Here is a 72,089-nt window from a genome sequence, read left to right on the forward strand (position 1 = left end):
AAGCCGGAGTCTTTTGAAGGCAGATTTCTTGCCGGGACATATGGTACAATACAATCGGCAAGATAGGATGGAGCTGGACCGTGTAGTATTTTATACGTAAGTAGTAAAACCTTAAAGTCACATCTTAAGTGCACAGGAAGCCAGTGCAGGTGAGCCAGTATAGGTATATATGTATGTATATATGTATATAAAGGTATATACAGTATAGGTATATATGTATGTATATATGTATATAAAGGTATATACAGTATAGGTATATATGTATGTATATATGTATATAAAGGTATATACAGTATAGGTATATATGTATGTATATATGTATATAAAGGTATATACAGTATAGGTATATATGTATGTATATATGTATATAAAGGTATATACAGTATAGGTATATATGTATGTATATATGTATATAAAGGTATATACAGTATAGGTATGTATGTATATATGTATATAAAGGTATATACAGTATAGGTATATATGTATGTATATATGTATATAAAGGTATATACAGTACAGGTATATATGTATGTATATATGTATATAAAGGTATATACAGTATAGGTATATATGTATGTATATATGTATATAAAGGTATATACAGTATAGGTATATATGTATGCATATATGTATATAAAGGTGTATACAGTATAGGTATATATATATGTATATATGTATATAAAGGTATATACAGTATAGGTATATATGTATGTATATATGTATATAAAGGTATATACAGTATAGGTATATATGTATGCATATATGTATATAAAGGTGTATACAGTATAGGTATATATGTATGTATATATGTATATAAAGGTATATACAGTATAGGTATATATGTATGTATATATGTATATAAAGGTATATACAGTATAGGTATATATGTATGTATATATGTATATAAAGGTATATACAGTATAGGTATATATGTATGTATATATGTATATAAAGGTATATACAGTATAGGTATATATGTATGTATATATGTATATAAAGGTATATACAGTACAGGCGTAATGTGATCAAACTTTCTTGTTCTTGTCAAAAGTCTAGCAGCCGCATTTTGTACTTTTGTAATCTTTTAATGCTAGACATGGGGAGACCCGAAAATAATACGTTACAGTAATCGAGACGAGACGTAACAAACGCATGGATAATGATCTCGGCGTCTTTCGTGGACAAAATGGAGCAAATTTTAGCGATATTACGGAGATGAAAGAAGGCCGTTTTAGTAACGCTTTTAACGCTTGCAGGTTTTCTTTCGGTGGGAGCAGTTCGCTCCTTTTTCCTGCTGCCATTTTTAAGAGTGTATAAGAGCGATTTGTGTAGGTTTTGCTGAAAAAAAAACGTGGCTGTTTATAGAGAGTGAGAAGGACTGAAAATCAACAGGAAGTAAAAAATTACCCCTTCAAAATAAAACTTTTGTAAACACCCATCACCTTTTTTCAAACGTTATCTCCTCTGAGCCCGTTTGTCGTTTCGGCTTCAAACTCGCACAGGAGAGACTTTGAACCCTTCTGATTAAAAGTTATTGAAAGAGTTCTGATAAGTTCTGCGGTTTGGATTTTACGCGCCTTCAAAAAACCCCTGCGGAAATTTTCCTAAAAAATGACGTTTTTGCCTCTTTGAGCTGTAATTTGACCTACTTAAAATGCTTAAAAGTGCAAGTTATGCAGACCGAAAGCCATTTATCAACAACATCCAGAATCGCCGATCTGTAATTTCACCCCCTTAACATGCTTCAAAACTCACCAAATTTTACACACACATCAGGACTGGCAAAAACTGCCATCTAATAAAAAACCAAACCCCAAAAATTTAAATTGCGCTTAGTGCCCCCTAGGAAAATACCCAGACAAAACTGCATGTAACTTCTGTTAGAAATACCGTAGAGACATGAAATAAAAACCTCGATGTTGGTCTGACTTAGACCAGGGCTTGAGTAGCGGCGGCAGCAGCCAAAGGCGGACCCGACCAATGCTGCTTGCAGCTTTATTAGGGTCCGTCCTGCCTATGGCAAAGGACTCCACATAGTTGAGCCTTTGCGTTCAAATAATCGTGACTTTTAATCAGTTTGCCTCCAAAGCATGCGTCAAATTAAAAGTGAAGATTATAATAAGCGACATAAAATTAGAGAGCATCATCCTGGTCTCCTACGGCCTTAAAGGCCTACTGAAATGAGATGTTCTTATTTAAACGGGGATAGCAGGTCCATTCTATGTGTCATACTTGATCATTTCGCGATATTGCCATATTTTTGCTGAAAGGATTTAGTAGAGAACATCCACGATAAAGGTGGCAACTTTTGGTCGCTAATAAAAAAGCCTTGCCTGTACCGGAAGTAGCAGACGATGTGTGCGTGATGTCACGGGTTGTGGAGCTCCTCACATCTGAACATGTTTACAATTATGGCCACCAGCAGCAAGAGCTACTAGGACCGAGAAAGCGACAATTTCCTCATTAATTTGAGCGAGGTTGAAAGATTCGTGGATGAGGAAATTTAGAGTGAAGGACTACAAAAAAAAACAGGCGACGGCTCCAGGCAGCGTGAGCGTTTCAGATGTAATTAGACACATTTACTAGGATGGTGTTTTTGTGGTGAACTGAATTTTCCATGTTTTTCTGTGTTGGTTTGCACGTCATGTTTACTCTCGCTCTCGCCCACAGTCTGGACTGCAGCTGACGCTGGGCAATCTTGCACACCTGAAGTTGATTAAAGTGGCCTAGACGGCCTGTCAGTGCCGGAACTTTGTGTCCACTGCAAGTTTCACTCGCATGTGTCTTGGCCTCCTTCACACTCGCAGTCTTTCTAGTCTGTCTTGTGCACCTCTCAGGTTTGCCTATTTATATGCTAGCCTTGTCTAGCGCCTTTAGTTGGCATATTGTTTCTCTGTTTTACTTCGTTTTTGAAGTAAATTATCCTAGCTTCGTCTAGCGTCCTTATTTTTGTACTTTGTACTCCTGTTTGGTATTTTTCCCAGCCTGTATTTTTCCCTAGCTTTGTCTAGCGCTTTCTGTTCTATTTTTGGTTGTTTGATAGTTATTCTTCATGGTGTGTTTTTGTATTTCCACCATCGCCTTTTGTTTTGGCTACGTTCCACTTCCACCAAAATAAAGGAAGTATTTGAATAAATAAGCTAAATGTTTCAATAATCACAAGAGCAGGGATTAGAGCAAGTATAACCAAACTACGTCTTTGCATCCTTGGGATCCACTCTCCTATTTCGTAACAGTTTTAGTGAGGTTGTAAAGTCATACCTGAAAGTCGGATGGCTGCGGTGAATGCCAAGTGTCTCTGAGAGAAGCCGAGGAGCCAAGATCACAACTACCTTTTTGAGCTGCAGAAGTATAATCCACTGATTAAATAGACCTCCTAGACCAGTTGATCTGCCGCTTCTTTTCTTTCTCCTATCTCCCCCCCTCCCTTGTGGAGGGGGTCTGGTCCGATGACCATGGATGAAGTACTGGCTGTCCGAGACCCAGGATGGACCGCTCGCCTGTGTATCGGTTGGGGACATCTCTACGCTGCTGATCCGCCTCCGCTTGAGATGGTTTCCTGTGGACGGGACTCTCGCTGCTGTCTTGGATCCGCTTTGAACTGAACTCTCGCGGCTGTGTTGGAGCCACTATGGATTGAACTTTCACAGTATCATGTTAGACCCGCTCGACATCCATTGCTTTCGGTCCCCTAGATGGTTGGGGGGTTGCCCACATCTGAGGTCCTCTCCAAGGTTTCTCATAGTCAGCATTGTCACTGGCGTCCCACTGGATGTGAATTCTCCCTGCCCACTGGGTGTGAGTTTTCCTTGCCCTTTTGTGGGTTCTTCCGAGGATGTTGGTCATAATGATTTGTGCAGTCCTTTGAGACATTTGTGATTTGGGGCTATATAAATAAACATTGATTGATTGATTGATGTCTCCGGTAAGAGCCGACTTATTACAATTTTCCCATCCAAAAACTTGCTGGTTGACGTAGAGAAACATGTTCGCTTAACCGCTCTGTGTTAAAGCTGCACAACAAACAAACAAACACCAGCTGTTCTGAAGGTTTGCATGTTAATATAATAAGTTTCTTTTAAGTTCTCCATTTAGGACATAATTTCTGTTAAGGTATTATTATTATTTCTATTTTAGTTTTCCACTTCCACCAAAATAAAGGAAGAATTTAACTATAACCAAACTACGTCTCTACATCCTTGGGATCCACTCTCCTATTTCGTAACAGTTTTAGTGAGATTGTAAAGTCATACCTGAAAGTCGGATGGCTGCGGCGAATGCCAGTGTCTCTGAGAGAAGCCAAGATCACAACTGCCTTTTCTGAGCTGCAGTAGTATAATCCACTGATTAGACCTTTTTAAACCAGTTGATCTGCCGCTTCTTTTCTTTCTCCTATCTCCCCCCCCTCCCTTGTGGAGGGGGTCCGGTCCGATGACCATAGATGAAGTACTGGCTGTCCAGAGTCGAGACCCAGGATGGACCGCTCACCTGTCTATCGGTTGGGGACATCTCTACGCTGCTGATCCGCCTCCGCTTGAGATGGTTTCCTGTGGACGGGACTCTCGCTGCTGTCTTGGATCCGCTTTGAACTGAACTCTCGCGGCTGTGTTGGAGCCACTATGGATTGAACTTACAGTATCATGTTAGACCCGCTCGACATCCATTGCTTTCGGTCCCCTAGAGGGGGGGGTTGCCCACATCTGAGGTCCTCTCCAAGGTTTCTCATAGTCAGCATTGTCACTGGCGTCCCACTGGATGTGAATTCTCCCTGCCCACTGGGTGTGAGTTTTCCTTGCCCTTTTGTGGGTTCTTCCGAGGATGTTGTAGTCGTAATGATTTGTGCAGTCCTTTGAGACATTTGTGATTTGGGGCTATATAAATAAACATTGATTGATTGATGTCTCCGGTAAGAGCCGACTTAATTACAATTTTCCCATCCAAAAACTTGCTGGTTGACGTAGAGAAACATGTTCGCTTAACCGCTCTGTGTTAAAGCTTCACAACAAACAAAGAAACAAACACCAGCTGTTCTGAATTAAGTTCTCCATTTAGGACATAATTTCCGTTAAGGTATTATTATTATTTCTATTTTAGTTTTCCACTTCCACCAAAATAAAGAATTTAACTATAACCAAACTACGTCTCTGCATCCTTGGGATCCACTCTATTTCGTAACAGTTTTAGTGAGATTGTAAAGTCATACCTGAAAGTCGGATGGCTGCGGTGAACGCCAGTGTCTCTGAGAGAAGCCGAGGAGCCAAGATCACAACTGCCTTTTCTGAGCTGCAGTAGTATAATCCACTGATGTCTCCGGTAGGAGCCGACTTAATATTACAATTTTCCCAACCAAAAACTTGCTGGTTGACGTAGAGAAACATGTTCGCTTAACTGCTCTGTGCTAAAGCTTCACAACAAAAACAAAGAAAAAACGTCTGTTTCGGTGAGGCAGCTGCGATCCATGGCTTTCCACCAACAGCATTCTTCTTTGACGTCTCCATTATTAATTGAACAAATTGCAAAAGATTCAGCAACACAGATGTCCAAAATACTGTGTAATTATGCGATGAAAAGAGACGACTTTTAGCCGTGTGTGGTGCTGGGCTACTTTGTCCCTTCCAACCCAAGACGTCACAAACACACGTCTTTCCGCGACGTTTTCAACACGGAAATTTTAAAATTGTGATTCAGTAAACTAAAGCGGCCATATTGGCATGTGTTGCAATGTTAATATTTCATCATTGATATATAAACTATCAGACTGCGTGGTCGCTAGTAGTGGCTTTCAGTAGGCCTTTAATGATAAGACATCCCCCTAACATCAGTCTTGAGGCTCCAAGGAGGATTGACGCCAGGTGCTTGAAGACCGCTTGGCTGCCGCTGGGTGGTCCGGGCCAGCAGCCATCAGGGGCACGTAAACGTCATTCATGTTGGGCATGACAAACATGTTCTGTTGATGGACAACAAGAGAACCAAAGTTAGGTTGAAATGTGAAACTCACAGCCAGGGCGGAAGTGAAGGTTGGCACCGACCTGCAGCTCACACTTGAGCTTCCTCTCAATCCACTCCGTGACGTGAGTGAAGGTGACCTCCCTCTTTCCAAACATCGGACGCACATGGAGGTCCATTTTCGGAGGCACCTGGAAACTGTACCTGAAAGACAAAAAAGGTACACAAATTAAGTCTAAAAATTTAGAATATTGTGATAAAAGTCCTTTAATTTCTGTGATGCAACTAACAAATTTAAAATTAGAATATTTCTGTTGTGATCTACTGCCCGGATCATGTTTTGATTTAGATTTTTTTAGTCTTTTAGTGTTTCATTCTGTTCCGGTTTGTGCTCCTCCGTTTGTTACCGTAGTATCGTATTATGTTTACCTGCCGCGGCTTCCAGACGCACACCTGTTGTTAATCACTGTCTTGATTTAAGCCTGCCTCTTTCGTTCATTCTGTCTAGGTTCGTAGTTTGTGTTCGCAACAGTGACGACTCAGATTCCCGATTTCTGTATTCCTGTTCGCTACTAGCTAGCTTCCACGCTAGGTCCGGTGCTATTTCTTTAGCTCCCATGCTAGTGCTTTTGTTTTTTTCTAGTTCCCATGCTAATTCTGCTCATTTTGACAAAGTCTATATATATATATCCATCCATCCATTTCTACCGCTTATTCCCTTTTGGGGGCGCTGGCGCCTATCTCAGCTACAATCGGGCGGAAGGCGGGGTACACCCTGGACATGTCGCCACCTCATCGCAGGGCCAACAGATAGACAGACAACATTCACTCACATTCACACACTAGGGCCAATTTAGTGTTGCCAATCAACCTATCCCCAGGTGCATGTCTTTGGAAGTGGGAGGAGCCAGAGTACCCAGAGGGAACCCACGCAGTCACGGGGAGAACATGCAAACTCCACACAGAAAGATCCCGAGCCTGGATTTGAACCCAGGACTGCAGGACCTTCGTATTGTGAGGCAGACACACTAACCCCTCTGCCACCTTGAAGCCCTATATATATATATATATATATATATATATATATATGTATGTCTTGATTGGATTATCCAGAGAATAGTGCTCGATACCGTGGTAGAGCGCAATATGTAGGTGTGGGAAAAATCACAAGACTACTTCATCTCTACAGAACTGTTTCATGAGGGGTTCCCTCAATCATCAGGAGATTGAATATCTGTATGTATATATGTGTGTGTGTGTATATATATACATATATATATATATATTATGTCTTGTTAATAAATCATTTGTTTCTTAACTTCACGCTGTGTCCGAGCCCGACTACATCCCAGAGAGAATGACTCCGCATCAAGATGCCACCCAATTGTCACAATTTCCTCAGACCAAGTTAAAAAAAATAACAGCAAAACAAAATCAAACATTTGAAAATGTCAATTAATGCACTCAGTACTTGGTTGGGAATCCTTTTGCACGGATTACTGCATCAATACGGCGTGGTATCGAGGCAATCAGCCTGTGGCATTGCTGAGGTGTTATGGATGCCCAGGATGCTTCAATAGTGGCCTTTAGCTTATTTGCATTATTGGGCTTTCAGCTTCTTCACAATATCCCACAAATTCTCGATGGGGTTCAGGTCAGGGGAGTTGGCAGGCCAATGGAGGACAGTAAGGCCATGGTCAGTACACCAGTTACTGCTGGTTTTGGCACTGTGGACAGGTGCCGGATCATGCTGGAAAATGAAATCATCTCCATATAGCTTTTCAATTAATTGACATTTTCAAATGTTTGATTCTGTTTTGCTGTTATAATTTTTTTTTTAACTTGGTCTGAGGAAATTGTGACAATTAGGTGGCATCTTGATGCGGAGTCGTTCTCTCTGGGATGCAGTCGGGCTCGGACACAGCGTGAAGTTAAGAAACAACTGATTTATTAACAAATAAAACATATATATATATACATACATATCTTCAATCTCCTGATGATTGAGGGAACCCCTCATGAAACAGCTCTGTAGAGATGTAGTCTTGTGACATATTGCGCTCTACCACGGTATCGAGCACTATTCTCTGGATAATCCAATCAAGACATATACATATATATAATATATATATATACATATATATATATAGACTTTGTCAAAATGAGCAGAACTAGCATGGGAACTAGAAAAAAACAAAAGCACTAGCATGGGAGCTAGAGAAATAACACCGGACCTAGCGTGGAAGCTAGCTAGTAGCGAACAGGAACACAGAAATCGGGAATCTGAGTCGTCACTGTTGCGAACACAAACTACGAAACTAGACAGAATGAACGAAAGAGGCAGGCTTAAATCAAGACAGTGATTAACAACAGGTGTGCGTCTGGAAGCCGCGGCAGGTAAACATAATACGATACTACGGTAACAAACGGAGGAGCACAAACCGGAACTGAATGAAACACTAAAAGACTAAAAAAATCTAAATCAAAACATGATCCGGGCAGCAGATCACAACAGAAATATTCAAATTTTTTAAGATAGGATTTTTGAGTTTTCTGAAGCAATAATCAGCTATATTAAAACAAATAAAAGGCTTGCAATATTTCAGTTGATGTGTAATGAATCCAGAATTTAGGACATTTTCATATTTTTAGTTGCATTACAGAAAATACAGGACTTTTATCAGTCCTGTATATTATAATACCATATTCTGTCCGTAGGTGGCGGCGGGATGTTGATCGCAAGAGTTCCGGAGAGTTCCAAAACTTCAACGCTGAGCATCAAAGGCACGTTGGACACCTGGGCTATCTTCTTACGGATGTACTCGTTCTCCGTGGCCTTCTGGAAATATCTGGACTTTGCAATTTTGTCCATGAATTTCAGGATCTTCCTGCTGGTGTTCCAACCGGGGTTTCTTTGGGCGAAAGACTGAAGGTAAAAATGACTTATTGTATATTATTCATTGAACTAGGTTTTACATACACGTCTTCTGCACCCATTGGGCTTCTGTCAGAGGCGTCCTCTTCGTCAGATGAGGTCAGACTGGATGACTCTTCATCACTATCAGCCAGTGTTGACATTCTGAGCTTTGAGCCACTGTTGGAACACATTAAAGTACTACAACGGCTCCTTACCCGATATATATAGAATATCCAATAGTTACCAGTCTTGTTGGGCCCGTGGAATGTTCTGAGACTCTTCCAGCTCCTCTCTACCCATCTTACATAGGTTCATCTTAGTTTGCAGAGTCATTTGAAAGCAGCCGGTGTACTTCAGCTCCACCTCCAGCCACAGACCTGTTAGTAACAATGCAATTCCAAGAACTACTGTCGAGATTTGATGGACACTGTCAAAGGGTTTTAATCTAACAATCCTAGTCGTTGGCAGTGCTGTGATCCTGTGTGTGTCCTTAGACCTATTTTGTTGACACGGTCTGCATCAAGTGGCTAATCAAAAATATTAGAAAACCCTTCTAAACCACTAGGAGTGCATGTTCATAAGCCCTCTGTACATCCTCCAGTAGTTTAGAATCCATTAAAAGAATTTACTGTTCATTAACAGTTTACTTTTCATTGAAGATAGTTGAAAGCAACAACTTCATTTAGTCATCGACTCTGTTCATAACTTTTATGGACAGAATTTCTAGGCCCAGTCAAGGCGCTGAGGGGTTCCGTTTTGGTGCCTGCAGGATTAGGTCTCTGCTTTTTGCAGATGATGTGGTCCTGATGGCTTCATCTGGCCGGGATCTTCAGCTCTCGCTGGATCGGTTCGCAGCCGAGTGCGAAGCGACCGGGATGAGAATCAGCACCACCAAGTCCGAGTCCATGGTTCTCGCCCGGAAAAGGGTGGAGTGCCATCTCCGGGTTGGGGAGGAGACCCTGCCCCAAGTGGAGGAGTTCAAGTACCTAGGAGTCTTGTTCAAGAGTGGATCGTGAGATCGACAGGCGGATCGGTGCGGCGTCTTCAGTAATGCGGACGTTGTATCGATCCGTTGTGGTGAAGAAGGAGCTGAGCCGGAAGGCAAAGCTCTCAATTTACCGGTCGATCTACGTTCCCATCCTCACCTATGGTCATGAGCTCTGGGTTATGACCAAAAGGACAAGATCCCGGGTACAAGCGGCCGAAATGAGTTTCCTCCGCCGAGTGGCGGGTCTCTCCCTTAGAGATAGGGTGAGAAGCTCTGCCATCCGGTAGGAACTCAATGTAAAGCCGCTGCTCCTCCACACTAATCAAAATATTAGAAAACACTTCTAAACCACTAGGAGTGCATGTTCATAAGCCCTCTGTACATCCTCCAGTAGTTTATAATCCATTAAAATAATTTACTGTTCATTAACAGTTTACTTTTCATTGAAGATAGTTGAAAACAACAACTTCATTTAGTCATCGACTCTGTTCATAACTTTTATGGACAGAATTTCTAGGCCCAGACAAGGCGCTGAGGGGTTCCGGTTTGGTGACCACAGGATTAGGTCTCTGCTTTTTGCAGATGATGTGGTCCTGATGGCTTCATCTGACCGGGATCTTCAGCTCTCACTGGATCGGTTCGCAGCCGAGTGCGAAGCGACCGGAATGAGAATCAGCACCACCAAGTCCGAGTCCATGGTTTTCGCCCGGAAAAGGGTGGAGTGCCATCTCCGGGTTGGGGAGGAGACCCTGCCCCAAGTGGAGGAGTTCAAGTACCTCGGAGTCTTGTTCACGAGTGGGGGAAGAGTGGATGGTGAGATCGACAGGCGGATCGGTGCGGCGTCTTCAGTAATGCGGACGCTGTATCGATCCGTTGTGGTGAAGAAGGAGCTGAGCCGGAAGGCAAAGCTTTCAATTTACCAGGTGATCTACGTTCCCATCCTCACCTATGGTCATGAGCTTTGGGTCATGACCGAAAGGACAAGATCCCGGGTACAAGCGGCCAAAATTAGTTTCTTCCGCCGGGTGGCGGGGTTCTCCCTTAGAGATAGGGTGAGAAGCTCTGCCATCCGGGAGGAACTCAACGTAAAGCCGCTGCTCCTCCACATGGAGAGGAGCCAGATGAGTTGTTTGGGCATCTGGTCAGGATGCCACCCGAACGCCTCCCTAGGGAGGTGTTTAGAGTACGTTGGGAAGACTATGTCTCCCGGCTGGCCTGGGAACACCTCGGGATCCCCCGGGAAGAGCTGGACGGAGGCCGGGGAGAGGAAAGTTTGGGCTTCCCTGCTTAGGCTGCTGCCCCCGCGACCCGACCTCGTTTAGTACATAGAAACGCACTGACAGTAAAAAGTGACATAACATCAGACAAGGCTTGCAAAACAATCTTAAAACTTGTAAAGAACACTGGGTCATCATTGTCACCGACGTCCCACTGGGTGTGAGTTTTCCTTGCCCTTATGTGGGCCTACCGAGGATGTCGTAGTGGTTTGTGCAGCCCTTTGAGACACTAGTGATTTAGGGCTATATAAGTAAACATTGATTGATTGATTATATTATGTTTTTTTTCCACTTTCCATGAATGGTTTGTTTATTTCTATTCAAAGTGATCAACAATGAAGCTGATTACAACCTGCTCAGTGGTTATTAGAGTGTCTGCCCTGAGATCAGTAGGTCGTGAGTTCAAACCAAAGACTATAAAAATGGGAGCCATTACCTCCCTGCTTGGCACTCAGGATCAGGGGTTGGAATTGGGGGTTAAATCACCCAAAATGATGCCTGGGCGCGGCCACCGCTGCTGCTCACTGCTCCCCTCACCTCCCAGGGGGTGAACAAGGGTGATGGGTTGAATGAAGAGAATCATTTCACCACACTTAGTGTGTGTGTGACAATCATGGCTACTAAGAACTAAGAATACACTACATTCTGTGTCTGCTTTGCTTGATCCTTCACATGCGTGTACCTCTGCGGTCCAGTGTGGGTTTGGAGATGCTGAGGATCTGCGGAAGGCAGGTGCCCATGTCCAGGTCAACCAGCGCCAACTCATTCATGAAATACGGTAACTTTAATGAGACAAAAAGATCAAATCAGATTTTTTTTTTTTTTTAATTCTAATTTATACTGTATTAAACAGAACCATATTTGAGTCGAGATATTGACAAAAGTATTTGGCCACCTGCTTTGACTCAGGAATAAACGTCCTTCAAGTGCCATCCCTCTCCTAACCCATCCATCCATTTTCTACCGCTTATTCCCTTTTGGAGTCGCGGGGGGCGCTGGCGCCTATCTCAGCTACAATCGGGCGGAAGGCGGGGTGCACCCTGGACAAGTTGCCACCTCATCGCAGGGCCAACACAGATAGACAACATTCACACTCACATTCACACACTAGGGACCATTTAGTGTTGCCAATCAAACTATCCCCAGGTGCATGTCTTTGGAAGTGGGAGGAAGCCGGAGTACCCGTAGGGAACCCACGCATTCACGGGGAGAACATGCAAACTCCACACAGAAAGATCCCCAGCCTGGATTTGAACCCAGGACTGCAGGAACTTCGTATTGTGAGGCAGACGCACTAACCCCTCTGCCACCGTGAAGCCCCCGCTCCTAACCCATAGGGTTCAATATGATGTGGGTCCACCTTTTGCAGCTTCAACTCTTCTGGGAAGGCTGTCCACAAGGTTGCGGAGTGTGTTTATAGGAATTTTCCACCATTTTTCCAAAAGCCCATTGGTGAGGTCACACACTGATCCTCTGGTCTCTGCTGGAGCTGTTGTCCCTGTTGTGCCTGCGCTAACAGAATAAGAGTCTCGGAAAGCTGGCGTGCACAAGTGATGTGCACGCCAGCTTTCTGAGGGATCGCTTGTGCACGCCAGTTTTCCGAGACTCTGTATTTAGTTAGCGCAGGCAGCATGAAGCAGGGCTTTTATTGTGAAGATAGGAAATGTGCAGTCGGCCTTTAGAGTTTTGACGGAAGGTACGGCGCGAGAGTCTGTTGAAATAAAAAGTTTTTCTGGCCTTCCTCTCGGTCATATTTTCATAATAATGATCTTGCAGCAGCCAGCGTCATCTCACAAGACCCTCCGGTACCGTGAATGTCATTTAAGTGACGTCTTGGTGAAGATTGATGATCACTCATTTTTAGGTCTATTTTTTTTTAAAGCCTGGCTGGAGATCGACTGACACACCCCCCGCGGTCGACTGGTAGCTCGCGATCGACGTAATGGGCACCCCTGGCTTAGATGCAGCAGATCAGCCGTGGAAACCAATTCAATGAAGCTCTCTGCGTACTGTACGTGGGCTAATTGGAAGGTCACATGAAATTTAGAGCTCTGTAGCAACTGACTGTGCGGAAAATCGGCGACCTCTTTGCACTATGTGCTTCAGCCTCCGCTTATCCCCCTCTTGTCAGTTTACGTAGCCGACCACTTGGTGGCTGAGTTGCTGTTGTTCCCAAACTCTTCCATTTTCTTATAATAAAGCAGACAGTTGACTTTGGAATATTTAGGAGCGAGGAAATTTCACGACTGGATTTGTTGGAACAGGTGACTTCCTCTGACAGTTCCATGCTGGAAATCACTGAGAGTGGCCCATTCTTTCACAAATGTTTGTAGAAACAGTCTCCATGCCTAAGTGCTTGATTTTATACACCTGTGATTAGGACACCTGGTTCTGGTCATTTGGACGGGTGGCCAAATACCTTTGGCAATATAGTGTATACACATGCAAACCAATAGGTGGCGCCAAATGAATATAGTAAGCTTTTCTTCCCAAAATGGGTTCAGAAAACTGTATATTCAGGGCCACGTCTTATTCAGGTCAACAAACCCAAAACCCGATGGGCTGTAGTATTCTGTCAATTCGTCCTAACCTTAATCTGGCTGAGTTTCTTCTGGAACTTCAGGGCCACCAGATCGGTCCAGTACAAATCCTGGAGAAAGTTCCAGAAGATCCTGCCTATCAGGGAGTTCAACCATGCAGGTTGAACCTCCGGTGCCGGATATATCGCTGGCCCGGAATCTGTACTTGACTGTGCTTCATTTACAGCCTGCAACAAATAAGCACTTGATGAAAAAACATTTGATAGGTAAATGTTTATGACACAAACAAAACGCAACGAATAAAGGTATCTATCATACCTCACACAACTTCAGTACTTTAAGCTTTTTCTTTGTCTTCTTGCAGCTATAATCTTGCAACACCATAGAGCCACCTAGTTGTGTGGACTGCAGTAAGACATCAGCGGCATCGCTTCAAACTTATGTGGTAAGTTTAGTTAACTTTTACATTAGTGTGCAGAGTAAAATTACATTTGTGAGACACATTTACAACATGACTTAAACAATCCAGAACAATTTAAATATGATTAAGGTTCCTGCACCATATTGTGCAAGACCTTGAGGTTAAGCCACTATGGTGCCGTTCATGTACTACCCTTGTTCGCACTCGTTTTTGCTCCCATCTTTATTGAACTGACAGATTATGAAACATTTTCTCCATTGTTGGCGCTGTCTGGCCTGAGGCGGTTTTAACGCCGGTTGGATGTACTGCCAAATTCACTCAAATACCTTATAGAGGACTTATTTTGGTAGGGAAATCTACATTTATTTAGACTTTCCTGCCGTCAGCATGCTTAGATGCTCCCTCAGCACTTGCAATGTGCTGTGAGATAAAATGTCCATTTTGTCTGGTCTGCAGAAAAGTCTAGCCTTTAAAGGCCTACTGAATGGGGACAGCAGGTCCATTCTATGTGTCATACTTGATCATTTCACGATATTGCCATATTTTTGTTGAAAGGATTTAGTAGAGAACATAGACGATAAAGTTCGCAACTTTTGCTCGCTAATAAAAAAGCCTTGCCTGTACCGGAAGTAGCAGACGATGTGCGCGTGACGTCACGGGTTGTGGAGCTCCTCACATCTGAACATTGTTTACAATCATGGCCACCAGCAGCGAGAGCCATTCGGACTGAGAAAGTGACGATTTCCCCATTAATTTGAGCGAGGATGAAAGATTCATGGATGAGGAAAGTGAGAGTGAAGGACAAGGGAAAAAAAAAAAAAAAAGACTATACAGTGGGAGCGATTCAGATGTTAGACAAATTTACTGGGATATTTCTGGAAAATCCCTTATCTTCTTATTGTGTTACTAGTGTTTTGGTAAGATTATATGGTCGTACCTGTACAACCTGAAAGTCGGCCCCGCACCTTTCTTCCGCACCAGTCGACGGGTGGTGGCGATTCCCATCCCTGCCCTTCGCAAGGGACCCTCTTCGAAACACGATCTTTCGAAATGATTGCTGCATAATACACTGTAGTTTGTGTGTGTGGTCCAATCCAACCGTGTTCGCTTGACCGCTCTGTTCCATAGTAAAGCTTCACCGTCATCTTTCGAACATGTAAACAATGAAACACCGGCTGTGTTTGTGTTGCTAAAGGCGGCCGCAATACACCGCTTCCCACCTACAGCTTTCTTCTTTGATGTCTCCATTTTTAATTGAACAAATTGCAAAAAATTCAGCAATACAGATGTCCATAATACTGTGGAATGACGCGATGAAAACAGACGACTTATAGCTGGGAACGATGCTGGAACAAAATGTCCTCTACAATGCGTGACGTCACCGAGACGTTTCAGCAGGATATTTCGGCGCGAAATTTAAAACTGCAATTTAGTAAACTAAAAAGGCCGTATTGTCATGTGTTGCAATGTTAATACTTCATCATTGATATATAAACTATCAGACTGCGTGGTCGCTAGTAGTGGCTTTCAGTAGGCCTTAATAGTGGCTGTAGATATCGCAAATAACTGCTTGCTATCAATTCTAAACAAAAATTGCTCATGAAAAATTGGAGCAAAAAGAATCGCATTTACATTTTCCTAGTGTATGGTTTGCATCAACATAATATTGCATCATTGCACAGACCTGGTCAGCTGCGGGGTTTCCTTGTTCGTCACGGCCGAGGTCGGGTGCAAGGTTAGGACTTTCCGAGCCAACAAGCTGTGTCATAGGAGCACTGCAGTCCAGCGGCTTTTTCAGAGCAGATTCTGGAAGCTTCTGAAGCTCCTCTGTGCTTTCTTTAGCAGCATCTCCTTGTGGAGTGCCTGAAACTGACAGATTAGGCAGGATATTGTAAATATAACCACAGTCAAAACATTAATATTATTTTTGTGTAACAAGTTCGGCCAGTATGGTTTTGCCAGTGTCTCCCGTTGAAAAACTTATTGGGGTGTTACCATTTAGTGGTCAATTGTACAGAATATGTACTGTACTGTGCAATCTACTAATATAAAGTTTCAATTAATCAATCCCTGACGCCTTGCATTAGGGATTGAATTGACAGCTCAGGCTTTTAGCTCGATGCCCAGCGCTCTCACACTTCCATGCAGGAGACTTAGAGGTTCTATATCTGGTGGACCAGAAGCAGATGGTAAACCGGGCGTGTTCCATTTGAACCCTCCCAAAAAAACATTTCTAATCTGATCTTGAATCTTAAAAACCCTGGATCACATCATACTGATCCATGCCAGTGTCTCTCAACCACCAGCAGAAATCGTTAAAAAACGAAACTCAGTTGACAGTGAAAAGTCATTTCCGCAATTGTTGGATATGACATTAAAGCATAACCAAGCATGCATCAATATAGCTCTTGTCTCAAAGTAGGTGTACTGTCACCACCTGTCACATCCATCAATTCATGTTCGGATCTACATTGTGGACGCCGTCTTTGTCCACAGTAAGTCTTTGCTGTAGTCCAACATTCTGATTTTGTATACTTAGTAGCCAATTCAGTTTTAGTTTTGTTCTGCATAGCATACCCCAGGGGTAGGGAACCTGTGGCTCTTTTGATGACCGCACCTGACTCAGATAAATCTTAGCTGACATTGCTTACCAGGATAAGTATTTAATAATTCCGCTGGTAATCACAGTGTTAAAAATATACTTCAAAATATAAAACATTCTCATGCATTTTAATCCATCTATCTGTTTCTAACGCACCTGTTCAAGAAGTCTCATTAATGGTCAAAAGTATAGCTAACTTCAGAATAACTATGTCATTAGAAAGAATAGGAGATGTAATCTGGGAAAGTCCAAATGAACGAGAAGGTGTAGAATTGTACAAGGGTACAGGTCTACAGGTTTCTCTCCTCATTGAGCTAAATTGATTCCTGTCTCTGTTTAATTCCTTGCTTCTTGTCTGTTTAATAGATGTCATCAGTGTTTGAACCTGACAGTTGTAATTGTTAATAATGTTATATGGCTCTTACGGAAATACATTTTAAAATATTTGGCCAAAAAGGTTCCCGACCCCTGGCATACCCTGAGCTTCCATGCCTTTGGTTTAACTTTTGGTTTAAGCATTCACACCTTTTTACCTGCACCCTGCCTTCCGCTTTTCCTGACATCTACAAAGCACTTAGCTACCTGCTGCCACCTACTGATATAAAAGAGTATTACACAGTTACTCAGCCGAGCTCTAGACAACACCGACACTCAACAACAACGACTATAATTACTGGTTTGCAAAAAATTTGTTTTAACCCAAACAGGTGAAATTACACAATCTCACAGTGCTTGAAAAACACTGATCCATGCTACTGAAGTCCACACAGGGAAAAATCACAGAATGTGCCGGCCATTTTGCCTTTTTCCACTTTCAAAACCAATACTGTAGATTATTTTAAAGAAAAAAACAAAACCTTTTGTTGTAAATATCAACATTTCCACATTTTCCCCAAACACTACAAATGTGCCGCGGGACATTCAAAAATGTTACAATGTGTGATTTATTTTTATCCCATATTTGTTCGCATTACCGCACCTTAAGTTGGAGTCCTTAATCTCGTTATATGCAGATATTTGACAAAGTCCATTCTAGTCTTCTATTCTATGGGTTAGGAATGGGATGGCACTTCAAGTTCACATGTGAGTCAAAGCAGGTGGCCAAATACTTTTGGCAATATGGTGTAATGTCAGGGGTCAGCAACCTTTTGGAAAGCAAGAACTTCTTGGGTACTGATTAATGCCAAGGGCTACCAGTTTGATACACACTTCAATAAACTGCCAGAAATAGCCAATTTGCTCAATTTACCTTTAACTCTGTTATTATTAATAATTAATGATATTTATCTTTGTTGAAACACTGATCATCTTAATGATTTCTCACAATAAATATATATTTTTGATGACATGTTTTAAATAGGTTAAAATCCAATCTGCACTTTGTTAGAATATATAACAAATTGGACCAAGCTATATTTCTAACAAAGACGAATCATTATTTCTTGTAGATTTTCCAGAAGAAAAATTTTCAAAGAAATTAAAGACTTTCAAAAAAGATTTCAATTTGATTCTACAGCTAGATTTGCCAGAATATTTTTAATAATTTTAATCATGTAAATTTGAAGAAATATTTCACAAATATTCTTCGTCGAAAAAATAGAAGCTAAAATGAAGAATTAAATCACAAATGATTTATTATTCTTTACAATAAAAAAACATAAATTTACTTGAACATTGATTTAAATTGTAAGGAAAGAAGAGGAAGGAATTTAAAAGGTAAAAAGTGTTTAAAAATCCTAAAATCATTTTTAAGGTTGTATTTTTTCTCTAAAATTGTCTTTCTGAAAGTTATAAGAAGCAAAGTAAAAAAATAAATGAATTTATTTAAACAAGTCAATAAAGACCAAGTCTTTAAAATATATTCTTGGATTTTCAAATTCTGTTTGAGTTTTGTCCATCCATCCATCCATCTTCTTCCGCTTATCCGAGGTCGGGTCGCGGGGGCAGCAGCCTAAGCAGGGAAGCCCAGACTTCCCTCTCCCCAGCCACTTCGTCTAGCTCTTCCCGGGGGATCCCGAGGCGTTCCCAGGCCAGCCGGGAGACATAGTCTTCCCAACGTGTCCTGGGTCTTCCCCGTGGCCTCCTACCGGTTGGACGTGCCCTAAACACCTCCCTAGGGAGGCGTTCGGGTGGCATCCTGACCAGATGCCTGAACCACCTCATCTGGCTCCTCTCCATGTGGAGGAGCAGCGGCTTTACTTTGAGTTCCTCCCGGATGGCAGAGCTTCTCACCCTATCTCTAAGGGAGAGACCTGGAAACTCATTTGGGCCGCTTGTACCCGTGATCTTATCCTTTCGGTCATGACCCAAAGCTCATGACCATAGGTGAGGATGGGAACGTAGATCACCTGGTAAATCGAGAGCTTTGCCTTCCGGCTCAGCTCCTTCTTCACCACAACGGATCGATACAACGTCCGCATTACTGTCATAATAATAATAATAATAATAATAATGGATTAGATTTATATCGCGCTTTCCTATTGTTAGATACTCGAAGTGGGAACCCATCATTCATTCACACCTGGTGGTGGTAAGCTACATCTGTAGCCACAGCTGCCCTGGGGTAGACTGACTGACCACCACCAATCATTCATTCACCGGTGTGAGCGCCACTGGGGGCAAAGGGTGAAGTGTCCTGCCCAAGGACACAACGGCAGCGATTTTTGGACGAGTGTAGGCGGGAAGCGAACCTGCAACCCTCAGGTTTGTGGCACGGCCGCTCTACCCACTACGCCGTGGGTAGAGCTCATGACCATAGTTTGAGTTTTGTCTCTTTTAGAATTAAAAATGTCAAACAAAGCGAGACCAGGATTGTGAGATCGGTGCGGCGTCTTCAGTAATGCGGACGTTGTATCGATCCGTTGTGGTGAAGAAGGAGCTGAGCCGGAAGGCAAAGCTCTCAATCTACGTTCCCATCCTCACCTATGGTCATGAGCTTTGGGTCATGACCGAAAGGATAAGATCACGGGTACAAGCGGCCCAAATGAGTTTCCAGGTCTCTCCCTTAGAGATAGGGTGAGAAGCTCTGCCATCCGGGAGGAACTCAAAGTAAAGCCGCTGCTCCTCCACATGGAGAGGAGCCAGATGAGGTGGTTCGGGCATCTGGTCAGGATGCCACCCGAACGGTGTTTAGGGCACGTCCAACCGGTAGGAGGCCACGGGGAAGACCCAGGACACGTTGGGAAGACTATGTCTCCCGGCTGGCCTGGGAACGCCTCAGGATCCCCCGGGAAGAGCTAGACGAAGTGGCTGGGGAGAGGGAAGTCTGGGCTTCCCTGCTTAGGCTGCTGCCCCCGTGACCCGACCTCGGATAAGCGGAAGATGATGGATGAATGGATGGATAAAAAATAGAGGCAGCTCACTGGTAAGTGCTGCTATTTGAGCTATTTTTAGAACAGGCCAGCGGGCGACTCATCCGGTCCTTACGGGCTACCTGATGCCCGCGGGCACCGCGTTGGTGACCCCTGGTGTGTGTGTTTCAACCAGAATGAACAAACGGTCCAACATGGTCGTCACCAAATGCTGAAAAGCTGAATGTCTCCCCCGAACTCTCCATTCTTGTTGTACTTGCATCCTGCACTGGATGCTATGAGGCCATGTTGCTTCAATGGAATGAAAGCTTTATGACAGGCAATACATTAGAAATGCAGTGTAGTACATCATCAATTATAGGCGTACATAATTGGGCTGTACTTACTATGCTTTTCCTCCACATTCTCACATTTTTCGGCTTTCTTTGCAGAAGCAGACTGGAAGTGCCGGAACCACTCCTCTTTCTCCCGCCCCGTGTTGGCAAACAGGTAAATATTGACAGGAAGTGTATTCTGCACAGGGTCAATATTCCTCTTTATCCCTTCTTCCTCCTCCTGTCCTTCCGTCACACTCTCTTTCCCCGTTCTCCCTTCTGCCAGAGTGAGGCGGATGGGGTACTTTTTGTTCCAGACCTTCGTCGGAGCCAGATCCGTGGGTTCAAGCGTGACCTATAGTGGGAAGTCAACATGGATGACATGGCAGGCAACTTTTCATTGGTACGTTCAATTAAGAGCAGAAAAAAACCTACCTCACAGTTGGCCAGCTGGTAAGTATGGGAATGCATGAATTTGCTCTCATGGGGTACCCCGTCAGATGTTTGGGGGTATGACAAGCACAGCTCGCTGCTGTCCAGCCTGGCAAGTACGTGTTGGGCATCGGACGGCTGAAAAGTCTCAGAGTTGTAGTCATTGGTTACTTTCATCCAGACCTGGGAGGAGAAATGAGACTTGGATTATTACTGTATTAATTAACACAAACAGAAGACTTCTTATTCATTGTCTGCTTTGAATCTAAGTTCAGTTGTGTGTGAGTAACAGGAAGAAAGGCTCAGACTTGATTTCAGTTAAATGTGCTTTGATCCGCAACCCTTTGGGTAGTAAAGCAGGGATGTCCAAAAGGGATTTTTTAACGGCCCATTCTAAAAAAAATACGATTAAAAAAAAATACAAAACATAAAAAGTGGTATAAAAGAGCAAAGAGGTGAAATTTAACATGAAAATGTTGCAATGTTGACTCTGATAACACAAAGTTATCAGAATCAATCAATGTCAATGTCATTATGAATTACGTCACATTAAATATTCCATTTTGAGATATTTTTTGTGTAAAATGTTGCATGTTTAGTGTTTGCCACATGTTTTGGTTTTAAAACGAACAAACAAACATAAACAATAAAACTTAAAATTGACAGAGTCTCGGAAAACTGGCGTGCACAAGTGATGTGCACGCCAGCTTTCTGAGGGATCGCTTGTGCTCGCCAGTTTTCCGAGACTCTTATTTTGTTAGCGCAGGCAGCATGAAGCAGGGCTTTTATTGTGAAGATAGGAAATGTGCAGTCGGCCTTTAGAGTTTTGACGGAAGGGACGGCGCGAAAGTCTGTTGAAATAAAAAGTGTTTCTGGCCTTCCTCTCTGTCATTTTTTCATAATAATGAACTGGCAGCAGCCAGCGTCATCTCACAAGACCCTCGGGTGCCGTGAATGTCAATCAAGCAAGCTACGGAATTTGCCGCCAATGTTTTTCTTGTAAAGTGTATGGAAGCTGGATGAATTAGATGCCAAAAAGCAACCACTTTCATGTGGTATTGTACAGAAAGGACAACTTTTTTTCTCCTCCATTTGAAAATGTGGGCGTTATCATCATTACTGTCTGATTCCAATCAATGCAAGTCATCAGAATCAGGTAATACACCAACTTATATTCTTGTCTTCGTGAAAGAAAGACATCTATATGTGTTACACATGCTTGTATTATCATTAAACACATTTAACTTGTTTACAAAAATGTCTCTTTCATAAATAAATAAATATAAATGATATATATAAATGAAGTAGATCCCCTCGAGTTGGTCAATTGAAAAGTAGCTCGCCTGCAGAAAAAGTGTGGGCACCCCTGATGTAGAGCTTTCAGCTAAAAAAAAATGGGCTAAAGCATAGTTTTGTCGTCGTTGCTGCATGATTGCATGATTGCACACGGACCTTTTGGTCAGCCGTCGGGATTCCTTTGCCGCCAAGGCCAGGGTCGGGTGCAGGATTAGAACCCTCTCCAACAAGCTGCGCCATGTAAGCTCTGTAGTCCAGCCGCTTTCTCGTCGCAGCTTTTAGCGGCTCTGGAAGTTTCTGAAGCTCCTCTGGGCTTTCTTTGCCGGCCTCTCCTTGTGACGTGACTGAAACTGACAGATTGAATGATTGCATCTGTGAACAGGAGACGCTAGCAAATTTAAAACTTAACTCAGGTCTGGCTCTTAACTTTTTTATTGATCCAAATGGATACTGGAAGTCTCAGAATATATTGCAGCATTGTCAAGTAGTCCCAATCTACAAACCCTGTTTCCATATGAGTTGGGAAATTGTGTTAGATGTAAATATAAACAGAATACAATGATTTGCAAATCCTTTTCAACCCATATTCAGTTGAATATGCTACAAAGACAACATATTTGATGTTCAAACTCAAAGTTGTTGTTTTTTTTGCAAATAATAATTAACTTACAATTTCATGGCTGCAACACGTGCCAAAGTAGTTGGGAAAGGGCATGTTCACCACTGTGTTACATCACCTTTTCTTTTAACAACACTCAATAAACGTTTGGGAACTGAGGAAACTTGTTGAAGGGGGATGGGGGGGTTGCTGGAGCCTACTACAGCTGCATTAGGGCGGAAGGCGGGGTACAAATATAGAACAAATTCTCAGACTCGCCTGCAGCACCAACTCTTCCGGGACGCTACAATATAAACAAACACCATTGGTGGATCTACAACTAACATCCACTGTAATGATACCATGTACAATAGCATATCGAGTCGATACTACTAAGATTACACCGGTATTTTTTACCCTCATAAAATCTTTCTTTGGTTTTTAAAAAATATATATATTATGTTTATAAACTTAGGAAATATATCCCTGGACATATGAGGACTTTGAATACGACCAATGTATGATCCTGTAACTACTTGGTATCGGATTGATACATAATTGTGTGGTATCATCCACAACTAATGTAAAGTATCAAAGAGAAGAATAAGTGATTATTACATTTGAACAAAGTGCAGATAGAATATGTTAAAAGAGAAAGTAAGCAGATATTAACAGTAAATGAACAAGTAGACTAATAATAATGTTTTATCCTTAATAATGTAGTGTTAGAATAATTTATGTATATATTATCATCATAACTTTATGCTTAAAGTTGCTATAAAGTATTGTCAATTTGTGCTGAAGTGGTATTTCTGTATTTGTGCTGAGCCAGCAATCCCAGAGCTTGCTAGCCTTTTTGATCAGTGTTTTGTCCAGATGACTGCCAATGACTGCCAAGGCCGAATAACATATTTGCATTTAGACAAAGCAGAGACTGGGCGATAGCAACAAGTGTCAACATATTTGCATTTAGACAAAGCAGAGACTGGGCGATAGCACCAACATATTTGCATTTAGACAAAGCAGAGACTGGGCGATAGCAACAAGTGTCAACATATTTGCATTTAGACAAAGCAAAGACTGGGCGATAGCACCAAGTATCAACATATTTGCATTTCGACAAAGCAGAGACTGGGCGATAGCACCAAGTGTCAACATATTTGCATTTAGACAGAGCAGAGACTGGGCGATAGCACCAAGTGTCAACATATTTGCATTTAGACAAAGCGAAGACTGGGCGATAGCACCAAGTATCAACATATTTGCATTTAGACAAAGCAGAGACTGGGCGATAGCACCAAGTGTCAACATATTTGCATTTAGACAGAGCAGAGACTGGGCGATAGCACCAAATGTCAACATATTTGCATTTAGACATAGCAGAGACTGGGCGATAGCAACAAGTGTCAACTTATTTGCATTTAGACAAAGCAGAGACTGGGCCATAGCACCAACTGTCATTATATTTGCATTTAGACAAAGCAGAGACTGGGCGATAGCACCAAGTGTCAACATATTTGCATTTAGACAGAGCAGAGACTGGGCGATAGCACCAAGTGTCAACATATATGCATTTAGACATAGCAGAGACTGGGCGATAGCAACAAGTGTCAACTTATTTGCATTTAGACAAAGCAGAGACTGGGCCATAGCACCAACTGTCATTATATTTGCATTTAGACAAAGCAGAGACTGGGCGAAAGCAACAAGTGTCAGCATATTTGCATTTAGACAAAGCAGAGACTGGGCGATAGCACCAACATATTTGCATTTTGACAAAGCAGAGACTGGGCGATAGCACCAAGTGTTAACATATTTGCATTTAGACAAAGCTGAGACTGGGCGATAGCACCAACATATTTGCATTTAGAAAAGGAAGCAGAGAATGGGCGATTGCACCAAGTGTCAACATATTTGCATTTAGACATTGCAGAGGCTGGGCGATAGCACCAAGTGTCAACATATTTGCATTTACACAGAGCAGAGACTGGGCGATAGCACCAAGTGTCAACATATTTGCATTTACACAGAGCAGAGACTGGGCGATAGCACCAAGTGTCAACATATTTGCATTTAGACAGAGCAGAGACTGGGCGATAGCACCAAGTGTCAACATATTTGCATTTACACAGAGCAGAGACTGGGCGATAGCACCAAGTGTCAACATATTTGCATTTACACAGAGCAGAGACTGGGCGATAGCACCAAGTGTCAACATATTTGCATTTACACAGAGCAGAGACTGGGCGATAGCACCAAGTGTCAACATATTTGCATTTAGACATAGCAGAGTTTAGACAAACCAGAGACTGGGCGATAGCAGCAACTGTCATTATATTTGCATTTAGACAAAGCAGAGAATGGGCGATTGCACCAAGTGTCACCATATTTGCATTTAGACATAGCAGAGACTGGGCGATAGCAACAAGTGTCAACTTGTTTGCATTTAGACAAAGCAGAGACTGGGCGATAGCACCAACTGTCATTATATTTGCATTTAGACTAAGCAGAGACTGGGCAATAGCACCAAGTGTCAACATATTTGCATTTAGACAAAGCAGAGACTGGGCGATAGCACCAAGTGTCAACATATTTGCATTTAGACAAAGCAGAGACTGGGCGATAGCACCAACATATTTGCATTTAGACATAGCAGAGACTGGGCGATAGCACCAAGTGTCAACATATTTGCATTTTTGTATATTTATATATTGTGTCTAACTGGAGTTGTCGAGTCTACCTCCTTCCCTCAGCGACAGTGATGTAACAGGGACTTTTCTAATAGAGGCGCGCGAGCTTAATTTTTAGAACGTAGTTTGGATCTATGATTGATTGATATAACTAATACAGCCCAAAACACGTGTCTCCTCATGAGCTAAATTGAACTCTGTCTCTGCATGTTTATTTGCTTGTAGTCTGATTATTAGACCTGACATGTAGACATAATAGGTGTATAAATGACACAATATGTTAGTGCATGTGTCAGCAGACTAAATTAGGAGCCTCTGTTTGTTTACTTACTACTAAAAGACAAGCTGTCTTACATGTTCACTACTTTATTTAGGGAAAAAATAGCAAAAATAAACCTTATGTTTAATGTACCCTAAGATTTTCTGTTAAATAAAGCCAATAATGATTTTGTTCTGGTCCCCTTTATTTAGAAAAGTACCTAAATACTTTTGGTACCGGTACTAAATTATTGGTATTGGGACAACCCTAAATCACACTGGCAGAAATGTAGATCGGCGCCTATGGTGGAATGTACATTTTATTGCTGACATTTTTTTTTTTAGCTTAGGTCCCAACAAAGTATAGAAAAAGGGGTCCTCAATTGCATTTGTCCAAGCGCCTGATTTAATAATCTCAGCAGACAACAAGGCCCAGATTGGGGGTTCGGGAATACTATTCCCCATTTATGGGCCTATACTTAATAAACAGGCCTATACTTACTCTTGCTTGTCTCTCCATCTTTTTTTGTGACAGCAGACTGGAAGTACTGGAACCACTCTTCTTTCTCCCGCCCCGTGTTGGCAAACAAGTAGAGATTGACAGGAAGCGTGTTTCTCTTTGCCCCTTCTTCCATCTCCTGTCCTGCCGTCACACTCTCCTCCTCGGTCTTTCCTCCCGCGAGGGTTATGCAGATGGGGTACTTTTTGTTCCAGAACCTTTTTCGAGCCAAACCTGTTGGTTCAAGGGTGACCTGAAGGTGGAAGTCAATATCAGTTGCATTGACTGGCATCTTTTTGTTAGTGGAGGGTTAAATGGGAAAAACTAAAACAAATGTTTCAAATGAGATTATGTTTACATATATATATATACAGTGGGGCAAAAAAGTATTTAGTCAGCCACCGATTGGTCAACCATTCAAAGTTCTCACTGATGGAAGGAGGTTTTGGCTCCAAATCTCACGATACATGGCCCCATTCATTCTTTCCTTAACACGGATCAATCGTCCTGTCCCCTTAGCAGAAAAACAGCCCCAAAGCATGATGTTTCCACCCCCATGCTTCACAGTAGGTGTGGTGTTCTTGGGATGCAACTCAGTATTCTTCTTCCTCCAAACATGACGAGTTGAGTTTATACCAAAAAGTTCTATTTTGGTTTCATCTGACCACATGACATTCTCCCAATCCTCTGCTGTATCATCCATGTATCCATTTTGGTATCAACTCAACTGGTGGTGTTTGGAGGAAGAAGAATACTGAGTTGCATCCCAAGAACACCATACCTACTGTGAAGCATGGGGGTGGAAACATCATGCAAGTGATGTGCACGCCAGCTTTCTGAGGGATCGCTTGTGCACGCCAGCTTTCCGAGACTCTGTATTTAGTTAGCGCAGGCAGCATGAAGCAGGGCTTTTATTGTGAAGATAGGAAATGTGCAGTCGGCCTTTAGAGTTTTGACGGAAGGTACGGCGCGAGAGTCTGTTGAAATAAAAAGTGTTTCTGGCCTTCCTCTCGGTCATATTTTCATAATAATGATCTTGCAGCAGCCAGCGTCATCTCACAAGACCCTCCGGTACCGTGAATGTCATTTAAGTGACGTCTTGGTGAAGATTGATGATCACTCATTTTTAGGTCTATTTTTTTTAAAAGCCTGGCTGGAGATGGACTGACACACCCCCCGCGGTCGACTGGTAGCTCGCGATCGACGTAATGGGCACCCCTGGTGTATGTGCAGGTGTGTGCCAGACAGCTGTGACTGACAACTTAAAAGCTGAACACCAAACACATTTCTTGCGTTCAGCCTTCGCCATTTTAATATAGTAATTACTGCTAAAAAGTTGTATTATTGATTGATTGATTGATACTTTTATTAGTAGATTGCACAGTACAGTACATATTCCGTACAATTGACCACTAAATGGTAACACCCCAATAAGTTTTTCAACTTGTTTAAGTCGGGGTCCACGTTAATCAATTCATGGTACAAATATATACTATCAACATAATACAGTCATCACACAAGTTAATCATCATAGTATATACATTGAATTATTTACATTATTTACAATCCGGGGGGTGGGATGAGGAGATTTGGTTGATATCAGAACTTCAGTCATCAACAATTGCGTCAACAGAGAAATGTGGACATTGAAACAGTGTAGGTCTTATTTAGTAGGATATGTACAGCCAGCAGAGAACATAGTGAGTTCACATAGCATAAGAACAAGTATATACATTAGAAGTACATTTGAGTTGTTTATAATCCGGGGAGATGGGATGTGAATGGAGGAGGGTATTAGTAAAGAGTTGAAGTTGCCTGGAGGTGTTGTTTTAGAGCGCTTTTGAAGGAGGATAGAGATGCACTTACTTTTATACCTGTTGGGAGTGCATTCCACATTGATGTGGCATAGAAAGAGAATGAGTTAAAACCTTTGTTAGATCGAAATCTGGGTTTAACGTGGTTTGTGGAGCTCCCCCTGGTGTTGTGGTTATGGCGGTCATTTACGTTAAGGAAGTAGTTTGACATGTACTTCGGTATCAAGGAGGTGTAGCGGATTTTATAGACCAGGCTCAGTGCAAGTTGTTTTACTCTGTCCTCCACCCTGAGCCAGCCCACTTTGGAGAAGTGGGTTGGATTGAGGTGTGATCTGGGGTGGAGGTCTAAAAGTAACCGGATTAGCTTATTCTGGGATGTTTGGAGGCTAGATTTGAAGGTTTTGGAGGTGCTGGGGTACCAGGAGGTGCAAGCGTAATCGAAGAAGGGTTGAATGAGAGTTCCCGCTAGAATCCTCAAGGTGCTTTTGTTGACCAGAGAGTTGATTCTGTAGAGGAATCTCGTTCTTTGGTTGACCTTTTTGATCACCTTGGTTGCCATTTTATCACGGGAAAGATTAGCCTCTAGAATGGAACCTAGGTAGGTGATCTCATCCTTCCTGGTGATAACAATGTCACCCACTTTTATAGTGAAGTATCTTCCGTTCATACAGAATCAGCATGTGTGTTATATTTTTGGGGTTTAGCAAATGTCACTAAGCACATTTAAGAGTGGAGAAACATACCTTACAGTCGGCCATTTGGTAAGTGTCTGAATGCAAGATTTCCCTGTCACTGGGCACCCCCAAAAAGGTTTTCGAGTAAGACACGCGCAGCTCTCGGCTTTCCAGCTTTACATAGACGGGATGTGTGTCAGTCGGCTGGAACATCTCTGGGTTGTAGTCATAGGTTATATTCATCCAGCCCTGGCAGGAGAAAAGAAAAGACTTTAAAAGGGGACAAGTATAATTGTAAGGATCGGATTATGTAACAAGCCTAATTTTTAAGAAAGGATTTTAGTAAAAAATTGATCACCATCAACCAAACATCAGCCCCAACTGCACCTTTTTACAACTTTTAAGACACTTTTCTTTCAGGTCATTAATTGTGTATGACTACAGGAAAAGAAAAACTGACTCGTGTGCGAGAAAATGTGTTCGGCACCACCTGCTGTGTACACCAAAATCATGTTCATAATGAAAGATAAATGATAAATAAATAAATGGGTTGTACTTGTATAGCGCTTTTCTACCTTCAAGGTACTCAAAAGCGCTTTGACACTACTTCCACATTTACCCATTCACACACACATTCACACACTGATGGAGGGAGCTGCCATGCAAGGCGCCAACCAGCACCCATCAGGAGCAAGGGTGAAGTGTCTTGCTCAGGACACAACGGACGTGACGAGGTTGGTACTGGATGGGGATTGAACCAGGGACCCTCGGGTTTGCGCACGGCCACTCTCCCCCACTGCGCCACGCCGTCCCCATACCATCCCATAATACACCCCCATACCATCACAGATGCTGGCTTTTGAACTTTGCACCTATAACAATCCGGATGTTTATTTTCCTCTTTGTTCCGGAGTCCACAGTTTCCAAATATAACTTGAAATGTGGAGCCGTCAGACCACAGAACACTTTTTCACTTTGCATCAGTCCATCTTAGATGAGCTCGGGCCCAGCGAAGCTGGCGGCGTTCCTGGGTGTTGATAAATGGCTTGCGCTTTGCATAGTAGAGTTTTAACTTGCACTTACAGATGTAGCGACCAACTGTAGTTACTGGCAGTGGTTTTATGAAGTGTTCCTGAGCCCATGTGGTGATATCCTTACACACTGTTGTCGGTTTTTGATGCAGTACCGCATGAGGGGTCAAAGGTCCGTAATATCACCGCTTACGTGCAGTGATTTCGCCAGATTTTCTGAACTTTTTGATGATTTTACAGACCGTAGATGGTAAAATCCCGAAATTCCTTGCAATAGCTCATTGAGAAATGTTGTTTTGTTCGACAATTTGCTTACAAATTGGGGACCCTCACCCCATCCTTGTTTGTGAATTACTTAGCATTTCATGGAAGCTGTTTTTATACCCAATCATGGCACCCACCTGTTCCCAATTAGCCTGCACACCTGTGGGATGTTCCAAATAAGCGTTTAATGAGCATTCCTACTTTCTGTCTTTTTTGTCACTTGTGCCAGCTTTTTTTAAACATGTTGCAGGCATCAAAGTCCAAATGAGCTAATATTTAAATTAAAATCACAAAGTTGACCAGTTCGAACATTAAAGTCCTACTGAAAGCCACTACTGGCGACCACGCAGTCTGATAGTTTATATATCAATGATGAAATATTAACATTGCAACACATGCCAATACGGCCGCTTTAGTTTTACTAAATTGCAATTTAAAATTTCGCGCAAAGTATCCTGTCTAAAACGTCGGTATGATGATGCGTACGCGTGACGTCATGTATTGTCGCGGACATTTTGTTCCAGCCCGATCCCAGTCATAACTCGTCTGCTTTAATCACATAATTACACAGTATTTTGGACATCTGTGTTGATGAATCTTTTGCAATTTGTTCCATTAATAATGGAGACGTCAAAGAAAAAAGCTGTAGGTGGGAAGCGATGTATTGCGGCTGCCTTTAGCAACACAAACACAGCCGGTGTTTCCTTGTTTACATTCCCGAAGGTGAAGCTTTACTATGGAACAGAGCGGTCAAGCAAACATGGTTCTCTACCACATTTCAACCGGCAGGTTTCGGTGAGAAAATTGTGGTAATAAGTCGGCTCTTACCGTAGACATGAGCGGAGCTTGCGTCGTTCCTCATGCACCTGTCAAGGAGGCAACTGCGGACTCTCTTGCCTCCTCCGACCGGCCTCCCAACGTGGGATGCTTCCACCGTAGAGGGGGAAAAAAAAAGCTCAGCCCGGCCTGACCGGCTGCCTTCACTTTACCTCGTTGAGAATCGTCGCTTCACTTAGAGACACTGGCGGTCACTACACCAGTGGCCACACGCTTCCGACTTTCAGGTACCATATAATCTCACTAAAACACTAGTAACAGAATAAGCAGATAAGGGATTTTCCAGAATTATCCTAGCAAATGTGTCTAATAACATCTGAATCGCTCCCACTGCACTCTAGTCTTTTTTTCCCATCCATCCATCATCTTCCGCTTATCCGAGGTCGGGTCGCGGGGGCAACAGCCTAAGCAGGGAAGCCCAGACTTCCCTCTCCCCAGCCACTTCGTCTAGCTCTTCCCGGGGGATCCCGAGGCGTTCCCAGGCCAGCCGGGAGACATAGTCTTCCCAACGTGTCCTGGGTCTTCCCCGTGGCCTCCTACCGGTTGGACGTGCCCTAAACACCTCCCTAGGGAGGCGTTCGGGTGGCATCCTGACCAGATGCCCGAACCACCTCATCTGGCTCCTCTCCATGTGGAGGAGCAGCGGCTTTACTTTGAGTTCCTCCCGGATGGCAGAGCTTCTCACCCTATCTCTAAGGGAGAGACCTGGAAACTCATTTGGGCCGCTTGTACCCGTGATCTTATCCTTTCGGTCATGACCCAAAGCTCATGACCATAGGTGAGGATGGGAACGTAGATCGACCGGTAAATTGAGAGCTTTGCCTTCCAGCTCAGCTCCTTCTTCACCACAACGGATCGGTACAACGTCCGCATTACTGAAGACGCCGCACCGATCCGCCTGTCGATCTCACCATCCACTCTTCCCCCACTCGTGAACAAGACTCCTAGGTACTTGAACTCCTCCACTTGGGGCAGGGTCTCCTCCCCAACCCGGAGATGGCACTCCACCCTTTTGCGGGCAAGAACCATGGACTCGGACTTGGAGGTGCTGATTCTCATTCCGGTTGCTTCACACTCGGCTGCGAACCGGTCCAACGAGAGCTGAAGATCCCGGTCAGATGAAGCCATCAGGACCACATCATCTGCAAAAAGCAGAGACCTAATCCCGCGGCCACCAAACCAGAACCCCTCAACGCCTTGACTGCGCCTAGAAATTCTGTCCATAAAAGTTATGAACAGAATCGGTGACAAAGGACAGCCTTGGCGGTCCTTATTGTGGCGGTCCGCTCCCTGTATGATCAGTGCCAGAGCTTGGTCCGCCTTGCTGGCACTGGCAGTAAGTCGGACCCGTTTCCAGTGACGGTTGGACTCAGCCAAGGCTGTCCTTTGCCACTGATTTTTTTTTTCTAGTCCTTCACTCTCACTATCCTCATCCACAAATCTTTCATCCTCGCTCAAATTAATGGGGAAATTGTCGCTTTCTCGGTCCGAATCGCTCTTGCTGCTGGTGGCCATGATTGTAAACAATGTTGAGATGTGAGGAGCTCCACAACCCGTGACGTCACGCGCCCGCACATCGTCTGCTACTTCCGCTCCCACTGTATAGTCCTTCACTCTCACTTTCCTCATCCACAAATCTTTCATCCTCGCTCAAATTAATGGGGAAATCGTGGCTTTCTCGGTCCGAATCGCTCTCGCTGCTGGTGGCCATGATTGTAAACAATGTTCAGATGTGAGGAGCTCCACAACCCGTGACGTCACGCGCACATCGTCTGCTACTTCCGGCACAGGCAAGGCTTTTATATTAGCGACCAAACGTTAAGAACTTTATCGTGGATGTTCTCTACTAAATCCTTTCAGCAAAAATATGTTGAAATGATGAAGTATGACACATAGAATGGAGCTGCTATCCCCGTTTAAATAAGAACATCTCATTTCAGTAGGCCTTTAGGTATCTTGTCTTTGCAGTCTATTCAATTGAATATAAGTCGAAAAGGATTCTGTTTTTATTTACCATTTAAGCAACGTGCCAACTTCACTGGGTTTGGGGTTTGTATATGCAACCTGAAAAGGGAATTCATGCCAAAAAATAAAAAGGTATGTTCAGTATTTTTACCTGAAGGGTTTCTGCATTGGTGTTCTCCTCCAGTGAATACCTTCTTCTGTGCATGCCGTACTGTGACTTCCCCCTGCCAGTGGGCCATGGTGTGGGAAGGAAACACAGCAGCACGAAGATCAAAACAAGACCAAACGCCACCCCGATGACCGCAGTCACGCTGGCGGGCACGGGGATCACGTAGAAGCCACAGGCCACCAGGCCCATCACGCCCAGCCAGCGGAGGGGAGCGGGTACGCCCGGGGACGAGTTACCAAGTTGGCGGTGGAAAACTCTGCGTCTTTTGACCTGAGAGCCGTTGGGGAGAATCACCACTTTGATCTTGTCTCCGTAGGTGTGGACCTCCAAGTAGGTGTCCCTGCCGTGGCGCCTGCCATCCAAGAGAGAGCCCTGTTGGCGTCTTCTCAAGTGAGCACCACGCACACCTCCACCACCTCCCAGGCACTTTACGTCCGTGTTTGTCCTCCCCTCTCCTTGGTTGGATTGTGTGTCGTCCATAACAGAAATGGAGGAACTACCGGAGCTTTCTTCTGCCATCTTGCGCTGATACTCCTTCCAGACACTGAAGTTCTGGTTCCATTGGTCCTCTAAAGTGCCTGCAAAAGGGTGTGTTTCTCTGCCAGTTTCAGGCGGTGCTATTCTTGGCTGCTTCTGGGGGTGCAGAACAACTTTGACCCCTGTGCTTGGAGAGCTGCCCTCCTGTGGCATCGGCTCAGCAGAGGAGGGATCAGCCGTGTTGGTGGGGGGAACAGCGGAAGAGTCAAAGGATGACGATTGAGGCAGGGGGAGGCTTTCCGGGGGTTTGTCTTTGGAGAAGACCGCAAAGGGACCCTCCTCGTCAACGGTTAGGATGAGCTTACTCTCCTCCATGTTGGCCATAATACTGGACGGCGCGAGTTGGAAACTGAATAAAGTAAAGCAAACAATAATTTGTTATTTAAAAAGATTCAGGATAAAAAAAAAACGTTCTGCGCTGGACATGACTAATTATTACACATTGAAATCTGAACTCCAAAAAGGTCTTTTTGGGCACATTTCGCCAGGGAATAAAAGCATCAAAGTTTACACAGAACAGAGTTTCCCACAGGTCAGGCATTTATTTGTGGTGGTGTGGTCGTGCAGCGGGGGGGAGGTTGGAATATAATTACAACACTTTATGTACATATTTATATACATATTTATATAATATTTATATAATATGTAACTACAAGCTCTATTCACAGACAGAGTCTCATTTCTTTTATGAGCGGTCGAGCAAGTCAAAAGCCGAAATAAATATATATATTTTTATTTTATTTTTTTTATTTTATTTGTGGCGGCCGCCACAAATAGATGAATGTGTGGGAAACCCTGCAGAAAAAGTCACTTTATGGGTTAGCAACTGTTTACACTTGTGTGACTGCATGTCGAAATAATGAGGCATCATGCAGCATCGCTCTTTATACATACATACACATATCAATATATATATATATATATATTATATATATATATATTATATATATATTACATATATATACATATGTATATATATATAATATATATATATATATAAGCATACACACATACATACACACACACATATATATATATATATATATATGTATATATATGTATATGTATATGTAGGGACAGTGTGGCGCAGTTGGGAGATGAGGGTTTCTGGTTCGATCCCCAGCTTCTACCACCCTAGTCCATTGTGTCCTTGAGCAAGACACTTCACCTTTGCTCCTGATTGGTCGCGCCTTGCATGGCAGCTCCCGCCGTGTTAATGGATGGATGTGGGAATAGTGTCAAAGCGCTTTGAGTGCCTTGATGGTAGAAAGGTACCTTTTATGTGTATGTATGTATATATATATATATATATATATATATATATATATATATATGTATATTTAAATATACATATATATATATAAATATACACACACATGTTTTATATCCATATATATACAGTATATATATGTATTTATATATATGAATATATACACACACAAATATATATATATAATATATACACACACACACACATATTTATACACAAATACATATATATATATATTATATGCATATATACACACACACATATATATATGGATATATATACATACATATATATATACATACACATATATATATGGACACATATATATATATGTATATATATATATATATACTATACATATACACACACATATATACACATTATTAATATACACATATATGTACCGGTATATACTCTACATATACACATATTAGACACATTATATATATATACATATATATATATATATATATATATATATATATATATATATATATATATATATACATATATATACACATATGTACGTACATTACATATACACATATATATACATATACATATACACATATATATACATATACATATATACATGTACACATGTATATATATATGTATACATGTACACACATATATATATATATATATATATATGTATGTACACACATACTGTATTTCCTTTAATTGCCGCAGGGTATCATATAGTATGCGCCTGCCTTGAATTTCTGCCGGGTCCAAGCTTACATCACACTCAAATTTTTTCTGCATACCTTTGGTAAGCGCAGGAGTCAGAAGAGGTTTTAAATTAATTAGCGCCCCGGCGGCAATTCAAGGAAATACGGTATATATAATTTCTGCTATAGGCGCCCTTGGCCAAAGGTCCTTTTTGAACAAAAAAGTTTTAATTCCAAATGCCACTGCTATTGTAAATGTCAACAAATCTACGTTTCATACTTTTGTTTTACTGATACTCTAATCCAGATCTTAACTTTAGTTACACATTTTCTTACTTTTCTCTAACGTCTGGTATTTATGTTTTTATATATGATAATGTTTGCGTATTAAGTGCTTTCTGTACAATAATGTCCAGTGTGTGTTGAATGGATTTGTATTACATCCAACTGGTATTGTCCATTGTTTGGAAATGCCATTTTCTTTGGATTACTATTTAAGAAACAAAAAGGGAAACTATTACGTATTTAATACACTTTTTTTGTTTCAACAATTAAAACAATATTGGGCCCTTTTTAAACATACACATCTTGATTGATGGAATAGATTGACTAAGGATTTAATTTCTATAGCATCAACAAAGACAAAAGAAACAAGTGTAGGAGTATTTAATTAATGGATGGACTTTGGTGGATGACTTAAAAGGATTAAAGTAATGTATACCACTGTTCCTAACAGGTTGATGCCACATTATAGTTGAAATATTTAAAACAAACTAAGATGCATGCGTTCCCAGAGAAAATATCATATATTGTAATTAAAAACGTTTTTAAAAAAAAAGGTATGCATCCACACTTTCATCCAGAAAAATTAAAAATGACAAGTTTTTGGGTAGACAATATTTAATATTGCACTTTTGACACTTGTTATGAAAAAGCATATTTACCTTGAAGTCAAGGAGCAGGAATTTATGATGCTTACCTGTACTGTGCAGCTCTACAAGCAACAGTCTGGAAGTCTGCAAACAACTGATGCACAACACATGATGCTCGTCCTCTATGTTGCAGGCGAGGGGTTCCTTTATTGCGCCATTCTCTCCTTTGATCGTCGCATTAAAGTTAAAATGCATACGTGCAACACGTTAACTGCGTCTCTCTTAGTTGTCAGCACTTTATCTCTTTTACCCTCTGGTCGTCAACCCCTTGGAAGAATAATGTGATTATTGCGGGCTGCTGGCAGCGAACTGGATGTAACTCTTTAATCCAGATTATTCTTGCAGGGTTAAGAGGACAACAGTCAGACGGTGCGACTCGACGTCACTCAAAACGGTTAAAAGTGTGCTGGGTTAATGCATACTTTTATTAATCGACACTATATAGGTTTTAAAAAATACTTACAACTCACACAAACGCAACTTTAAATTACTGCATTTTTTTTTTTACCGAGGTCTCGTTTCCGGTTTTATTTTGAAAATTGCACAAACTACTTCCTGGTGAAGTGTTGGGTAAACATTAAGCGTCACGCCGGCTTTACTTCGTGACAAACTTGACCAACACGCCGGTGGAAATGTCTTTCTGTTCCTTCTACGGCCGAGAGGTTTTTGCAGACCATTTCAAACCAGGTGCTCTCACTATTTACATTTTTTTTTACGTTCTTTTCTCATTCGGTGACTTTCCGAACTCTTTTCTCGGAGCTAACTTCTTAGTTATTAAATGGAGCTAGCTAGCTAACCGCTGTTAACGTTAATAATATTTGTTCTGCATTTATGTTTGGTGTAATTTATAGAGGGGATAGAAACGTGCGTTTTGTTAGAATTCAGTTTAAAAACGTTGACTAAATGTTGCCTAAGTTTCGGTTACACAACCATTACAAAACAATGTAGGTCCTCTTACAAAACACAACTGTACGCTAATAACTCCGGGCGGAAGTACTGCAAAAATACCAAGGACATAATGCTACCGATACCGGAAATAACGTGTTTACGAATTAATAATCACATTACTTACTTAATAACTATACTTTTTTCTCGAAATGTTTAAAGTTAAGTGATTTTTATGATTTTGCCTTTTAATATGTTATCTAATACAATCAGAATACAAAATACAAATATTCCCCCCCTCTAAAACTGAACGAATCTACACTAGGAAAATGGATTTAAGTGTAATGACCACTTTAAACCACTAGATGGAGACAGTAAGAAGCCACCTGTTGTTTTTACTATGGAAAAAAAGTCCACTGAAAACCAATGTTTTTCAACCTTTTTTGAGCCAAGGCACATTTTTTGCGTTGGAAAAATGCGGAGGCACACAGCCAGCAGAAATCACTAAAAAATTAAACTCAGTTGACAGTAAAAAGCTGTCCTGGCAATAGTTGGTTATGACTTTAAAGCATAGCTCTTGTCTCCAAGTAGGTGTACTGTCACCACCTGACTTATTTGGACTTTTTTGCTGTTTTCCTGTGTGTAGTGTTTTACTTCTTGTCTTGCGCTCATATTTTTTGGGGTATTTTCCTGTAACAGTTTCATGCCTTCCTGTGAGCGATATTTCCCGCATCTACTTTGTTTTAGCAATCAATATATATATATTTTTTTTACCCCTGGTGACTTGTCCAGGGTGTACACCGCCTTCCCCCCAATTGTAGCTGAGATAGGCTCCAGCGCCCCTCGTTACCCCGAAGGGAATAACCGCTAGAAAATGGATGGATTATCCTTCTTTGTAGGGACATTGTTGATTGTCATGTACGGATGTAATTTGTGGACGCCGTCGTTGCTCCGCAGTAAGTTTTTGGTGTCGTCCAGCATTCGGGTTTTGTTTATTTTGTAGTTCAGTTTTAATTTTGTTCCGCATAGCCTTCCCTAAGCTTCAATGCATTTTCTTAGGGGCGCTCATCTTTTGTTTATTTTTTTGTTTAAGCATTAAATACCTTTTTTACCTGCACAGTGCCTGCCGCTGTTTCCAACATCTACAAAGCAATTAGCTACCGGTTGCCGCCTACTGATACAGGAGAAAATTACACGGTTACTCCAGACAACACCGACACTCACTCACACTTTACCCCAAAGAGGTGAAATGAGATCATCTCCCACGGCACACCAGATCGTGCCGCGGCACAGTGGTTGATAAACACTGCAATAAACAACCTGCAGTAAAATTTATTTTGAATTTGAATTTATTAATGGAAAACCCCTTGAGATGCAGTATCTCGTTTTCAAGGGGGAAGCAAAGAAATTTCAAATGAACACAATACAGTACAAGTTACACAACAATTACAGACAATCATTAAAGACAATTTTGCTCAGATACCTCTCAGCCTTACACAACTCCCTCAGAATTTACAATATTTACAATAGAATAACAATGCAGTAAAATAAATGTAATATTATTAAATTAAATTATTAAAAAATAACTAAAATAATGTAAGAAAAAAATTGACTGGGGGAAAAAAGTGTAATTCCAATGAGAAGAAACTGGTAATAGATTTATTTCCTGTTTAATTTTATTATAACTACGTTGTAAAAATATGTTAATATATATATATATCATACTAAAAGAATAAATGTTACAAGAAAAACAAATTTTTTATTTTTTTTTACAAATTAAAAATGTTCTAAAAATAATGAGAATTAAGTTGTAAGAAAATTGAAAAAAAAACATGAAAATAGAGATCATTTACAGTAAATGACATGGGGAGGATTGGCAACACTAAATGGTCCCTAGTGTGAATGTTGTCTGTCTATCTGTGTTGGCCCTGCGATGAGGTGGCAACTTGTCCAGGGTGTACCCCGCCTTCCGCCCGATTGTAGCTGAGATGGGCACCAGCGCCCCCCGCCACCCCAAAGGGGAATAAGCGGTAGAAAATGGATGGATGGACAAATTAAATTCCAACAAAGGGTATACGAGGTACAATGGGTTTCAGTTTTAAGATGAAGAAAAAGATACATTTTGAGTTGACCAATAGTTGATAAAGCCGATGGTTGATTCCAATAAAAGGGGGGCTCTCAAAGAAAAGGACCAGCTCTTTAGGGACAGAAAAGGATGTTGAGAGTGTCTTAGAGGGTAGGATGATGTAAAGGGCACAGGAAAACATTTCAAATATGCTGGTAGATTAAAATAAATACACTTGAACATAAATGGAAACCAGTGGTACAGCATTAGATAGATAGTTAGATAGATAGTACTTTATTGATTCCTTCAGGAGAGTTCCTTCAGGAAAATTACAATTCCAGCAGCAGTGTACAGAGTTGAGATCAATTTAAAGAAAAAAGTAAAAAGTAAATAATGGGGGTTTAAAAGAAAACAAAATAGAGAAATATTACAAAAATAATAAAAACAATGGGATTATAGTCGAGGCAGAGTCGTAGTAGTGTTAGTGTCATGAATATATATTTATGTATCAAAACAAACCCTCATCAAAGGCCTGATCACAAAAACGACATAAAAATATACACAAATAATGAAATTGTTGAAAAGATTTTTTTTTTAAAGTGTTGAGTTAAATATTTACCTATTTTAAGACTTTTATAAGCAGGTCCATTTTGGCACATTAGGATGCTAAATGTTTGAACCTACTAATAAGATGCTAAGAGGGTTAAGTCAAAACTTTGTCGGAATTGCACCACTAGCAAGTACATTTCTGGATGTAATTTATTGGGCACGTTCTGTGAATTAAATTAGTTTACTGTCAATTTGCGGATTACTTCAGGTGCATCAAGTCTTTGTAGTTGAGATGTTGTCATCTTCAGTATTTGTCCAGATACTTGATGTCTTGGACAACGACTTTAACTTCCTCCGGTCATCAATTTAACTTGAGGGATTTTGCAGTTAGGGCACAGATGACTATAATTTCCCCTTAGCTGCTTCCGTGTCTATTTTGCATTTCTTGCAGAATGTGTTCATTTTAGCTTAAATGTCTGCCTGTTTTTTTTTTCTCCATTTAATGACAAAGCTGCTTCTCACCTTTCTCACATGTCGTTCACATCGTTATTCAGGTTTTTTTCCACAGCCTCCGTATTAGTTGTGACAGGAGTCAATGGTCCTTTTTCTGCCCATTTTGTTGGTGATCAATAATTTCAAAAATATCAACAATGTACAGTGGGGCAAAAAAGTATTTAGTCAGCCAGCGATTGTGCAAGTTCTCCCACTTAAAATGATGACAGAGGTCTGTCATTTTCATCCTAGGTACACTTCAACTGTGAGAGACAGAATGTGAAAAAAAATCCCAGGAATTTTAAAGAATTTATTTGTAAATTATGGTGGAAAATAAGTATTTGTTCATCCATTCAAAGCTCTCACTGATGGAAGGAGGTTTTGGCTCCAAAATCTCAGGATACATGGCCCCATTCATTCTTTCCTTAACACGGATCAATCGTCCTGTCCCCTTAGCAGAAAAACAGCCCCAAAGCATGATGTGTCCACCCCCATGCTTAACAGTAGGTATGGTGTTCTTGGGATGCAACTCAGTATTCTTCTTCCGCAAAACACCACCAGTTGAGTTTATACCAAAAAGTTCTATTTTGGTTTCATCTGACCACATGACATTCTCCCAATCCTCTGCTGTATCATCCATGTATCCATTTTGGTATAAACTCAACTGGTGGTGTTTGGAGGAAGAAGAATACTGAGTTGCATCCCAAGAACACCAAACCTACTGTGAAGCATGGGGGTGGAAACATCATGCTTTGGGGCTGTTTTTCTGCTAAGGGGACAGGACGATTGATCCGTGTTAAGGAAAGAATGAATGGGGCCATGTATCGTGAGATTTTGAGCCAAAACCTCCTTCGAATGGTTGACCAAATACTTATTTTCCACCATAATTTACAAATAAATTCTTTAAAATTCCTACAATGTGAATTCCTGGATTTTTTTTCTTCACATTCTGTCTCTCACAGTTGAAGTGTACCTATGATGAAAATGACAGACCTCTGTCATCATTTGAAGTGGGAGAACTTGCACAATCGCTGGCTGACTAAATACTTTTTTGCCCCACTTTAACAATATGAACACATCGAGACAATAAAGTTAAAGTAGCAATGATTGTCACACACACACACACACACACACACACACACACACACACACACCAGGTGTGGTGAAATCTGTCCTCTGCATTTGACTCATCGCCTTGTTCACCTCGCGGGGAGGCGAGGGGAGCAGTGAGCAGCAGCGGTGGCCGCGCCCAGGCATCATTTTTGGTTATTTAACCCCCAATTCCAACCCTTGATGCAGAGTGCCAAGCAGGGAGGTAATGGCTCCCATTTTTATAGTCTTTGGTATGACTAAGCCGGGGTTTGAACTCACAAACTACCGATCTCAGGGTGGACTTTCTGACCACTAGGCCTTCACACTCACATTCTTACCCCTGATTGCCACAGGGTGTGGAATGTAACTTTCTGTTGGAACACCCAACTGCGCCCAAGACCCAACCTCCGGGCTGATGATTTTAGGTTGTCCTGAAGAATTTAGATTAGATTAGATTAGATTAGATAGTACTTTATTTATTCCGTCAGGAGAGTTCCTTCAGGAAAATTACAATTTTCAGCACAATCCCATTCAAGATCAGACAAACATTACAGGGGGACAGAACAGGATCGCTGACGGGTCTGCCGGCTTCCAGCGCCCCTTACAAAAAAGATGACATACAGGTAAACAGGGGAGGGGGAGGGGGGGGGGGGGAGAGAAAAGAATAGAAGATTAAAATAAAATTAAAAAAAAAATCGGTCTTAGCCTGGGCCCTGGAGTGGGGGTGCAGACTGAGGCCAAGGGGAAAAAAAAATAGTAGTAGTTTGTAGGTAATCCTCCTTTTTCATTGTCCCATTTACTCTCTGTAAAGCACCAGTTCCATTGGCAGCAAAACAGGCGCAGAGCACAATACTAACACCACCATACTCGACGGTAGGGATGGTGTTCCTGTGAGTAAAGGCCTCACCTTTTCTCCTCCAAAAATATTCCTGGGCATTGTTGACATGGACAAAGATAAGACCTTCTGGAGGAAAGTTCTGACATTGTTCTAAACAATTTTGTGTAAACTTTTGACCACGACTGTATCTGCCTATAGCTGCCCGAGATATGCCTGTATATGATTCTTTAATTTTGGACCTCCAGAACCAGCATTTGTGTGAACAAGGTGAAATTACGCCTGAAAGCCTTTCAAAAGTTGACCACCCATTTGAAAGTGTAAAGTACGATCCACCTCGAAAACGGACTATTTTATTTTGAAAGTGAACCAGGTAATTTATTTGATGTTTACGCATGAATCCTCTCCAACACAAGCAGGAAATGTAACCACCACGTTGTGGCGACCGGCAGTTGGTGGAATCGGACAGATTGACTCGAATAAAAACGGAAAGAGTCCGAGGTCGTGGCAACGACAATTGTTTCGAGTACTGTGGAAATCAGGGTTTCATCGTCACCGAGCTCATGCATTATATCTTCCTTCCTTTAGGGATTTACGCATGCACCAAGTGTGGTCACCAGCTCTTCTCCAGTCGCTCCAAGTTTGAGCACTCGTCTCCCTGGCCAGCCTTCACGGAGACCATCCACCAAGACAGTGTCTCCAAACGCGAGGAGAGATCTGGCGCCTTCAAGGTACAACTACGAGAAAACCCATTAGCTATTATTCAAGAAGCCATTATATAAGCACTGTTACGTAAAACTTAACGGACTCAATGTTCACATCCAGGTGTCGTGCGGAAAGTGCGGGAATGGCCTCGGCCACGAGTTTGTCAACGACGGGCCTGCGAAAGGAATGTCCCGCTTCTGAATATTCAGCAGCTCACTGAAGTTCGTCCCAAAAGGTACAAAGTAACACCAAACTTACCAAAAATTTGGGGTGCCCATTACGTCGATTGCGAGCTACCAGTCGACCGCGGAGGGTGTGTCAGTCCATCTCCAGCCAGGCTTTTAAAGAAAATAGACCTAAAAATGAGTGATCATCAATCTTCACCAAGACGTCACTTAAATGACATTCACGGTACCGGAGGGTCTTGTGAGATGACGCTGGCTGCTGCAAGATCATTATTATGAAAATATGACCGAGAGGAAGGCCAGAAACACTTTTTATTTCAACAGACTCTCGCGCCGTACCTTCCGTCAAAACTCTAAAGGCCGACTGCACATTTCCTATCTTCACAATAAAAGCCCTGCTTCATGCTGCCTGCGCTAACTAAATACAGAGTCTCGGAAAACTGGCGTGCACAAGCGATCCCTCAGAAAGCTGGCGTGCACATCACTTGTGCACGCCAGCTTTCCGAGACTCTTATTTTGTTAGCGCAGGCAGCATGAAGCAGGGCTTTTATTGTGAAGATAGGAAATGTGCAGTCGGCCTTTAGAGTTTTGACGGAAGGTACGGCGCGAGAGTCTGTTGAAATAAAAAATGTTTCTGGCCTTCCTCTCTGTCATTTTTTCATAATAATGAACTGGCAGCAGCCAGCGTCATCTCACAAGACCCTCGGGTGCCGTGAATGTCAATCAAGCAAGCTACGGAATTTGCCGCCAATGTTTTTCTTGTAAAGTGTATGGAAGCTGGATGAATTAGATGCCAAAAAGCAACCACTTTCATGTGGTATTGTACAGAAAGGACAACTTTGTTTTCTCCTCCATTTGAAAATGTGGGCGTTATCATCATTACTGTCTGATTCCAATCAATGCAAGTCATCAGAATCAGGTAATACACCAACTTATATTCTTGTCTTTGTGAAAGAAAGACATCTATATGTGTTACACATGCTTGTATTATCATTAAACACATTTGACTTGTTTACAAAAATTTCTCTTTCATAAATAAATAAATATAAATGATATATATAAATGAGGTAGATCCCCTCGAGTTGGTCGATTGAAAAGTAGCTCGCCTGCAGAAAAAGTGTGGGCACCCCTGAGCTAAATAATATAATTTGATATTTTACGGTAATGTGCAATTTCTCACATAAGTCGCTCCCGAGTATAAGTCACACCCCTGGCCAAACTATGAAAAAAACTGCGACTTATAGTCCGAAAAATACGGTACATGCAGTATAAACCAAAAACATAAGTATGCATTATTTCTGTGTATTAGACAAAAATCACTATTTGAGAAAATGCATTAGTTCCAGTTGGAAGCGATGTAACGTCTACATGATGGCATGTTCTGACATCTCTCCACAGATAAAGTGGATGGACAGTAAAGTGAGCGTTCAACAGGAAGTGCTGCTGGCCCTTTAAACATGTCTGTGTGTTGCTATGTAAGTGGGGGTCAGCGAATGACGCGCTCTGGGGGAAAAGCCCAACATGGGAGCACCAGAGTTCCGATGGACCGTGGTCTCCTCACTGCATGGCAACCACAGAGGAAAGAAAAGAATGCAATCATTGACACTCAGGATAATTTCAATAATCATTTACAATTTACATTAAATGTACAGTTTTTACATGAGTTATTTTAGTAAGATATTGCCTTCAACGGCAAAACAAATCTTTTAGGATTTTCAATGCTGCTTGTATTGCCAGTAATTCAGGATTAAAAAAAAACATGTTTTGGACATTTTTTGATCAGAATAAAATATAAGCACATGTCATAATATCTAATGCAAAAATAGTAATACATTTTAAAGTGAAGTAAAGTTTTGATGTTTTTTCTGACAATACAAGGTGAAACATGGATGTCTTTCATCAGAGGAAGAGTCGAGGCACATCTAAACAGACTTATCATATTTATGTTGCTTACCTTATACCTTATTTGATTATCAAACTCTGGTACGGTACGCCAAACAATCACTTGCCTAAAGTACAGTGTTTTATTTATTTTCCTATACACACTATATTGCCAAAAGTGTTGGTGCCTTTTTTTCACACATGAACTTGAAGTGCCCTCCATCCATCCATTTCCTACCGCTTATTCCTTTTTGGGGTCGCAGGGGGTGCTGGCGCCTATCTCAGCTACAATCGGGCGGAAGGCGGGGTACACCCTGGACAAGTCGCCACCTCATCGCAGGGCCAACACAGATAGATAGACAACATTCACACACTAGGGACCATTTAATGTTGCCAATCAACCTATCCCCAGGTGCATGTCTTTGGAGGTGGGAGGAAGCCGGAGTACCCGGAGGGAACCCACGCACTCGCGGGGAGAACATGCAAACTCCACACAGAAAGATCCCGAGCCTGGATTCGAACCCAGGACTGCAGGACCTTCGTATTGTGAGGCAGACGCACTAAACCCCTCTGCCACCGTGAAGCCCACTTGAAGTGCCGTCCCATGGAATTGTCCAAAATGTTTTGGTATCCTGGAGCATTCAAAGTTCCTTTCACTGGAACTCAAGGGCCAAGCCCAACTCCTGAAAAACAACCTTAAACCATAATTCCTCCTCCACCAAAGTTCACACTCTGCACAATGCAGTCCAAAATGTAGCGTTCTCTTGGCAACTTCCAAACCCAGACTGGTCCATCAGATTGCAAGTTGGAAAAACGTGATTCATTCTCCAGAGAAGGCGTTTCCACTGCTCTAGAGTCCAGTGGCGACGTGCTTTACACAACTGCATCCCACGCTTTGCACTGGACTTGGTGATGTATGGCTTAGATGCAGCTGCTTGGCCATGGAAACCCATTCCATGAAGCTCTCTGCGTACTGTACGTGGGCTAATTGGAAGGTCACATGAAGTTTGGAGCTCTGTAGCAACTGTGCAGAAAGTCTTTGCACTATGTGCTTCAGCATCCACTGACCCTCTGTCAGTTTACATGGCCTACCACTTGGTGGCTGAGTTGCTGTTGTTCCCGAACTCTTCACTTTTCCTATAATAAAGTTGACTTTGGAATATTTAGGAGCGAGGGAATTTCACGACTGGATTTGTTGCATAGTTTTCATCCTATGACAGTTCCACGCTGGAAATCACTGAGAGCGGCCCATTCTTTCACAAATGTTTGTAGAAACAGTCTCCATGTCTAGGTGCTTGATTTTATTGATTAGGACACCTGACTCTCATCATTTGGACTGGAGGTCAAATACTTTTGGCAATATAGTGTATATATTTATAGGCGGGCAGCACGGTGGTACAGGGGTTAGTGCATGTGCCTCACAAGACGAAGGTCCTGAGTAGTCCTGAGTTCAATCCCACTTAGGGGTCTTTCTGTGTGGAGTTTGCATGTTCTCCCCGTGACTGCGTGGGTTCCCTCCGGGTACTCCGGCTTCCTCCCACCTACAAAGACATGCACCTGGGGATAGGCCCCCCCACCTCCAAAGACATGCACCTGGGGATAGGCCCCTCCCACCTCCAAAGACATGCACCTGGGGATAGGCCCCTCCCACCTCCAAAGACATGCACCTGGGGATAGGTTGATTGGCAACCATAAATGGTCCCTAGTGTGTGAATGTTGTCTATCTGTGTTGGCCCTGCGATGACTTGTCCAGGGTGTACCCCGCCTTCCGCCCGAATGCAGCTGAGATAGGCTCCAGCACCCCCCGTAACCCCAAAAGGGACAAGCGGTGGAATTGGATGGATGGATGGATATTTATAGGCTTTCTCACTGGCACTTTCCTCTGCCTTATCTCTCCTGCTTGCTTCTTTGTCTTGTCTTAACTTTCTTGTTGCCTCTTTTTGCACTGCTTTCCAAATCTAAACATTGGAACTATTTAACTGGCCTCAACGAAATTGACAAGGTCTTGGGTTCAGGGGTCGTTGCTGGACACACGACGGACCCTGGGGTGAAGGAGTGCCGTGTGCCTGGCGACCCTTTTTAGTGGAGGACGTGCAGATGTCTACCTGTTGGGAATTATGACAACAGGACATCTGCTGAGTGGAGTAAAAGCCTTGCTCTGGTTTGTAGACAAACTGGAAGTTGCTGGCAGTCTTCAAAGTACCCTAAAGCTGCCACAAATGATTGTAGGATGCGGACAGAACTGTGGACTCTCTTGTGATTTGGATAACATTGGACTGTCTGCCCCACAGGATGCATTTTGAGGACCAGTCATAGACAATTTAGAGCAGGGGTGTCCAAACATTTTCCACTAAGGGCCGCACAAAATGCATTAAAGCGTGGGTGTCAAAAAAATGAAGGAAAAAAAAAAAAAGTCTTGAAGGCTGTTTAGCTCGGTTGGTGGAGCGGCCGTACCAGCAACTTGAGGGTTGCAGGTTCAGTTCCCGCTTCCGCCATCCTAGTCACTGCCGTTGTGTCCTTGGGCAAGACACTTGACCCACCTGCTCCCAGTGCCACCCACACTGCTTTAAAAGTAACTTAGATATTGGGTTTCACTACGTAAAGCGCTTTGAGTCACTAGAGAAAAGCGCTATATAAAATATAAATCACTTCACATCAACTTCAGGTTGATATAAAGTAAAAAAAAAAAAAAAGAGGTTTTATGCTTTCTCTGTCAAAGACAACTTTGTTTTTTATATTTAAACTGAAATATGCAGTATTTTCCCCACCGGCCAAAACATTCAGAAAGCAATATTTGATGTGAAGTAATTGGATTCCTCAAAAGATCAATAATGCAGGAAGCCATTGATTTAAATGTATTATTATTTCTGAGTAATCACAGTGAAAAGATAAATAAAATCCCACTAAATATCTTGGGGATCCAAAAGGTCCCCCACTCATAAAGTGATACATTTTTTATTATTTGTTTTACTTTCAACACTTAAGTTAGGAGATCAACTTCAGATATATCTGTCGATTTTACGTTTGAATTATTTTGTTTGTTTTATGCTCTTTTGTCAAAGAAAACATTGTTTTTATAGGGCAACCACTCAATATATGCAATATTTTAAAGTGAAATACTTGGAGTAACTGGAGCCTTGAATTGGTCAATAATTCATTTCAACATTCATTAAAAAATATATATATATACATATTTATATATTTTGAGCAATGGCAAAAAAAAAACAGCCTGCATGGTGTTGTGGAAATTTCTTAAAGACGATCCTTTAGTGACAAATAGCTTTAAAATGATTTATTAAAGTAAAAAACAAATAACAAGCTTTGCAAAGCGAGACCAAACCAGAACGACACATCCGTTCGTTCCAGCTTGTTCTAACTCCTTTAGAATTTGACATGACAATTATACATTCTCAGAAGTCCCACCCTCCATGCTCATTTACATACAGCACTCCAGTGGAATGAATACCCAAAGTCCTGTGAAGGGGAGAGGGTGCCGTTTGCCCAGGGGGGGGGGGGGTCACTCAGGAAAGGGGAACAATTTAGCTCTCTTGGGGGTCAGGAAGAGGGAAAACACATGCCCACGTCAACTAAAGTCCACATGTCACATCAAAGACACAGGAGAATGAGCCCGATCAGATTAGAGGCCTCTTGCAGAGTGTCACATTCCTAAACCTAATAAACAACTTTTGGTACCCAGTTCAAAGAACATCATGTGTCCGCCTCCGCTTGGGATGGTTTCCTGCTGGCTCCGCTGTGAACGGGACTCTCGCTGCTGTGTTGGAGCCGCTTTGGACTGGACTCTCGCGACTGTGTTGGATCCATTATGGATTGAACTTTCACAGTATCATGTTAGACCCGCTCGACATCCATTGCTTTCCTCCTCTCCAAGGTTCTCATAGTCATTATTGTCACCGACGTCCCACTGGGTGTGAGTTTTCCTTGCCCTTATGTGGGCCAACCGAGGATGTCGTGGTGGTTTGTGCAGCCCTTTGAGACACTAGTGATTTAGGGCTATATAAGTAAACATTGATTGATTGATTGATTTAAACAAGTATAAGTAATTTTGCTATCACAATGGCAGCTTTGTATCAACATTACAACTTTCATTCGAGTTCACATTCCACTTTTTTAAATGATTAAAAAATTTTTCCAGAATGTGCGGCGGGCCGATAAACAATCAGCTGCGGACCACAATTGGCCCTTTGGGCACCCCTAATTTAGACTGAAAAGCAAATTCTATTTTCGCTCGCATACAAAACATTCTAACTTGGATTCTTTCCCTGGCTTGGAGACTCTCCCAAAGGACATTGTGGCGAAGACACAACAAACTCCCTTCTTATCTCTCATGGACACACACCTGCTGTTGTTGACTTTGGAGTGACTGGAGGCTGCACAACACCAAAGCCGCGGAACAGACACGCGCGGCGGGTTTACACGTATGCATCCACAAAAAATATACGCCACACACACACACACACACACACACACATACACATACCCCACCCCCCATTCAAGGCGCTTGTGTCAGGTTCAGACACTGATGACATCTAGACAAGAAGCAAGGAATCATGCAGAGACAAGAGTTCAATTTTGCTCAATTGAAGAGACACGTTTTTTGGCCTGTACTCTAGTTACAGATCCAAACTCTGCTCTAAAGTCCAGCCCACTTGCTGCCTCTTTTTATTTAGGAGGTCCCTGGTTACATCACTGAAGCTGTCGCTGAGGGAATGGGGTTAATCTCGACAGCTCCAGTTAGACACAATATATAATTATACTAGAAATGCCAATGTGTTGACGCTGGTGATATCGCCTTGTCTCTGCTCTGTCTGCGTCACGGCGGTGTTCAGCCTTGGCAGTCTGCGGGCCATTCCTGGACTCGGACGCTGATACGAGACTGGCTTGCAATCTTTTGGATTGCCAGCTTTGCACAGACGAAGAAAAATACCACTTCAGCACAATTGACGATAATTACAGCAACGGCCCCGAAGCATAAAAGTTGTGTGATATTATGTACCTCCAAGTCCGAGTCCATGGTTCTCGCCCGGAAAAGGGTGGAATGCCATCTCCGGGTTGGGGAGGAGACCCTGCCCCAAGTGGAGGAGTTCAAGTACCTAGGAGTCTTGTTCACGAGTGGGGGAAGAGTGGATGGTGAGATCGACAGGCGGATCGGTGCGGCGTCTTCAGTAATGCGGACGTTGTACCGATCCGTTGTGGTGAAGAAGGAGCTGAGCCGGAAGGCAAAGCTCTCAATTTACCGGTCGATCTACGTTCCCATCCTCACCTATGGTCATGAGCTTTGGGTCATGACCGAAAGGATAAGATCACGGGTACAAGCGGCCCAAATGAGTTTCCAGGTCTCTCCCTTAGAGATAGGGTGAGAAGCTCTGCCATCCGGGAGGAACTCAAAGTAAAGCCGCTGCTCCTCCACATGGAGAGGAGCCAGATGAGGTGGTTCGGGCATCTGGTCAGGATGCCACCCGAACGCCTCCCTAGGGAGGTGTTTAGTGCACGTCCAACCGGTAGGAGGCCACGGGGAAGACCCAGGACACATTGGGAAGACTATGTCTCCCGGCTGGCCTGGGAACGCCTCGGGATCCCCCGGGAAGAGCTAGACGAAGTGGCTGGGGAGAGGGAAGTCTGGGTTTCCCTGCTTAGGCTGTCGCCCCCGCGACCCGACCTCGGATAAGCGGAAGATGATAGATGGATGGATGGATATTATGTACATAATTATTCTGACAGATTGACGTGAATCCCTTAATGGTGATGGACGTCTGGGCAGCGCCTGAAGAGCTGCAGCCTGCCACCGTAGCCCCTAGTCCCTCCTCTCTGTTGTAAGTCTTGAGATGGATGTTGTAGTATATATATGTGCTTTGCTATTGAGGTTTTTTTCCCCACTCCAGACTGGGACCCCTTAGGAGCCCAGTTTAGATTGTATTTTTTGTACTTATCCTTCACCAGCGTTTACCTTTTCCCCATCTTTTACAGGGCGGGCGACCCATCAGTGTTCTTGTTTTGTAACCCTGTATATGGTTTGTTTGTCTAATCTTGAACGGGTTTGTGCTGAAAACAAAGTTCTGTTGTACTTGTGCAATAACAATGAAGACCTACCTACCTATATTCAAACACAGCTTGAACAGTTACATATGTAATGTAACGGTGGCCAAAATATTTCTTATGCTTGTTAAATAAAACCTTGTTTTTAATAAGAACATAGGCCTACTATGGTACTGCATTTTAATGTTGGTCATTTAGAGAGCCAGGTTTTTTTGAGGTGGTACTTGGTGGAAAAGGTTTGGGATTCACCGTTAAACCGCAGCGCCATCATGTGGAGGCAATGAGGTTACATGCCCCATAAGTAGCTGCTGTCACTTGATCTGTTTTCCATCAGTTCCAGTTGGTAAATCCAATGAGAAGAAGGCTTGGGAAACATGGTGGAGAAAAATAGAAACATCCATTTTAGTCCAGTGAGTTGTCATCTTTGTGAACATTTTTAATATCTTTTCTGTTGTCTCGTGGCGTTTAACCCTGCTTTGACCTTCAATGGCAGGTATACATGTATGTGTAGCATGTGGATATGAGCTCTTCTCCAGCTTTTCAAAGTTTCAGCATTCATCTCCTTGGCCAGCTTTTTCTGCGACAATCCACGAGAATCAGAATAAGGAATTCTTTAATAATCCGCAGGGGCACATTAAGATTTCTAGCAAAATCCCCTTCATGATCAGACAAACGTTACAGGGAGACAAAACAGGATCGCTGACGGGTCTCCCCCAAAAAAGGTGAGAAACACCAGGTAGATGCTGTTGAGAAAAAAAAAATTCAGTCTCAGCCTGGGCCCCTGGAGAGGGGGTCCAGACTGAGGCCAAGGGGAAGAAAACACTGGTGGCCTCTGCGGTGTTCCATGCCGTCGTCTGCTGGGGTAGGGAGAGCATGGCCCAAGACAGGAGCAGACCCAACAAAGCAACCATGAAAGCCAACTCCACCCTCGGCCGCCCAGAGTCCAGTTCGCCTGGATGAGCGAGGACATGTCCAAGGAGCCCGAGGTGTCCGATACCTGCTCATTCAGCCAAGACACTGTGAAGCTTGTCAATCTCCCGGCTCCGCAGTCCTGTCCCTTCATCCGCATCTCCTCCAGTCCCTCCAAACGGACTCTAGTGTGGCAGAGACCCAGCAGCTGGTCTCCATGGCCAAAAGGCTTCTGGGTAGCAGATCCAGAAGTTCACAAAAAAAGAACAGCAGAAGTCACCAAAGTGCCACCTCTTGTTGCACAGTCCCAAAGGGACCCGAACCAAAAGCCATAAAAACTACATGAATACAAAAAAAACAGCATTACCAGGAACCCTGAGGCATGGGGACCCATCAAGGTAGACCCACAGGTAAAGTTTCACTTATTTTCACAGAAGTGACCGATAAATGCCTATGTTGTGTCTTTTATATGTTGAAGGTGTCACAACGGACTAGGTCACCAGATCCTGTATGATGGACCAAGAGAAGACTTGCCACGCTTTTGAATAGTCGGCATCTCCCTCAAGTTCATCCCTAATGGTTAGTCTGTGCAATGTAATCCTACGCTATTCTCATTATCCTAATGTGTTGGGTTTACCTGGACAAAATAATGAGGGACTCTCGGACAAAGCCTTGAGGGACTCCTGGGCTTTGATGGGAAATGCCCACACTTGGCTGCATCGAGGCATGTATTAATATATCTAATCATATACTTATTAAACTATTAACCATACCTGAAATTCTTAGTACTACCGGGACAACCTTTCTCCAAAATTTCTCCCGATTTCCACTCGGACAACAATATCGGCGGCGTGTCTTAAAGGTACTGCTTTTAGCGTCCTCTACAACCTGTTGTCATGTCCGCTTTTCCGCCATACAATCAGCGTGCCAGCCCAGTCACGTAATATATGCAGATTCTACACACACACACACACACACACACACACACACACACACACAAGTGAATGCAAGGCATACTTGGTCAACAGTCATACAGGTCACACTGAGGGTGGATGTATAAACAATTTTAACACTGGGGGGCGGCATAGCTCGGTTGGTAGAGTGGCCGTGCCAGCAACTTCAGGGTTGCAGGTTCGATTCCCGTTTGTGCCATCCTAGTCACTGCCGTTGTGTCCTTGGGCAAGACACTTTACCCACCTGCTCCCAGTGCCACCCACACTGGTTTAAATGTCACTTAGATATTGGGTTTCACTATGTAAAGCGCTTTGAGTCACTTGAGAAAAACGCTATATAAATATAATTCACTTCACTTCACTTCACTACAAATATGAACCCACACCAAACAAGAATGACAAACACATTTCGGGAGAACATCCACACTGTAACACAACAAAACAAATACCCAGAACCCCTTGCAGCACTAACTGGACACTACAATATACACCCCCGCTACTAACAAACCCTGATTTTGCATGTCACTATAAAGTTATATAAGACTTGCTTGTTCAATATTCAATGATAAACTTGTTTGGGTCCCTATTAAAAGGTTAATTTGTTCAACTTTGGCCCGCGGCTTTGTTCAGTTTAGAATTCTGGCCCACTCTGTATTTGACTTTGACACCCCTGGTCTACAACATGTGAGTAACATGCAGTTACACTAATGTATCAGTAGGTGGTGCTCCCTGACCTGTTTGCCTAGTATTTGTGCCTTGGTTTAAAGCAGGGGTCACCAATCTTTTTGAAAGCAAGAGCTACTTCTTGGGTACTGATTAATGCTGAGGGCTACCAGTTTGATACACACTTACCAGAAATAACCAATTTTCTCAATTTACTTTTAACTCTGTTATTATTAATAATTAATGATATTTATCTTTGTGGAAACACTGATCATCTTAATGATTTCTCACAAATATATATAGAAACAGATGAATAAATTCACATTTTTCAAATTGAACATTTTCAAATGATCACTTCTAAGACAGTCTTGTGAAATCCAGAGGTGGGTAGAGTAGACAGAAATTGTACTCAAGTAAGAGTAATGTTACTTTACAGATTCATTACTCAAGTAAAAGTAAGGAGTAGTCACCCAAATATTTACTTGAGTAAAAGTAAAAAGTATGTTGTGAAAAAACTACTCAAGTACTGAGTAACTGATGAGTAACCTGTTTGTTTAATGATTACAGCAACAAGTAATGCACAAAAACATAAAAATAGCAATGAGCAAATTCATAGCCAGGAATATCTCTTAAGCAACTAAAACAATAATATATATTAAATAATAAATCATGAAAATAAAAATATTAAGGCAAATTGAGCCACAATAACTTAACAGCACCATAGGCTCAGTAGGCATTGATTGATTGATTGATTGATTGATACTTTTATTAGTAGATTGCACAGTACAGTACATATTCTGTACAATTGACCACTAAATGGTAACACCCCAATAAGTTTTTCAACGTTAATCAATTACTTAATAAATGACCAAGTCGAGTGATCTACCTAAATAAATAACTATAAATTATATACTGTGTATATATATATATATATATATATATATATATATATATATATATATACACAGTATATAATTTATAGTTATTTATTTTGCCGTTTTTGTTGACATGTTAAAGGTGTTTTAATGAATATACATGCATGTTTAACATGTAGATTCCTATCTTTCATGAAGACAAGAATATAAGTTGGTGTATTACCTGATTCTGATGACTTGCATTGATTGGAATCAGACAGTATAGTGCTGGTAATGTCCACATTTTCAAATGGAGGAGAAAAAAAGTTCCTCTTTTCTGTCTAATACCACATGAAAGTGGTTGGTTTTTGGCATCTTATTTGTCCAGCTTCCATATTCGTTTTTATACACTTTACAAGAAATACATTGGCGGCAAACTCCGTAGCTTGCTAGCTTGTATGCGCTGGCTTTCGGAGACTCTTATTTTGTTAGCGCAGGCGCGATGGAGCGGCGCTTTTATTGTGAAGACAGGAAGTGTGCGATCAGTCTTTAGGCTTTTGACGGGAAGTACGGTTGAAATAAAAAGTGTCTTTTTTCCTTTACACTTTTGATTGATTGATTGAAACTTTTATTAGTAGATTGCACAGTACAGTACATATTCTGTACAATTGACCACTAAATGGTAACACCCCAATAAGTTTGTCAACTTTTTTAGATCGGATTCGACGTGTGACGGTCACGTGACCACCTGGTTTTGTTTGATTGGTCCAACGTCACCAGTGACTGCATGTGATTGGTGAAACGCAGGCATGTGTAGTTCCTACTTTGACAAAATCAAAACAAACAAAGCGTGCATTAACAGATCGATAAAAAAAAAGTAGCGAGTAACGAGCTGATTGTAGATAAATGGAGCGGAGTAAAAGTAGCGTTTCTTCTCTATAAATATACTCAAGTAAAAGTAAAAGTATGTTGCATAAAAACTACTCTTAGAAGTACAATTTATCCCAAAAGTTACTCAAATAGATGTAACGGAGTAAATGTAGCGCGTTACTACCCACCTCTGGTGAAATCACAATATCCCATTTTAACTAGCTAGCCACTAACATTTTTGAACACATCATGAATGACTTTGCACCATGTTTGTAGACATAATAACTCAAGTAAAGTACAAAAGTCAACTCTTAATTTTTTAAATAAATAATGTCACACTTTGAACTGCACAGCAAATCTGTTATCTGTTTCTTTGTCAGTTAGTGAGAAGCCTGGCATTGCATGTTGTTAACTGGTGTGTTGTACTCTGCTGTGTAACATTTTTAAGGTTGTATTTTTTTCTCTAAAATTGTCTTTCTGAAAGCTAGACAAAGCAAAGTGAAAAAATAAATGAATTCATTTAAACAAGTGAAGACCAAGTCTTTAAATATTTTCTTTGATTTTCAAATCATATTTGAGTTTTGTTTCTCTTAGAATTAAAAATGTCTAGAAACGCGAGACCAGCTTGCTAGTAAAAAAAAAAAATAGAGGCAGCTCACTGGTAAGTGTTGCTATTTGATCTATTTTTAGAACAGGCCAGCGGGTGACTCATCTGGTCCTTACGGGCGACCTGGTGCCCACGGGCATCGCGTTGGTGACTCCTGGTTTAAACTACGCCAACAACAGTTGATATTTTTACATGAAAAATGCTTCTTAATTAGGTCTGTTTTAAACAATCAGCCCGCATTGACTGTAACAAAAATAAACCCCATTACTGTATATTGTATAAATCTGTGATTTTAAAAGGTCTACAGCAGGGGTGCCCATTACGTCGATCGCGAGCTACCAGTCGACCGCGGGGGGTGTGTCAGTCCATCTCCAGCCAGGCTTTTAAAAAAAATAGACCTTAAAATGAGTGATCATCAATCTTCACCAAGACGTCACTTAAATGACATTCACGGTACCGGAGGGTCTTGTGAGATGACGCTGGCTGCTGCAAGATCATTATTATGAAAATATGACCGAGAGGAAGGCCAGAAACACTTTTTATTTCAACAGACTCTCGCGCCGTACCTTCCGTCAAAACTCTAAAGGCCGACTGCACATTTCCTATCTTCACAATAAAAGCCCTGCTTCATGCTGCCTGCGCTAACTAAATACAGAGTCTCGGAAAACTGGCGTGCACAAGCGATCCCTCAGAAAGCTGGCGTGCACATCACTTGTGCACGCCAGCTTTCCGAGACTCTTATTTTGTTAGCGCAGGCAGCATGAAGCAGGGCTTTTATTGTGAAGATAGGAAATGTGCAGTCGGCCTTTAGAGTTTTGACGGAAGTCTGTTGAAATAAAAAGTGTTTCTGGCCTTCCTCTCTGTCATTTTTTCATAATAATGAACTGGCAGCAGCCAGCGTCATCTCACAAGACCCTCGGGTGCCGTGAATGTCAATCAAGCAAGCTACGGAATTTGCCGCCAATGTTTTTCTTGTAAAGTGTATGGAAGCTGGATGAATGAGATGCCAAAAACCAACCACTTTCATGTGGTATTGTACAGAAAGGACAACTTTTTTTCTCCTCCATTTGAAAATGTGGGCGTTATCATCATTACTGTCTGATTCCAATCAATGCAAGTCATCAGAATCAGGTAATACACCAACTTATATTCTTGTCTTTGTGAAAGAAAGACATCTATATGTGTTACACATGCTTGTATTATCATTAAACACATTTAACTTGTTTACAAAAATGTCTCTTTCATAAATAAATAAATATAATTGATATATATAAATGAGGTAGATCCCCTCGAGTTGGTCAATTGAAAAGTAGCTCGCCTGCAGAAAAAGTGTGGGCACTCCTGGGCTACAGTGTTGTTTTGGTGTGAATGAATGATGGGTTCCCACTTCTCTGTGAGCGCTTTGAGTATCTAACAATAGAAAAGCGCGATATAAATCTAATTCATTATTATTATTATTGTTTGGATCCCATCAAAGTTTGCCAGATCGCCCGGTGGGCCTGCCTTCAGAACACCGGCCCATGGTGGAATTCCAAACAAAGTGAGGCAATGTGGGCGCGCGTTCAAAAGCTCTGCGCAGGTGTGGATCCACCTGTGTTATGTCTGTGCACTTCCATTTTGTAGCAGCACGGTTGCATTAATACCTGAACATTAATCATAATACATTAGTCTGGTCAAAGATGATGTTTTACAGGAAGCAATAAGGAATGATTAAATAAATATTTAACATCACTTTTACATTTATTTCAATCAATCAATCCATGTTTATTTATATAGCCCTAAATCACAAGTGTCTCAAAGGGCTGCACAAGCCACAACGACATCCGCGGCTCGGTGCCCACATAAGGGCAAGGAAAAACTCACAACCCAGTGGGACGCCGATGAGAATGACTATGAGAAACCTTGGAGAGGACCGCAAATGTGGGTAACCCCCCCCCCCCCCCCCACACACACCCTCTAAGGCAGGGGTCGGCAACCTTTACCACTCAGAGCCATTTTGACCCGTTTCACAAAATAAAGAAAACAATAGGAGCCACAAAAGTTTTTTGAAATTTATAATGAAATTACACTATATACAGACTTTTTTTTGTGCTTTTTGTGCTATGTATAAACTAAGGGTCTCAGACACGTGGCTCGCACCTTATTATGAACATTTTATGTTGGTGCAGCCGCGACTTTTATAAAATGCCGCATGACAGCATCACACTTGCCGGCCCTCCCAATTTTTCCGGGAGACTTCCAAAATCAGGAGCAACTGTTCTCTCGATGGTCTAGACACCAACCTCTATTTAATAATACAACTTTAACATTTGACAACCAAATAATAAAACAAGGTGACTCGGTAAAAAATCTGGGTATTATCTTCGACCCAACTCTCTCCTTTGAGTCACACATTAAAAGCGTTACTAAAACGGCCTTCTTTCATCTCCGTAATATCGCTAAAATTCGCTCCATTTTGTCCACTAAAGACGCCGAGATCATTATCCATGCGTTTGTTACGTCTCGTCTCGACTGCTGTAACGTATTATTTTGGGGTCTCCCCATGTCTAGCATTAAAAGATTACAGTTGGTACAAAATGCGGCTGCTAGACTTTTGACAAGAACAAGAAAGTTTGATCACATTACGCCTGTACTGTATATACCTTTATATACATATATACATACATATATACCTATACTGTATATACCTTTATATACATATATACATACATATATACCTATACTGTATATACCTTTTATATACATATTTACATACATATATACCTGTACTGTATATACCTTTATATACATATATATATACCTATACTGTATATACTTTTATATACATATATACATACATATATACCTATACTGTATATACCTTTATATACATATATACATACATATATACCTGTACTGGCTCACCTGCACTGGCTTCCTGTGCACTTAAGATGTGACTTTAAGGTTTTACTACTTACGTATAAAATACTACACGGTCTAGCTCCAGCCTATCTTGCCGATTGTATTGTACCATATGTCCCGGCAAGAAATCTGCCTTCAAAGGACTCCGGCTTATTAGTGATTCCTAGAGCCCAAAAAAAGTCTGCGGGCTATAGAGCGTTTTCCGTTCGGGCTCCAGTACTCTGGAATGCCCTCCCGGTAACAGTTCGAGATGCTACCTCAGTAGAAGCATTTAAGTCTCATCTTAAAACTCATCTGTATACTCTAGCCTTTAAATAGACCTCCTTTTTAGACCAGTTGATCTGCCGCTTCTTTTCTTTTTTCTCCTATGTCCCCACCTCCCTTGTGGAGGGGGTCCGGTCCGATGACCATGGATGAAGTACTGGCTGTCCAGAGTCGAGACCCAGGATGGACCGCTCGCCCGTGTATCGGTTGGGGACATCTCTACGCTGCTGGTCCGCCTCCGCTTGGGATGGTTTCCTGTGGACGGGACTCTCGTTGCTGTCTTGGATCCGCTTTGAACTGAACTCTCGCGGCTGTGTTGGAGCCACTATGGATTGAACTTTCACAGTATCATGTTAGACCCGCTCCACATCCATTGCTTTCGGTCCCCTAGAGGGGGGGGGGTTGCCCACATCTGAGGTCCTCTCCAAGGTTTCTCATAGTCAGCATTGTCACTGGCGTCCCACTGGATGTGAATTCTCCCTGCCCACTGGGTGTGAGTTTTCCTTGCCCTTTTGTGGGTTCTTCCGAGGATGTCGTAGTCGTAATGATTTGTGCAGTCCTTTGAGACATTTGTGATTTGGGGCTATATAAATAAACATTGATTGATTGATTGATTGATTGATAGTATCTCAATTGGAGCTTCTTTGTCAGTCGCCTTATTGTCTTTAATGAGACATTTGCACGAATGGGTCCGACGGTCAAGCTGATTATGTGATATTGTGGCACGAGGGGATATTTGGAAGATTGGCCCAGGACGTTGCAAGCACCTTCATTAAATGTATTCTTCCTGATTCTTCAATCAATCATCAATCAATCAATGTTTACTTATATAGCCCTAAATCACTAGTGTCTCAAAGGGCTGCACAAACCACTACGACATCCTCGGTAGGCCCACATAAGGGCAAGGAAAACTCACACCCAGTGGGACGTCGGTGACAATGATGACTATGAGAAACCTTGGAGAGGAGGAAAGCAATGGATGTCGAGCGGGTCTAACATGATACTGTGAAAGTTCAATCCACAATGGATCCAACACAGTCGCGAGAGTCCAGTCCAAAGCGGATCCAACACAGCAGCGAGAGTCCCGTTCACAGCGGAGCCAGCAGGAAACCATCCCAAGCGGAGGCGCATCAGCATCGCAGAGATGTCCCCAGCCGATACACAGGCAAGCAGTACATGGCCACCGGATCGGACCGGACCCCCTCCACAAGGGAGATTCTTCCCCTTGCATACTCTTTTGCAGAATGGGGCCCCACCCGAGATTGTGATCAAATATCTGGAGAAAGGGCCACACACGTTCATGAGAGCAGATTAAAATCCGTGGCTCAATCGGCAAGAAAATGAAAGCTCAGGAAAACATCTATACTTTGTAGATCTTTGTAAGACAGCATCAAGATGGATTGGTTTTCCTTTGTTTTCTCAAAAATCAGCTCGAAGTGAGTTACTAGGTTTTGCCTTTGGACGGGAGAACTGCGCACACAACAGCTGCAAATATACTCCTCCCCTCTTAACCACGCCCCGCCTCCCGAAATCAGAGGTCTCAAGGTCGCCTATGTGTACAACAGTTTCAGAATCACCGTCCCAGTTTTGCCCGGGAGCCCCCCCTCGCTAATTTATCCAGTAATACCTCGCTTGCCACTGATTAGACGTCTGTGCTGTGGTTCCTCTTTGCGAGTACCTCGCGCACAGCTGGCACGCAGACCCCCACTCTCCTCGAGGGGCGTGCGGTCTGCACGAGGCAGGGGACGTCGAGCAACAAAGCCAGCGGACAAAAATACAGAATTAAAGCAGACGGGGAAGGGTGGTAATTAACAGGCGCTTTCTGCAGCCCCAACACTCCTTTCTGGCTGGCAGGGGCACGACAGCTGTGTGGCCGAGAGGAAGCAAAACAGGAAGCAGGAAGTGGTAACCCTCTGATAAAAATCAGGAGGCAGACTTGGGCTGCGACCACACTTTTTTTTCCCCCTCTCCCTCCCACTGATCTACAAGGCTCATCCTGAATGAGAATCCGTAATTATGTCAAACCAGCGGAGCATTCCAGAGGCCCCAAGGCCTGGGGCCCCGTAGCTTGCCACCGAACAATGCACAGGACAGCTTGTTTTGATTGTAACATTTATGAGGAGCGGGATTGTTTACGAGGGACCGCCGCACCTGCTTGTGTTTTGAGCTGTGCAGGAACAAACGTGTCCGCACGCCATCCATTTCACATCAACTCAAACCGCCTTGTGGGCTCTGCCTAACAGAAGCTGATTGTGAGGATCAAAGGCCTACTGAAATGAGATGTTCTTATTTAAACGGGGATAGCAGCTCCATTCTATGTGTCATACTTCATCATTTCAACATATTTTTGCTGAAAGGATTTAGTAGAGAACATCCACGATAAAGTTTGCAACTTTTGGTCGCTAATAAAAAAGCCTTGCCTGTACCGGAAGTAGCAGACGATGTGCGCGTGACGTCACGGGTTGTGGAGCTCCTCACATCTGAACATTGTTTACAATCATGGCCACCAGCAGCGAGAGCGATTCGGACCGAGAAAGCGACGATTTCCCCATTAGTTTGAGCGAGGATGAAAGATTCGTGGATGAGGAAAGTGAGAGTGAAGGACTAGAAAATAAACTAGACGGATGAACGATTCAGATGTTATTAGACAAAATTACTAGGATAATTCTGGAAAATCCCTTATCTGCTAATTGTGTTACTAGTGTTTTAGTGAGATTATATGGTCGTACCTGTGCAACCTGAAAGTTGGAGGGGTGTGGTGACCGCCAGTGTCTCCGAGGGAAGCCACGTTTCTCGACGAGACGAAGGCAGCCGTTAGGGCCAGGCTGAGATATTCCCCCCCCCCCCCCCCTCCTCCACGGTGGAAGCATCCGACGGTCGAGGCGGCCGGTGGGAGGAGGCAAGAGAGTCGCTTGACTGGTGCACGAGGAACGACGCAAGCTCAGCTCAAGTCTACGGTAAGAGCCGACTTATTACCACCATTTTCTCACCGAAACCTGCCGGTTGACATGTGGTAGAGAACTATGTTCGTTTGACCGCTCTGTTCCATAGTAAAGCTTCACCGTCATCTTTCGGGAATGTAAAGAAGGAAACACCGGCTGTGTTTGTGTTGCTAAAGGCTAAAAGCGATTCGGACCGATAAAGCGACGATTTCCCCATTAATTTGAGTGAGGATGAAAGATTTGTGGATGAGGAAAGTGAGAGTGAAGGACTAGAAAATAAACTAGACGTCAGAGCGATTCAGATGTTATTAGACAAAATTACTAGGATAATTCTGGAAAATCCCTTATCTGCTAATTGTGTTACTAGTGTTTTAGTGAGATTATATGGTCGTACCTGTGCAACCTGAAAGCTGGAGGGGTGTGGGGACCGCCAGTGTCTCCGAGGGAAGCCACGTTTCTCGACGAGACGAAGGCGGCCGTTAGGGCCAGGCTGAGATATATATTTTTTTCCCCTCCTCCATGGTGGAAGCATCCGACGGTCGAGGCGGCCGGTGGGAGGAGGCAAGAGAGTCGCTTGACTGGTGCACGAGGAACGACGCAAGCTCCGCTCAAGTCTACGGTAAGAGCCGACTTATTACCACCATTTTCTCACCGAAACCTGCCGGTTGACATGTGGTAGAGAACTATGTTCGTTTGACCGCTCTGTTCCATAGTAAAGCTTCACCGTCATCTTTCGGGAATGGAAACAAGGAAACACCGGCTGTGTTTGTGTTGATAAAGGCGGCCGCAATACACCGCTTCCCACCGACATCTTTCTTCTTTGACGTCTCCATTATTCATTGAACAAATTGCAAAAGATTCAGCAACACAGATGTCCAGAATACTGTGGAATTGTTCTCTACAGTCCGTGACGTCACCCGCACGCATCATCATTCCGCGACGTTTTCAACAAGAAACTCCGCGGGAAATTTAAAATTGCAATTTAGTAAACTAAAGCGGCCGTATTGGCGTGTGTTGCAATGTTAATATTTCATCATTGATATATAAACTATCAGACTGAGTGGCTTTCAGTCGGCCTTTACAGTAGCAGGGAAAGCTCCTACATGAAGACTCTGGTGAAAATGCCCTCCATATGTGTCCTGTCTGCGCGTAATGAAGAAAAAGATCAATGAGGCTTTTACGAGACACGATTTCTTGCTTTGGATCAAAGGGAAGCCGTCCTTGTGTCTCTGACACATGCTTGGAAAAGAAGGCAGAAGGTCTCAGTGCAAAACGATGACTCGTGTGGCAAAGAAAACGCCCTCAAATTTGGAGTTCGACCGCAATCTTTCTGACAAAACACGCCTCGAAAGTCAAAAGAAAACTGGCTGTCGGCTCATTGGCTAGCGCTGCTCAAGTAACTTGCGTGCAGGGCTGGACTGTGCAGAATTTCGCCCGTTAAACAAGCAGAGATGTAATGGGAAATAGAAAAAGTGTGGCGACAACGATAGAACAAGTAGTAGAGTACTCTTAAAGTTAAAGTAGCAATGTTTGTCACGCACACACTTGGTCTGGTGGAATTGTCCTCTGTGTTTGACCCCCCCGGGAGGTGAGGGGAGCAGTGAGCAGCAGCGGTGGCCACACTCGGGAATCATTTTAGCAAAAACTCAAATACTTGTATATTAAACCAATGCCCACCATTTTGAATCGATTGAAATTGGTGTTAGGCCTCCCAAAACAGCACAATTTTGATATGCCGTTTAAAAACAAAAACTTTTAGATAAATATTGTATGAAACAGACACATATATATATATATATGTGTGTATATATATATGTGTATATATATATGTGTATATATATATATGTGTATATATATATATGTGTATATATATATGTGTATATATATATATGTGTATATATATATGTGTATATATATATATGTGTATATATATATATGTGTGTATATATGTGTATATATATATATGTGTATATATATATATATATATATGTATGTATGTATATGTATGTATATATATGTGTATATATATATATATATATGTATGTATATATATGTATGTATGTATGTATGTATGTATATATATGTGTGTATATATGTGTATTTATGTATATATGAATATATATGTATGTATGTATGTATGTATATATATGTGTGTATATATGTGTATTTATGTATATATGAATATATATGTGTATATGTATATATATGTATATATATATGTATGTGTATATGTGAATGTATGTATATGTTTTTGTGTATATATGAATGTATATATATGTGTATATATGTAAGTATGTATGTATGTGTGTATATATATATGTGTGTATGCGTGTATATATATATGTATGTATATATATGGATGTGTCTATATATGTGTGCATATATATATATATATATATATATGTATATATATATATATATATATATATATATGTATATATGTATATGTGTGTGTGTACAATACAGTCTATTAAACATCATTATTCACATGTGAATAACATAAACTAATATGACTAATATAAATACAGTTTATTATACATTCAAGTACAGTCAAAAAGAAACCTATGCATTATACAGTCTGATGGCTGCCGGTATGAAGGACTATTAGCCAACTATTAGCGGGGAAGCATGTAATTTAGATTTTTGCTCGCAACTTAAACCATAACAACTAGCCAAATACTTATCTGAAACACTCTAGAGTTGAGGTACATTCCCACTTAAGCTCTTCCCTACCCATCATGTCAGCCTGAAAGTCTTGCCATAGAGTAAGTAGTTTGGTATTATTTTGGTGTCATACAGTCGGCCCCATTCGTCACAGTTTACCTGACACATGCAACGTGAAGGAATGGGAGTGGGGGCGTGCACCATCTACCTTAGCCGCCAGATGGCAGTAAAGTGTAGAATAACTTCAAATATGTTCTTTGGCAATTCCAGTTGCTTCGTAGAATGGCGTTTTCCATCATTTTCAGCAGACTGCATTGCAAAATGATTAGCCCCCTTACCTTCCAAAATTGTTTCCAAAAACAATTTGAAATGTAGACTCTTCAGACCACAGAACACTTTTCCACTTTGCATCAGTCCTCCTCAGATGAGATCGGGCCCAGCGAAGGCGCCGGCGTTTCGGGTGTTGTTGATAAATGGCTTTCCCTTTGCCTAGTAGAGTTCTAACTTGCACTTACAGATGTTGTTGTCACTTCCAGTTCTCGCAAGAAGGATCACTTGCGCCCTCTACCACCAGGAGACTTGAGTCATTTAATGACTCATATTTGACACACGCAGCTATGGTATATTAATAAAACATAGCTGCTTACTGTTCTTTTTAGCATATTCAATAGCTTGGACCTTAAATCCTACTGAATAGCTCTTAATGTTCTTCCATTTATGCGATTTCAAATGATTGAAATCAGCCTCCTCCATTTTGAAAACGATGACAGGTGAAGTGTCACTCGTGACGTGACGAGTTTGACCCGGCGGAAATTCTAGGCATGCGCTAATAAAAATAAAATTTTGCGAAACGAGTTTGATCCGGCAGTAATTCTAGGCAGGTGCATACTATATACCCGGCGGCAATTCAAAGAAATACGGTAATCCAAAAAATGCAGTGCTTCAATTTATACTTTGTTTTGTTTATGTTGTGATAGAAGAAATGAAACATACATTAATCGATGGCAACTGCTTGGCACAGGGGTCGGGAACCTTTTTGGCTGAGAGAGCCATGAAAGCCAAATATTTTAAAATGTATTTCCGTGAGATCCGTATAATATTTTTAACACTAAATACTGTCACATTTTGTTGACAAACCCCAAGATGCAGAGACGGTGGCAGGCATTGAATAAGAAAACATGATTTAATATAAATACTAAAACAAGAACAAACTAAAGGGTACTAACAAAAGGTGCGCACGAGGCGGATAACAAACTAGGATATGAACAAAACACTGTGACAAGAAGGAACTATGGCATGAGCAGAGTGAAGAAAAGTGGACACAGCTACAACAAAGTATTAATGGCATTGACAGGTAGTGGTGACTATAATCCAGCACTTACTGGAAGACAAAGCAGGTAAAAATAGGAGTGGGCTGATTGACACCAGGTGTGGCCAGGTGCCAATCAGCCGCAGCTGAGGGGAAACAGCGCTCGGGGAGAAAGACAGGAAACAGACAAAATAAGAGCGCTGACAGGAAACAAAGACAGGAACAACTTAAACATGGCCACACTGTCAGGGACAAACCTGTCAATACAACTGTCAGGTTCAAACACTGATGACATCTATTAAACAAGACAAGAAGCAAGGAATTAAACAGGGACAGTATTCAATTTAGCTCAATGAGGAGAAACGTCTGGGCTGTAGTCTGTACGGTCTTCTGTCAGGTTCAAACACTGATGACATCTATTAAACAAGACAAGAAGCAAGGAATTAAACAGGGACAGGAGTCAATTTAGCTCAATGAGGAGAAACGTCTGGGCTGTACTCTTTGTACGGTCTTCTGTCAGGTTCAAACACTGATGACATCTATTAAACCATGGGTGTCAAACTCTGGCCTGCGGGCCATATTTGACCCGCCGTGTAATTTCACTTGGCCCTTGAGGCAATTACTCATTACCATTAGGGATGGCCCGCCGCTGTAACACTGCATTCACGGCTAATACTTTTACTTGCCAACCCTCCCGATTTTCCCGGGAGACTCCCGAATGAAATTCGGGACAACAATATTTGGGGTGGGCTTTAAAGGCACTGCCTTTGGCGTTCTCTACAACCTGTCTCCATGTCCGCTTTTCCTCCATACAAACAGCGAGCCGGCCCAGTCACATAATATATGCAGCTTATACACACACACAAGTGAATGCAAGGCATACTTGGTCAACAGCCATACAGGTCACACTGAGGATGGCCGTATAAACAACTTTAACACTGTTACAAATATGCGCTACACTGTGAACCCACACCAAACAGGGATGACACATTTCGGGAGAACATCCGCACCGTAACACAACATAAACACAACAGAACAAATACCCAGAACACCTTGCAGCACTAACTCTTCCGGGACGCTACAATATACACCCCCCCGCTATCACCAAACCCCGTCCACCTCAACCCCACCGCCGAAAAGAGGCATTCAATTTTTATTTAAATTTTATTTGATATGCCATTGATATTTTTAAATGATTATTATTATTTAAAACTCGATTTTGCATGTCACTATAAAGTTATATAAGCCTTGCTTGTTCATTATTCATCGCAAAACTTGTTTTGGGTCCCTATTAAAAGGTTAATTTGTTCATTAATGTGGGGCGGGATAGCTCGGTTGGTAGAGCGGCCATGCCAGCAAATTGAGGGTTGCGGGTTCGATTCCCGCTTCCGCCATCCCAGTCACTGCCGTTGTGTCCTTGGGCAAGACACTTTACCCACCTGCTCCCAGTGCCACCCACACTGCTTTAAATGTAACTTAGATATTGGGTTTCACTATGTAAAGTGCTTTGAGTCACTAGAGAAAAGCGCTATATAAATATAATTCACTTCACTTCAACCTCGGCCCGCGGCTTTTTTCGGTTTTAAATTTGGGCCCACTCTGTATTTGAGTTTGACACCCGTGTCTTAAACAGACAAGAAGCAAGGAATTTAACAGAGACAGGATTAAATTTAGCTCAATGAGGAGAAACCCGTAGACCTGTACACTTGTACAGTGTCGTCCCACAAGAGAATCTCTTTCATTTCGACTTTCCCCGATTACAACAACTAAATGCGTGCATCTCCTATTCTTTATAATAACATTATTATTCTGAAGCTAACCAATAATAAGTAAAATACTTTTAAATAAATGATAAATGGGTTGTACTTGTATAGCGCTTTTCTACCTTCAAGGTACTCAAAGCGCTTTGACACTACTTCCACATTCACACACACATTCACACACTGATGGAGGGAGCTGCCATGCAAGGCGCTAACCAGCAGCCATCAGGAGCAAGGGTGAAGTGTCTTGCTCAGGACACAACGGACGTGACGAAGTTAGTACTAGGTGGGGATTGAACCAGGGACCCTCGGGTTGCGCACGGCCACGCCCTTTTGACCATTAATATGACTTCCTGAACAGGTGCGGTAGATGGATTAAAATGCATGAGTATTAGTGATTCCCAAAGCCCAAAAAAAGTCTGCGGGCTATAGAGCGTTTTCATTTCGGGCTCCAGTACTCTGGAATGCCCTCCCGGTAACAGTTCGAGATGCTACCTCAGTAGAAGCATTTAAGTCTCACCTTAAAACTCATTTGTATACTCTAGCCTTTAAATAGACCTCCTTTTTAGACCAGTTGATCTGCCGTTTCTTTTCTTTTTCTCCTATGTCCCCCCCTCCCTTGTGGATGGGGTCCGGTCCGATCCGGTGGTCATGTACTGCTTGCCTGGGGACATTTCTGCGCTGCTGATCCGCCTCCGCTTGGGATGGTTTCCTGCTGGCTCCGCTGTGAACGGGACTCTCGCTGCTGTGTTGGATCCGCTTTGGACTGGACTCTCGCGACTGTGTTGGATCCATTATGGATTGAACTTTCACAGTATCCTGTTAGACCCGCTCGACATCCATTGCTTTCCTCCTCTCCAAGGTTCTCATAGTCATCATTGTCACCGACGTCCCACTGGGTGTGAGTTTTCCTGGCCCTTATGTGGGCCTACCGAGGATGTCGTAGTGGTTTGTGCAGCCCTTTGAGACACTAGTGATTTAGGGCTATATAAGTAAACATTGATTGATTGATTGATATTATTTTGTACACTGTGACAGTCTTAAGCCGTCGTCGTGTGGGTTGCGTGGACCACCCAGGAAGGACATTGCTTTTGAGCAGGTTTGACTCTTTTACTTTTTCAAATAAAGGTTCTTTTAGTAGTAAATAAACAAACAAAGCCTCTTAATTAGTCTGCTGACATATGCAGTAACATATTGTGTCATTTATACACAGTATCATGTTAGACCCGCTCGACATCCATTGCTTTCCTCCTCTCCAAGGTTCTCATAGTCATCATTGTCACCGACGTCCCACTGGGTGTGAGTTTTCCTTGCCCTTATGTGGGCCTACCGAGGATGTGGTGGTGGTTTGTGCAGCGCTTTGAGACACTAGTGATTTAGGGCTATATAAGTAAACATTGATTGATTTTGAAGGTTATTTTTAACACTGTGATTACCAGCGAAATTATTAATTACTTATCGTATTAAGCAACGTCCGCTAAGATTTATCTGAGAGCCAAGTGCAGTCATCAAAAGAGGCTCGAGAGCCAGAGGTTCCCTACCCCTGGCTTCGCAGATAAACAACGTAAATACTTTGCAAACCACCTTTTATCTCCCGATCACATTTCTGCTCCTGACCTCCGGAGGCTTCAACGGCAGGAGGCGAAGCCTTTGTGAACATGGATGATGTCAGTAAACATCTCCCACTATCTCCCCACTCATCGGAGCACAGCACCTTCAGCACGGCGGCACAGGTCCACCTGTACGAGCGCTTCAAAGCGAGGTGTGGTGTGCCGCTATTGTTCAGCTGGATCAGGGAGATGGGCTCTTGTTGTCAGGGCAGGACAAAAGTGGCCCGTTTTGGGCCCCACATGAGCCCTTTTATCCTGCACAGATCACAGACTACACAAGGGTTTTTTTTTTTTGTGGGGGGCGGAGAGATAATCCAGAAAGAAAAGTACTCCTATGTGCTTTAAAAAGTCTGACACCGGTAAGAAGAACGATCCCTCAAGGGGAAGTTTGGTTATACTCTTTGTTGGAAGAAGTGAGAAGAAAGACAAAAAGTACTTTTCATGAAATGTGGTGGAGGAATGGTGCAAAATCAGGGGTGTCAAAGTCATTTTCAATCAATCAATCAATGTTTACTTATATAGCCCTAAATCACTAGTGTCTCAAAGGGCTGCACAAACCACCACCACATCCTCGGTAGGCCCACATAAGGGCAAGGAAAACTCACACCCAGTGGGACGTCGGTGACAATGATGACTATGAGAACCTTGGAGAGGAGGAAAGCAATGGATGTCGAGCGGGTCTAACATGATACTGTGTATAAATGACACAATATGTTACTGCATATGTCAGCAGACTAATTAAGAGGCTTTGTTTGTTTATTTTTTTACTAAAAGAACCTTTATTTGAAAAAGTAAAAGAGTCAAACCTGCTCAAAAGCAATGTCCTTCCTGGGTGGTCCACGCAACCCACACGACGACGGCTTAAGACTGTCACAGTGTACAAAATAATATCAATCAATCAATCAATGTTTATTTATATAGCCCTAAATCACTAGTGTCTCAAAGGGCTGCACAAACCACTACCACATCCTCGGTAGGCCCACATAAGGGCAAGGAAAACTCACACCCAGTGGGACGTCGGTGACAATGATGACTATGAGAAACCTTGGAGAGGAGGAAAGCAATGGATGTCGAGCGGGTCTAACATGATACTGTGAAAGTTCAATCCATAATGGATCCAACACAGTCGCGAGAGTCCAGTCCAAAGCGGATCCAACACAGCAGCGAGAGTCCCGTTCACAGCGGAGCCAGCAGGAAACCATCCCAAGCGGAGGCGGATCAGCAGCGCAGAGATGTCCCCAGCCGAGCAGTACATGGCCACCGGATCGGACCGGACCCCCTCCACAAGGGAGGGGGGGACATAGGAGAAAAAGAAAAGAAACGGCAGATCAACTGGTCTAAAAAGGAGGTCTATTTAAAGGCTAGAGTATACAAATGAGTTTTAAGGTGAGACTTAAATGCTTCTACTGAGGTGGCATCTCGAACTGTTACCGGGAGGGCATTCCAGAGTACTGGAGCCCGAAATGAAAACGCTCTATAGCCCGCAGACTTTTTTTGGGCTTTGGGAATCACTAATAAGCCGGAGTAGCTCAGGGGCCGCATGGAGGAAAATGTGTGCACACATAAAATCATGGCATTAAAACTACAAAATAAAGACAACTTCTTTGTCTTACTTTGGCGAAAAATAGAACAAAAACATTATGAAAATATGACAATAAAAATATAGGAAAAAATACCGTTTGGATCCAAGAAGGAAAGAAGCAAGTGAATTTTTTTTTATAATTGAATACATTTACAAACCCCGTTTCCATATGAGTTGGGAAATGGTGTTAGATGTAAATATAAACAGAATACAATGATTTGCAAATCCTTTTCAACCCATATTCAGTTGAATATGCTACAAAGACAACATATTTGATGTTCAAACTCATAAACTTTTTTTTTTTGCAAATAATCATTAACTTTTGAATTTGATGCCAGCAACACGTGACAAAGAAGTTGGGAAAGGTGGCAATAAATACTGATAAAGTTGAGAAATGCTCATCAAGCACTTATTTGGAACATCCCACAGGTGTGCAGGCTAATTGGGAACAGGTGGGTGCCATGATTGGCTATAAAAACAGCTTCCCAAAAAATGCTCAGTCTTTCACAAGAAAGGATGGGGCGAGGTACACCCCTTTGTCCACAACTGCGTGAGCAAATAGTCAAACAGTTTAAGAACAACCTTTCTCAAAGTGCAATTGCAAGAAATTGAGGGATTTCAACATCTACGCTCCATAATATCATCAAAAGGTTCAGAGAATCTGGAGAAATCACTCCACGTAAGCGGCATGGCCGGAAACCAACATTGAATGACCGTGACCTTCCATCCCACAGATGGCACTGTATCAAAAACCCACATCAATCTCTAAAGGATATCACCACATGGGCTCAGGAACACTTCAGAAAACCACTGTCACTAAATACAGTTGGTCGCTACATCTGTAAGTGCAAGTTAAAGCTCTACTATGCAAAGCGAAAGACATTTATCAACAACATCCAGAAAAGCCGCCAGCTTCTCTGGGCCCGAGATCATCTAAGATGGACTGATGCAAAGTGGAAAAGTGTTCTATGGGCTGATGAGTCCACATTTCAAATTGTTTTTGGAACTATTTGACATCGTGTCATCCGGACCAAAGGGGAAGCGAACCATCCAGACTGTTATCGACGCAAAGTGTAAAAGCCAGCATGTGTGATGGTATGGGGGTGCATTAGTGCCCAAGGCATGGGTAACTTACACATCTGTGAAGGCACCATTAATGCTGAAAGGTACATACAGCTTTTGGAACATCATATGCTGCCATA

At 42.4% G+C, this 72,089-nt stretch overlaps 2 protein-coding genes and 1 long non-coding RNA gene across 3 annotated transcripts; 2 read left to right on the forward strand and 1 right to left on the reverse strand.

Moving 5' to 3' along the window:
- Positions 1 to 5,776: 5,776 nt before the first annotated feature.
- Positions 5,777 to 36,702, reverse strand: LOC133541656 (testis-expressed protein 2-like). Its single transcript, XM_061885183.1, has 15 exons — positions 36,304 to 36,702; positions 32,826 to 33,729; positions 28,647 to 28,826; positions 26,093 to 26,342; positions 22,201 to 22,394; positions 20,752 to 20,931; positions 20,389 to 20,671; positions 15,774 to 15,958; positions 13,719 to 13,895; positions 11,811 to 11,910; positions 9,108 to 9,240; positions 8,927 to 9,040; positions 8,649 to 8,858; positions 6,030 to 6,150; positions 5,777 to 5,947 (listed from the first exon to the last, which is right to left on the reverse strand). The coding sequence occupies exons 2-15, from the start codon at positions 33,702 to 33,704 to the stop codon at positions 5,819 to 5,821; spliced, it is 3,135 nt and encodes a 1,044-aa protein (XP_061741167.1). The 5' UTR covers positions 33,705 to 33,729; positions 36,304 to 36,702; the 3' UTR covers positions 5,777 to 5,818.
- LOC133541657 (uncharacterized) lies at positions 20,134 to 20,876 on the forward strand. The gene is made up of 2 exons (XR_009803942.1): positions 20,134 to 20,491; positions 20,603 to 20,876. It is a non-coding gene; the product is annotated as an uncharacterized LOC133541657 (long non-coding RNA).
- A 103-nt stretch (positions 36,703 to 36,805) lies between the features above and the next one.
- Positions 36,806 to 44,874, forward strand: LOC133541666 (methionine-R-sulfoxide reductase B1-A-like). The gene is made up of 4 exons (XM_061885201.1): positions 36,806 to 36,943; positions 42,763 to 42,905; positions 43,000 to 43,114; positions 44,463 to 44,874. Exons 1-4 carry the CDS (start codon positions 36,889 to 36,891, stop codon positions 44,480 to 44,482), a joined length of 333 nt encoding a protein of 110 aa, XP_061741185.1. The 5' UTR covers positions 36,806 to 36,888; the 3' UTR covers positions 44,483 to 44,874.
- The last annotated feature ends 27,215 nt before the right edge of the window (positions 44,875 to 72,089 follow it).

The sequence above is a fragment of the Nerophis ophidion genome, linkage group LG23 (genome assembly GCF_033978795.1).
Source record: "Nerophis ophidion isolate RoL-2023_Sa linkage group LG23, RoL_Noph_v1.0, whole genome shotgun sequence".
In the NCBI taxonomy this organism is placed as follows: Eukaryota; Metazoa; Chordata; class Actinopteri; order Syngnathiformes; family Syngnathidae; genus Nerophis; species Nerophis ophidion.

What these genes read in the sequence shown, in the direction of transcription:
- LOC133541656 (XM_061885183.1), bottom strand. Translation starts at nt 33,704, where the DNA reads ATGGCCAACATGGAGGAGAGTAAGCTCATCCTAACCGTTGACGAGGAG. An exon ending in CCACGGGCCCAACAAGACTG is followed by an intron (nt 9,041 to 9,107) that starts GTAACTATTGGA and finishes GTGTTCCAACAG; the next exon opens with TGGCTCAAAGCTCAGAATGT. An exon ending in CCACCTACGGACAGAATATG is followed by an intron (nt 6,151 to 8,648) that starts GTATTATAATAT and finishes TTTGTCTTTCAG; the next exon opens with GTACAGTTTCCAGGTGCCTC.